Source organism: Phyllobates terribilis, unplaced genomic scaffold (assembly GCF_046119375.1).
Source record: "Phyllobates terribilis strain yellow unplaced genomic scaffold, ASM4611937v1 Scaffold_2__4_contigs__length_985480577, whole genome shotgun sequence".
Lineage (NCBI taxonomy): Eukaryota > Metazoa > Chordata > Amphibia > Anura > Dendrobatidae > Phyllobates > Phyllobates terribilis.
Genome location: NW_027362762.1, coordinates 961,616,644 through 961,688,732, shown reverse-complemented (window position 1 = coordinate 961,688,732; position 72,089 = coordinate 961,616,644). Strand labels below are relative to the sequence as shown.

At 46.2% G+C, this 72,089-nt stretch overlaps 1 long non-coding RNA gene across 1 annotated transcript; it reads right to left on the bottom strand.

Annotated features, from left to right (window-relative positions):
• Positions 1 to 15,620: 15,620 nt before the first annotated feature.
• On the bottom strand, positions 15,621 to 34,330 carry LOC141253105 (uncharacterized). The gene is made up of 3 exons (XR_012314230.1): positions 34,206 to 34,330; positions 34,006 to 34,107; positions 15,621 to 16,577 (listed from the first exon to the last, which is right to left on the bottom strand). It is a non-coding gene; the product is annotated as an uncharacterized lncRNA (long non-coding RNA).
• Positions 34,331 to 72,089: the final 37,759 nt, after the last annotated feature.

Genomic DNA, 72,089 nt, shown 5'->3' with positions numbered 1-72,089 from the left:
CTACTGGGTATAAAGGGACCCGGTAGGCGTGGACCCGGTGTCCGGTGTATATTTCGGGGTGAGCCTGGTACGCTCCTCTGCCCCCTTCAACTCCTCTCTCCTTTCCTCTTTGCCATTGGCCACACTCAGGGCCCTCACTACGGCAGCAGCAGACGAGCTTCATCTTCGCTGCTCTCAGCGTCAGCACCCTCTCTTCTCTGACTAAAGACTAACTTCTCACTGAGGTGCCTGGCTCCACCCTCCCTATATATATCCCTAACAGGCTCCTTCCGGTGGTATGAGGTGGTAGGGTGGAGGTGTGTGAATGTAATGAGGGTCTCTTGTGGAGAAGTCCATCCATGCACCCTACTGGGTTCTGTGGCACCTGTGTGCAGCAGGGCGCCACAGATACAGACATTGATGCTGAAGGGGGAGTTACCTGAGGCACGACCTCCATGTTCCCCTCTGCACCCTCTGTACCCCGCTGCTCTGGTGTTACATGGGTGGACTCCTGGCGGACATCTGAGCTGTTCAGTATCTCTCCTGACGTTAAATCCGCCTCTGCCTCTGCCACCACCTCCTGAGCCTCTGCCCCTGCCATCACATCCTCATCAGGGAAGCCTCTGCAGATATTGTGCCAGGCGTCTGGACAGTCCCTGTGAGGGTGGCCCATCTTACCACAGAGGTTGCACCTATCGTCCCCGCAGTCTGCAGCGACATGGCCGATTACCCCACACAAGCTGCACTTTACTACAGTACAGGCATTAGCCAGATGACCTGTTTTACTACATTTAAAACACTTTTTGGGCTGCCCGGGATAGTAACATGCCCCCTTCTCCCTCCCAATGAAGAAGGAGTTGGGTAGGTGGGCAGTGATGTTGTTATGCTGCCGCAGCTTCACTAGGACCTTCCACCCCGTTGTCCAGATACCATCCTCATCTCTGATCTTGGTGAGTCCAGAGTCGAGGTCACAATGTCTCTGGAGCCACACCTGGATGTCCTGTGGGGGAACGGCCTCATTCCAGAAGGTGATCTTCACAGTGACGGTATCTGGCCTGGAAATGGGAACCAATATAAACTTATTCCAGCCCTCAGTGTCTCTGAACTTGGGGTAATTGGCCCAGAATCTATCCAGGTCAGGCATGAGCTTAAAGCTGACATCATAGCCCTGCCTGTCCTGCAGATTAGATACCGCCAGGATTTCATTCAGCACAAACCCCATCTGGTGGCATAGTAGCTCTCTCACCACATACCTGCGCTGTGGGAGATCCTCCTTGGCACCTACGTACTTAAAACGCTCTACATTTATGCGCCTAAATGTCTGGCCCGTATACCTTGAGCCGGAGGTGAAGGACAGAACGCCGCGGCTCCAGGCATTCCTGGGGGGCACCTGCCGGGTCACACTGGGCTGGCTGACAGTGATAGGGTCTGCAGCAGGGGGGGCTGTCACACCTTGTGCACTAGATGGTAAAGGGGGACAATCACCCATATCATGCACATTATCATCATATATTATCATCAGACAGCGCAACGTCCATCACAGACTGTGAATCCCCTCCAGTCCCCGACCCCATGAGCACAGCATCATTAGCGCCAGTCTGTGCCTCAGCCTCAGCCTCATCAGCACAAACAGTCTCACATTCAATGTCCTGCTCCTGTGTGGGGCACTCTTGGACCTCTGGTGCCTCCACTGGAATCTGAGGCGTACACTCCTGTTCACACTCAGCTGCCTGCTGTTCCTGCTGCTGCAGTGTTTTCCCACCTGGAAACAGAAGCAGGGAGCCTGTAACGCCGGTCGTGCCTGCAGCTGGCGGGGCATGTCCTGTGCAGTCTCTAACTTCACATAAGGGGTTCTGGACTCCGCAGCACAGCCCTGCTTATAGGAGGCGAACCGGTCCCGGTTTGCGTAGGTCTCCTTCAGGATCCCCATGCTTTCCAGCACACTGTCCATGTCCTGCACCACACTCGCCAGCTCTACACCAAGTGAGTTCAGTTTCATGTCACAAACAGCGTTACTGTCAGGGTTAGTTGCTTTTAGATTATAGACAAAGTCTATCTGCATTTGCAGCAGTTATTTGTGCTGCTGCAACTCACCCATCTTTCTGACCAGTCCGGGTCAGAGTGCTAGTAAGAAGGTCCAGAGTTCTGTGGATGTGATGGTCGTATCCAACAAATATGGAGTTTTATCTGAGTATACTGATGATGACTATGAGAAAGAGTTGAGGAAACTTGATGCTGAGTGTGGCAGGGACACGGGGGACCATCCCCCGCCAAAGCAGAAGCCCTTATCTGTGGACCCTCAGGAAGAGTCTGACATGGACACCGGTGGAGGAGAGAACATCTCTGATTCATGATGATGGCTGTTGCTCTGCTCCTTCTATATTGTGTTGTGATGGCGGGGTTCTCATTAACATTGACATCGAGTAACCTGAATAGCATTAAGGTGAGGAGGACGAGACATTCGGTGTATGAACATCTCAGATACCTGGACACAGATGTCATCTTCCTGTAGGAGATACGACTGACATCTCTGGGACTTATGAGAGAGGCTGAGAGGGAATGGCGGTCCGGTCCATCTTTCTGGTCACTGGCTGTGGAGCCTTACATCGGGGTTGCTGTCCTGTTTAACACCCATGGTGTGACTGTACATAGGATGACAGAAGTGGTCATGGGAAGGTGTCTGGTCTTGGAAGTCACTATCCATGGTAGGCGACTCCGGCTTATTAACATCTATGGGCCACAGACGGTGACTGACAGGATCCAGCTGTTTAATGACGTCAAGTCATACCTCTTCACTTCTCTTCCGGTGGTGATGGCGGGAGACCTTAATGCCATACTGACATCAGGTGACAGCTCCTCAGGTAGGACAGTGACCAAGGACGGCAAGGTCCTACATAACATCATAATGCCGGCAGGACTGACTGACGTTTTCACACAGGGAGGTCGTATGCAAAAATTCACGTATTCTTGTTCCAACAGGAGCAGTAGGATAGATTTTGTTTTTGTGAGTCCTACTGAGGCTGTCAGCGCCCTGAGTGAGAAGGTCGTCCCTTACTCTGATCACCTTGCCTTGTGCTTCTGTCTGGGGACCTCTAACCGACCGGACATTGGTAGAGGGTTGTGGAAGCTTAATTCCAGTCTCCTGGATTATGTCAATGTCCAGAGTCATGTCCACTCCCTTATTCAGGTGCATCTAGACAGGGTTGATTTTTATGACAACATGGCCGACTGGCGGGAGGATGTCAAGGAGGATATCAGATCCCTCTTAAAGAGACTGTCAGTTAATAAAGGGCGGAATAAGTACAGCCAGTACCTAAAGCTGCGTAAAGAATTGGAGTCACTGTATTCGGCAGGCGGGGATGACAAAGTGAAGATCGACCGGCTGAAATCTAAGGCAGTATCAGTACAGCAGGTATACCTCCCTGGTTCTTGAACAGGATTATGGGTCTTTAGGGGCACCTGATTCCTTTGAGAATTGCAGAGAGAGGGTGGCCAAAAAAATGGTCCCAGGTCTCACTGACTCCCAGGGTGTATTGCAGGATTCACGGGAGGGTATCCTGGGGGTGGTGAGATCTTACTATACTGACTTTTTTCAGAGGAAAGTTTTGGATAAAGATAAGATGGCTCAATTCTTGGAGGCAACTCCAGTGCCTGATACTAACGATCTGGACTTTTCTCCTTTGAGAGCAGAATTAACGGTGGAGGAAGTTAAGGCGGCTATTGATAAATTATATCTGAAGAAGGCACCAGGTCCAGATGGTATAACAGCAGAATTTTTTAAGGAATTCAGAGACCTCCTGGCTCCAATCCTTGTGGATGTGTATAGGAATTGTCTAGAAAATCACCTGATGCCTCCATCCATGAATGTCCTCGTTAATTCTGCAGTCTAACGTTAAAGAGCCGAGCGACATCAAGAACTGAAGGCTGATTGCCCTCTTAAATGTAGACAGGAAGATTTTGGCAAAGATCCTCTTTTCTAGGTTAGTTTGTTTGTCCCCGACACTGTTGGCAGGCTTTCAGTTTGGCACAGTAAAAGGGCAGAACATCTCTGGAGCAGTCATCTGTTTGAGAGATGTAAAGCTCTGCGGTGTGGGAGATAGGTTGTCAGTCTGGACCAGGCTAAAGCCTTTGACAGGGTTGATCATGGCTATCTGTGGGCCACTTTGTCAAAGTACGGTATTCCGGGACAATTTGTGGATTGGCTGAAGACATTGTACAGTGAGGCGGTGAGCTTTCCTCTGATTAATGGTTGGCAGGGTGACACTTTTGGAATTGGGGCGGGGGTGAGACAGGACTGCCCACTGAGTCCACTCCTGTATGTTTTCTCCATAGACCCGTTTTGAGGTCACTGCAGGAGTGTGATTTTCAGGGGGTGCCGGTCTCTCACTGCCTGCCTCTGTATGTTATTGCCTATGCTGATGATGTGACATTGGTGATCTCCAATCCTCGAGAGGTGCAGATGTTATCTGCGGCCATCAGAAGCTACTCAGAGGCCTCCGGGTCTCTGGTCAACCTTGAGAAGAGTCAAGCTCTGTGGACGTTAGACATTAATCCCGGCTTTGATCTGCCACAGTTTGCTAAAGCCTCCACCCATATTAAGATCCTAGGGGTTAAATTCGAGAGGGATGATAATGCCAAGCTAAATTGGGAAGAGAAATTGGAAACCGGAAATGCAAAGGTTCAGCGATGGAAGAACTGGAGGCTGACCTACAGAGAAAGGGTCGCTATGTTGAAGACCTACCTGGTCCCCATCTTCTTGTATGTCTCAGTTATTTTCCCTTTGCCAGAATCTTTCTCAGCGAGGCTTTTCAGCTTGTTCTTCCAGCTCTTGTGGGGGAATAGGTTGAACCTAATAAAGAGGGGAGTAACGTACCTACGGCGGAGAGATGGTGGGCTGGATATGTTAAATCCAAGGGTTCTCTTTGACTCCCTGCTTCTAAAAGTGAATTTTGGGAACACGGATTCAAACAGTAGCTCCCTGTGGGTGAATAGTATCAAGTACTGGATATTGCCTTTTGCAGAGTCTTGGGTGTGAGGCGGCAGTCTCAAGAGGAGGAGATGGACAGGTGGCCACCTCCCCCAGTATCTGGACTACGGTCTGAAGTGTGTCAGGAAGTGGGGACTGGAGAGGTCTTACATTGAGAGCAATACGAGAAGAGATCTATATGCTTGTGTATGTGGGACTTTCTTCTTTTCTCGACTGGCCCTGAGAGATTATGTCACCACCACCCTGCAGGAAAGTCTCAGGTTCCTAAATGGGAAACGACTTCCTCCCAAACTGTTTGACATCTCTTGGCTGTAGCATACCTGGCGGCGTTCTTGCATGGTGTTCCATCTCTCATCATGCAAGATCGCAAACTTCATCTCCCGCCCAGCTTCCTGGTCTGGCTTCTTTCCTTGTGCTCTGCTCCACTTTGGCTGCATAGGGCGACGCCCGCTGAACTTCCTGTTTCTTGTACCTGCTGCGGACACGCCCCTGTTGCACCTTCAGCCTATTGCTGTCCATCTTTGGGTATTTATACCACCTTCTTCCTCAAGATGGCGCCTGAGCTTTGTTTCTTGTCAGTTGGCTTTTTGTCTCTGACATGCCAGGTCCTATCCTGTTTTCCTGCCTGTTTTCCAGTTCTGTGTCTGAACTGTGGTCTGTTCTTGTGAACACGCCTCTTGCCTGTTCTTTCGCCTTCTAGGGGCCGTATTCCTAGATCTGCCTGTCTGTGCCTTGCGGTATCTGTTCCCGTCTGAACAGAGTCCTGTTTGTGTCTCTGCCTTGCGGTATCTGTTCCCGTCTGAACAGAGTCCTGTTTGTGTCCCTGCCTTGCGGTATCTGTTCCCGTCTGAACAGAGTCCTGTTTGTGTTCCTGCCTTGCGGTATCTGTTCCCGTCTGAACAGAGTCCTGTTTGTGTTCCTGCCTTGCTGTCTCTGTTCCCGTTCCTCTGTTCCCTGTTGTCTGTGCCTCGTTTCTACTTTAACCTTGTCTCCCTTTTCCCTCTATGTCTGTTTTCTGCGTCTTTCTGCAGAGTCTGAACCCGCTCCTAAATTCCTTCTCGTCGTCTCTGTACCTCTGTTGTGAATTTAGTGTACGCTCGCTACTTCTATGTAAGTACTGTGCGTGCTTCTGGTTCTGCCTTTCCTTCTCCGTCTGTTCTTTGTGAACAGAGTCCTATCCCCTTGCCTTGTTTACCGCTCTGCGGTGTCCGCTCTGCTCCTGCTTAGCTTGCCGCTCTTGCGGTTTCTGCTCTGCTCCTGCCTTGTTTACCGCTCTGCGGTGTCCGCTCTGCTCCTGCTTAGCTTGCCGCTCTTGCGGTTTCTGCTCTGCTCCTGCCTTGTTTACCGCTCTGCGGTGTCCGCTCTGCTCCTGCTTAGCTTGCCGCTCTTGCGGTTTCTGCTCTGCTCCTGCCTTGTTTACCGCTCTGCGGTGTCCGCTCTGCTCCTGCTTAGCTTGCCGCTCTTGCGGTTTCTACTCTGCTCCTGCCTTGTTTACCGCTCTGCGGTGTCCGCTCTGCTCCTGCTTAGCTTGCCGCTCTTGCGGTTTCTGCTCTGCTCCTGCCTTGTTTACCGCTCTGCGGTGTCCGCTTTGCTCCTGCTTAGCTTGCCGCTCTTGCGGTTTTCACTCTGCTCTTGCCTTGCTTGCCGCTCCTGCGGTTTCTGCTCTGCTCTTATCCTGCTTACTGCTTCTGCGGTTTCCGCCCTGCCCTGCTTCTGCCCGCTGCTCCGGCAGTCCTGTCCTGCCCTGCTTGTGCTCGCTGCTCCTGCAGCCCCGTCCTGCTCTGTTCTTGCCCACCGCTTCGGGCGTTCCCTCTCTGCTGTGGTTGTCTACCGCATCTGCGGTTCTGTGACCCAGTCTGTACTGGGTCTTAATCTCTCTGTGCTCCAGCCCGTCCTTTCGGCCAGTACCTCCCTGCCTGCATACTCGCCTGTATCCACCCATCTGCATACCTGCCGTGTTTGCTTACATCCACCAGTCTGTGCCAGCCTAACCTGCCTGTTCCAGTAATCCTAGTGTGGGTCAACCCCCGTGTCCGGAGTTTGACCTGGAGTAGCACCTGGTCCCTCTGCCCGGTTTCTCCCTGGTGCACTGGCGTCGTATGCCGTCGTGCCACCTTGGTCGGATCGGCCAGATACTTAGTCACGCCCCTCCAGGCACTCTCCGGTCCATGGTCCAGTGGAACCACAACACCCGCACACGCCAGTCAGTCCGGGCGTGTGCATAACATTGGCTTTCATTACAAAGTCGGCTCTTTGTCAGGGGGAACCTGAAACATCTGAGTGTCTCTGATCGGAATTGTCCCCTTGGTTGTCAGCAGGAGGAGACTATGGAGCACTTTATATGAGATTACTGGGGAGGAAGGAAGTGTCAGCTAATCTAAAAATCCCCAGACTTCTGACCCTAAAGTATCCTGACATAATCTATGGTGTTCCATTCATTGTCAGTAACATTGTCAGAGAGACAATGTACATCATAATCAGTGTCATAAAATACTATCACTGGCATATGAGAACCCGGGTGTCACTGCACAATGAGCCGTTCGATCACACCGCTGCAGCTAATCAGGTGATGTCAGAACTCCGGTGGATAAAATCACTAGTTGGAAGGAGTCAGAGAAACAAAAAGTTATGGAGCAACGTCAAATTCAGTTAGGGAATATGATATATATACAGTACAGGCCAAAAGTTTGGACACACCTTCTCATTTAAAGATTTTTCTGTATTTTCATGACTATGAAAATTGTACACTCACACTGAAGGCATCAAAGCTATGAATTAGCACATGTGGAATTATATACTTAACAAAAAAAGTGTGAAACAACTGAAAATATGTCTTATATTCTAGGTTCTTCAAAGTAGCCACCTTTTGCTTTGATGACTGCTTTGCACAATCTTGGCATTCTCTTGAAGAGCTTCAAGAGGTAGTCACCGGAAATGGTTTTCACTTCACAGGTGTGCCCTGTCAGGTTTAATAAGTGGGATTTCTTGCCTTATAAATGGGGTTGGGACCATCAGTTGTGTTGAGCAGCAGTCTGGTGGATACACAGCTGATAGTCCTACTGAATATACAGCTAGAATTCGTATTATGGCAAGAAAAAAGCAGCTAAGTAAAGAAAAATGAGTGGCCATCATTACTTTAAGAAATGAAGGTCAGTCAGTGCGAAAAATTGGGCAAACTTTGAAAGTGTCCGCAAGTGCAGTTGCAAAAACCATCAAGCGCTACAAAGAAACTGGCTCACATGAGGACCGCCCCAGGAAAGGAAGACCAAGAGTCACCTCTGTTTCTGAGGATAAGTTTATCCGAGTCACCAGCCTCAGAAATCGCAGGTTAACAGCAGCTCAGATTAGAGACCAGGTCAATGCCACACAGAGTTCTAGCAGCAGACACATCTCTTCAACAACTGTTAAGAGGAGACTTTGTGCAGCAGGCCTTCATGGTAAAATAACTGCTAGGAAATCACTGCTAAGGACAGGCAACAAGCAGAAGAGACAAGTTTGGGCTAAAGAACACAAAGAATGGACTTTAGACCAGTGGAAATCTGTGCTTTAGTCTGATGAGTCCAAATTTGAGATCTTTCGTTCCAACCATCGTGTCTTTGTGCGCCGCAGAAAAGGTGAACGGATGGACTCTACATGCCTGGTCCCCACCGTGAAGCATGGAGGAGGAGGTGTGATGGTGTGGGGGTGCTTTGCTGGTGACACTGTTGGGGATTTATTCAAAATTGAAGGCATACTGAACCAGCATGACTACCACAGCATCTTGCAGCGGCATGCTATTCCATCCGGTTTGCGTTTAGTTGGACCATCATTTATTTTTCAACAGGACAATGACCCCAAACATGCCTCCCGGCTGTGTAAGAGCTATTTGACCAAGAAGGAGAATGATGGGGTGCTACACCAGATGACCTGGCCTCCACAGTCACCAGACCTGAACCCAATCGAGATGGTTTGGGGTGAGCTGGACGGCAGAGTGAAGGCAAAAGGGCCAACAAGTGCTAAGCATCTCTGGGAACTCCTTCAAGATTGTTGGAAGACCATTTCCGGTGACTACCTCTTGAAGCTCATCAAGAGAATGCCAAGAGTGTGCAAGCAGTCATCAAAGTAAAAGGTGGCTACTTTGAAGAACCTAGAATATAAGACATATTTTCAGTTGTTTCACACTTTTTTGTTAAGTATATAATTCCACATGTGTTAATTCATAGTTTTGATGCCTTCAGTGTGAATGTACAATTTTCATAGTCATGAAAATAAAGAAAAATCTTTAAATGAGAAGATGTGTCCAAACTTTTGGTCTGTACTGTATGTATACAGTATATATATACAACCCCTGGCAAAAATTATGGAATCACTGGGCTTGGAGGATGTTCATTCAGTTGTTTAATGTTGTTGAAAAAAAGCAGCTCACAGACATGGCACAAAACTAAAGTCATTTCAAATGGCAACTTTAGGGCTTTAAGAAACACTAAAAGAAATCAAGATTAAAAATGTGGTACTCAGTAAGGGTAATTTTTTTCAGACCAAACAGAGGGAAAAAATTATGGAATCACTCAATTCTGAGGAAAAAATTATTGAATCATCCTGTAAATTTTCATTTCCAAAACTAACACCAGCATCAAATTAGATCTGCTCGTTCGTCTTCATCTAAAAAGGAGTGATCACACCTTGGAGAGCTGTTGCACCAAGTGGACTGACATGAATCATGGCTCCAACACGAGAGATGTCAATTGAAACAAAGGAGAGGATTATCAAATCTTAAAAGAAGGTAAATCATCACGCAATGTTGCAAAAGATGTTGGTTGTTTACAGTCAGCTGTGTCTAAAATCTGGACCAAATACAAACAACATGGGAAGGTTGTTAAAGGCAAACATACTGGTAGACCTAGGAAGACATCAAAGCGTCAAGACCGGAAACTTAAAGGAATATGTCTCCAAAACAGGAATGCACAACAAAACAACTGAGGAACGAATGGGAGGAAACTGGAGTCAATGTCTGTGACCGAACTGTAAGAAACCGCCTAAAGGACATGGGATTTACATACAGAAAAGCTAAACATAAGCCATCATTAACACCTAAACAGAAAAAATCAAGGGCCATGGGCTAAGGAAAAGCAATCGTGGACTGTGGATGACTGGATGAAAGTCATATTAAGTGATGAATCGCGAATCTGCATTGGGCAAGGTGATGATGCTGGAACTTTTGTTTGGTGCCGTTCCAATGAGATTTATAAAGATGACTGCATGAAGAGAACATGCAAATTTCCACAGTCATTGATGATATGGGGCTGCATGTCAGGTAAAGGCACTGGGGAGATGGCTGTCATTACATCTTCAATAAATGGTCAAGTTTACATTGATATTTTGGACAGTTTTTTTATCCCATCAATTGAAAGGATGTTTGGCGATGATGACATAATTTTTCAAGATGATAATGCATCCTGCCACAGAGCAAAAACTGTGAAAACATTCCTTGAAAGAAGACACATAAGGTCAACGTCATGGCCTGCAAATAGTCCGGATCTCAATCCAATTGAAAATCTTTGGTGGAAGTTGAAGAAAATGGTCCATGACAAGGCTCCAACCTGCAAAGCTGATCTGGCAACAGCAATCAGAGAAAGTTGGAGCCAGATTGATGAAGAGTACTGTTTGTCACTCATTAAGTCCATGCCTCAGAGACTGCAAGCTGTTATTAAAGCCAGAGGTGGTGCAACAAAATACTAATGATGTATTGGAGTGTTCTTTTGTGTGTTTGTTTTTCATGATTCCATAATTTTTTCCTCAAAATTGAGTGGTTCCATAATTTTTTTCCCTCTGTTTGGTCTGAAAAAAATTACCCTTACTGAGTATCACATTTTTTATCTTGATTTCTTTTAGTGTTTCTTAAAACCCTAAAGTTGCCATTTGAAATGACTTTAGTTTTGTGCCATGTCTGTGATCTGCTTTTTTTTCAACAACATTAAACAACTGAATGAACATCCTCCGAGCCCGGTGATTCCATAATTTTTGCCAGGGGTTGTATATACAGTACAGACCAAAAGTTTGGACACACCTTCTCATTTAAAGATTTTTCTGTATTTTCATGACTATGAAATTTGTACATTCACACCGAAGGCATCAAAGCTATGAATTAACACATGTAGAATTATATACTTAGCAAAAAAGTGTGAAACAACTGAAAATATGTCTTATATTCTAGGTTCTTCAAAGTAGCCACCTTTTGCTTTGATGACTGCTTTGCACACTCTTGGCATTCTCTTGATGAGCTTCAAGAGGTAGTCACCGGAAATGGTTTTCACTTCACAGGTGTGCCCTGTCAGGTTTAATAAATGGGATTTCTTGCCTTATAAATGGGGTTGGGACCATCAGTTGTGTTGTGCAGACGTCTGGTGGATACACAGCTGATAGTCCTACTGAATCGACTGTTAGAATTTGTATTATGGCAAGAAAAAAGCAGCTAAGTAAAGAAAAATGAGTGGCCTTCATTACTTTAAGAAATGAAGGTCAGTCAGTGAGAAAAATTGGGAAAACTGTGAAAGTGTCCCCAAGTGCAGTTGCAAAAACCATCAAGCGCTACAAAGAAACTGGCTCACATGAAGATCGCCCCAGGAAAGGAAGACCAAGAGTCACCTCTGCTTCTGAGGATAAGTTTATCCGAGTCACCAGCCTCAGAAATCGCAGGTTAACAGCAGCTCAGATTAGAGACCAGGTCAATGTCACACAGAGTTCTAGCAGCAGACACATCTCTACAACAACTGTTAAGAGGAGACTTTGTGCAGCAGGCCTTCATGGTAAAATAACTGTTAGGAAACCACTGCTAAGGACAGGCAACAAGCAGAAGAGACTTGTTTGGGCTAAAGAACACCAGGAATTGACATTAGACCAGTGGAAATCTGTGCTTTGGTCTGATGAGTCCAAATTTGACATCTTTGGTTCCATCCACCGTGTCTTTGCGATGCAGAAAAGGTGAACGGATGGACTCTACATGCCTGGTTCCCACCGTGAAGCATGGAGGAGGAGGTGTGATGGTGTGGGGGGGCTTTGCTGGTGACACTGTTGGGGATTTATTCAAAATTGAAGGCATACTGAACCAGCATGGCTACCACAGCATCTTGCAGCGGCATGCTATTCCAACCGATTTGCGTTTAGTTGGACCATCATTTATTTTTCAACAGGACAATGACCCCAAACACACCTCCAGGCTGTGTAAGGGCTATTTGACCAAGAAGGAGAGTGATGGGGTGCTATGCCAGATGACCTAGCCTCCACAGTCACCAGACCTGAACCCAATCGAGATGGTTTGGGGTGAGCTGGACCGCAGAGTGAAGGCAAAAGAGCCAACAAGTGCTAAGCATCTCTGGGAACTCCTTCAAGATTGTTGGAAGACCATTTACGATGACTACCTCTTGAAGCTCATCAAGAGAATGCCAAGAGTGTGCAAAGCAGTCATCAAAGCAAAAGGTGGCTACTTTGAAGAACCTAGAATATAAGACATATTTTCAGTTGTTTCACACTTTTTTGTTAAGTATATAATTCCACATGTGGTAATTCATAGTTTTGATGCCTTCAGTGTGAATGTACAATTTTTATAGTCAAGAAAATACAGAAAAATCTTTAAATGAGAAGGTGTCTCCAAACTTTTGGTCTGTACTGTATGTCTTATATTCTAGGTTCTTCTGCTCCTATGTACAATAATATAACTACTATAATACATCTCCCTATGTACAAGAATATAATTACTATAATACTGCTCCCTATGTACAAGAATATAACTACTATAATACTGCTCCCTATATACAAGAATATAACTACTATAATACTGCTCCCTATGTACAAGTATATAGCTACTATAATACTGCCCCTATGTACAAGAATATAATTACTATAATACTGCTCCCTATGTACAAGAATATAACTACTATAATACTGCCCCTATGTACAAGAATATAACTACTATAATACTGCTCCCCATGTACAAGTATATAACTACTATAATACTGCCCCTATGTACAAGAATATAATTACTATAATACTGCTCCCTATGTACAAGAATATAACTACTATAATACTGCTCCTATGTACAAGAATATAACTACTATAATACTGCTCCTATGTACAAGGTTATAACTACTATAATACTGCTCCAATGTGCAAGAATATAACTACTATAATACTGCCCCTATATACAATAATATAACTACTGTAATACTGCCCCTATGTACAAGAATATAACTACTATAATACTGCCTCTATGTACAAGAATATAACTACTATAATACTGCCCCTATGTGCAAGAATATAACTACTATAATACTGATCCTATGTCCAAGAATATAACTACTATAATACTGCTCCTATGTATATGAATATAGCTACTATAATACTGCCCCTATGTACAAGTATATAACTACTATAATACTGATCCTATGTACATGAATATAACTACTATAATACTGCCCCTATGTACAAGTATATAACTATTATAATACTGCTCCTATGTACAAGAATATAGCTACTATAATACTGCCCCTATGTACAAGAATATAACTACTATAATACTGCCTCCTATGTACAAGAATATAACTACTATAATACTGCTCCTATGTACAAGAATATAACTACTATAATACTGCCCCTATGAACAAGAATATAACTACTATAATACTACTCCTATGTACAAGAATATAACTACTATAAGACTGCTCCTATGTACAAGAATATAACTACTATAATACTGCCCCCTATGTACAAGTATATAACTACTATAATACTGATCCTATGTACATGAATATAACTACTATAATACTGCCCCTATGTACAAGTATATAACTATTATAATACTGCTCCTATGTACAAGAATATAACTACTATAATACTGCCCCTATGAACAAGAATATAACTACTATGATACTGCTTCTATGTACAAGAATATAACTACTATAATACTGCTCCTATGTACAAGAATATAACTACTATAATACTGCCCCTATGAACAAGAATATAACTACTATAATACTGCCCCCATGTACAAGAATATAACTCCTATAATGCTGCCCCCCTATGTACAAGAATATAACTACTATAATACTGCCCCTATATACAAGAATATAACTACTATAATACTGCCCCTATGTACAAGAATATAACTACTATAATACTGCCCCCTATGTACAAGAATATAACTACTATAATACTGCTCCCTATGTACAAGAATATAACTCCTATAATACTGCCCCTATATACAAGAATATAACTACTATAATACTGCCCCTATGTACAAGAATATAACTACTATAGTACTGCCCCCTATGTACAAAAATATAACTACTATAATACTGCTCCCTATGTACAAGAATATAACTCCTATAATGCTGCCCCCCTATGTACATGAATATAACTACTATAATACTGCCCCTATATACAAGAATATAACTACTATAATACTGCCCCTATGTACAAGAATATAACTACTATAATACTGCCCCCTATGTACAAGAATATAACTACTATAATACTGCTCCCTATGTACAAGAATATAACTCCTATAATACTGCTCCTATATACAAGAATATAACTACTATAATACTGCCCCCTATGTACAAGAATATAACTACTATAATACTGCCCCTATATACAAGAAGATAACTACTATAATACTGCCCCTATGTACAAGAATATAACTACTATAATACTGCCCCCTATGTACAAGAATATAACTCCTATAATACTGCCCCTATATACAAGAATATAACTACTATAATACTGCCCCCTATGTACAAGAATTTAACTACTATAATACTGCTCCTATGTACAAGAATATAACTACTATAATACTGCTCCCTATGTACAAGAATATAACTCCTATAATACTGCCCCTATATACAAGAATATAACTACTATAATACTGCCCCTATATACAAGAATATAACTACTATAATACTGCCCCTATGTGCAAGAATATAACTACTATAATACTGCTCCTATGCACAAGAATATAACTACTATAATACTGCCCCTATATACAAGAATATAACTACTATAATACTGCCCCTATGTACAAGAATATAACTACTATAATACTGCCCCCTATGTACAAGAATATAACTACTATAATACTGCCCCCTATGTACAAGAATATAACTACTTTTATTCTGTCCCATCTATCTGTGAATGTTCATGTTATCCCCTTTTTTCCATTCTCCCCTTCATTCAGCAATTATATAATGAATTGCTATATATATTTTATATTTCAGGAATAAGGAACATTAGTGAATTCATCAGTTCGTGTGAGATTTGAGAGAGGCTGTAAATGTTTCAGCATGAAAACTTCCTTAAAGGGGACCTTTCACCAAATATCTCATGTTCAAATGGACAGACACTCTGACAGTGATTACAGTACTGTATAAAAAGATTTTTTATTTTTTTTTTAATTTTTCCTCTTTGTTGCACACATTAAAGTATTTGGCATTTAAAGAGTCCAAGTGGGCCCTAACAAAGAGGCTTCTTTGGGGCGTGTTCTTTTCCCTCTGTGTGACTTTGCCCAATTATAAGGAGGTAGAAGCACATAAGAGAAAAATAACACACGACCTCAATAGCTTTGGGCAGGTTTCTCAGTGTGTGAGATGTAAGGATTCAGATCTGACCTCCAGATCTCGACTAAAGTCTGTTGCTAGAAACACGTCAGATTTTAATGTCTCACCAGAACATCTTCATTTTTTAAATGGATTTCAAATAAAGACCAACTTATTTTATTCGAAAGTGCCGAATTTTTGAACATTTTCTCATGATCTCCTGGTCTCACCTCCTTCATGGTTAGAAAGTGCTTTGAGTAGAACACAGATGACTCACACCTCTCAGATAAGGTAGTATTATAAGTAGAGCAGGCTGTTATTATATGTCTCACACAGGGGTAGCCTGCTCTGCTCTCACAGCAGACATAAGTGATTAATGACAACTTGGAGCTTTGATCTCCTGGTAGTCCATGTGGGGGGAGGGCCAGAACAGTGGAGGTGACAGTGCTACGAAAGAAGGAGAAATGATAGAAGGCTTTGTAATGTAACACAGTTAAACTCAGCTGTCCTTTCTTTCTACCATTGACTGCAAGGACTGTATTTGAAAGATGTAAGTCTATGCTCTACTCTCAGTACGTTTTAATCATTAGAACAGGAGGTCAGAGTTGTGTAATTATATCTCACACGCTGAGAAACACGCTATTGTGGAGGTGTATTTTTTTTTCTCTTCCGTGTTGCTGTCCCCTTATGAATGGACAATGTCATTCAAACAAAAGTTCATGCCCCCCAGTGAAAACTCTGATGACGCCCACTTGGGCTTAAGGAACAATAAGTGATTAGGTTCAAAATACTTTGATTGTTAATACAGTATCATCGAAACAGAGAGGCAAAATTAAAAAAATGTATATTTTATTTTGCTTAGTGAATGTAGTTCCATGAGCCGGCGACTCAGGTGAAAGGGTCCGATTCCCTTCATATGGCCAAGGAGTCTGCTTGTGAATTAGGAATCTTGCTTTTAGACATGAGCCGAGTTCTTCTCGTCAGTCCTTTGCATTATTAGCGATCATGTGACTTCACTCAATCGTTCATTGTCTTCCAGTTTCTCCCTGTGGAAAAGAAATCTAATTAAAATTTGTTTGGCATTTGCTGTGTTTCCACCTCGTGCTTCGTCTTCTATGGTGATGAGAACATTGCAGCCCATTATTTTGAAAACATTTTTGCAAAAGCGATGGAGGTCGCTGCAGTGATACACAGCCGGGAATTTGCTCAATAGATTAAAATGGAGTTTAAGGTAAAAGGATTAACAAAGGGCAAACGCTGAAGAATGAGAAACAAAGAACATTGTAACTTGTTTCTTTATAGCAAAACAGACGCAGAGCATTGTATCCACAGGAGATGGAAATCTCAAAAAATGTATTGCGAATTATTAAAGGCAGGAACGTACATAGAAATTATTGGCCCCATAACAGAAGCAAAAAAATAAAAAAAAATGTTGGGGGTCACAGAAGAGCAAATCTCACAACTTTCCAGGCTTTACATAGTAATCTTCCTCCTGGTGGTCCTAGATTCCTCTTTCATTGCCCTAGTAAATTCCTCCACATGCACAGTATAATGACTTTACTGTACCCCACCTCAACTCCCAAGGCAAAGGTATGGTGACTCTAATACAGTATGATCCCCCAACTGTGACCCCCCACACAGACCTCCATGCAGTACAATGGGCTTACATACAGTATAATGGCCCCACACAGTATAATGCCCCCCACACTGTATAATGGCTCCTCTAGCCCTCCAAACAGTATAATGCCCCCCACACAGTATGAAGGACCCCACACAAACATTCACACTGTATAATTGCTTGCATACAGTATTATAGCCCTCCACATATCCCTCCAAATATTATAATGGCCCCACATAGCCTTCCATATAGTATAATCTGCCCCACAGATAGCATAATGCACCCCTATAATCCTCCATATAATATAATCAACTCCCCATAGTCCTCCATACAATATAATGCACTCGCCATGGTTCTCCATATTGTATAATATAATGCACCTCCCAAGGTCCTAAATATAGTATAATGCACCCCCCACAATCCTCCATATAGTATAATGCACCCCCGTAATCCTCCATATAGTATAATGAACTCACCATAATCCTTCATACAATATAATGCACTAGCTATGGTCCTCCATATTGTATAATATAATGCACCCCCATGGTCCCCCATAAAGGATAATGTGTCCCTCACAATTCTCCATATAGTATAATGCACTCCCCATAGTCCTCCATACAATATAATGCACCCCTCATACTCAATTATGGCCACCAGTCACTGATTTAAAAAAAAAAAAAAAAAAATACAATACTCACCCCTCCTTGTTCCATCCGATGCTCCGGTCGCCTCAGTGTGTGGTGTGAAGTGCCGCACATCTCAGAACAGCGGACACACTGTCATGACGTCATCACGCCCGCTGCTCTGACACGGCAGACGCCAAGGCGGAATGATGGGGGAGGAAGCGTCAGCTGACACTCCCTCCTCCATCATCTTTGTTCATGCTGATGGCTGGAGGGGGAACTCGGTGAAGGCGCTGACACAGGGCCCCCTCCCGGCTCATGGGCCCCATAGCAGTTGCGTGGCCTGCGGTCATTGGCGATACACCTCTGATTAATGGGAAGATCCAGAATGATACATATACTGTAGTACTGTACCTACTGTAATACTGCCCTTTTTTACAAGAATATAACTGCTATAATACTGCCCCTATGGACAAGAATATAACTACTATAACACTGCTCCTATATACAAGAATATAACTAATATAATACTGCCCCCTATAGACAAGAATATAACTACTATAATACTGCCCCTATGTACAAGAATATAACTACTATAATACAGCTCCTATGTACAAGAATATAACTACTATAATACTGCTCCTATGTACAAGAATATAACTACTATAACACTGCTCCTATATACAAGAATATAACTACTATAATACTGCTCCTATGTACAAGAATATAACTACTATAATACAGCTCCTATGTACAAGAATATAACTACTATAATACTGCTCCCTATGTACAAGAATATGACCACTATAACAGCATAGTGGATGGGATTTCGAGAAATCCCATGTCTACTATGCGTGCATCTGAGGTTGCAGATCACCCGTGGACACTGACATGTGGAGCGTCTTTCAGGAACACAACATGTCAAATTCTCTTGCGGAGTCGCTAGTCTATGCAACAGAAATTTGACTACTAGAAAGTATTGAATGCGGTAAATCTGCACAGTCCAGTGAAGACATGCGGATTTATTATTATTATTATTATTATTATTAATTTATAAAGCGCCATTGATTCCATGGCGCTGTACATAAGGGGTTACATACAAAATAAGAATATCACTACAGTAAACAAACTAACAAAGATAGACTGGTACGGAGGGAGGAGGACCCTGCCCTTGCCGGCTTACATTCTACGGGAATGGGGAGGAGACAGTAGGTTGGGGGTTGCAGTAGCTTCGGTGTTGTTGAGGAGGCAGCGGGGTCATTGCAGGCTGTAAGCTTTCTTGAAGAGATGGGTTTTCAGGTTCCGTCTGAAGGATCCGGATGTGGCGGATAATCGGACAAGTTGAGGCACAGAATTCCATAGGATGGGGGATATTCGGGAGAAATCTTGAAGGCGATTGCGTGAGGAACAGATAAGTGTGGAGAAGAGAAGGAGGTCGTGGGAGGACCGGAGGTTATGTGAGGGAATATATCGGGAGATTAGTTCAGAGATGTATGGAGGAGGGAGGTTATGGATGGCTTTGTAGGTCAGTGTTAGTAGTTTGAATAGTCGGATTAGTTAATTAGTAGTCAAATAGTTAGTAGTCGGATTTACCTGCGTTCAATATAAAAAATATGCTGCATTCAAAGCGCTTCTACGTCCAAATCGTGGGCACATAGCCTAAAATTTTAAAAATGGCGTTGGCTCCCGTGTCATTTTCATAACCAGCAGAGGGAAAGCCGACCGCTGGGAGCTGATATTACACTGCTCAAAAAAATAAAGGGAACACTGAAATCCCCCCTCCTAGATCTGAATGAATGAAATCTTCTCATTGAATACTTTGTTCTGTACAAAGCTGAATGTGCTGACAACAAAATCACACAAAAATCATCAATGGAAATCACATTTATTAACCAATGGAGGCCTGGATTTGGAGTCACCCCCAAAATTTAAGTTGAAAAACACACTACAGGCTGATCCAACTGTGATGTAAAGTCCTTAAAACAAGTCACAATGAGGCTGAGTATTGTGTGTGGCCTCCACGTGCCTGTATGACCTCCCTACAACGCCTGGGCATGCTCCTGATGAGGCTGAGTATTGTGTGTGGCCTCCACGTGTCTGTATGACCTCCCTACAACCCCTGGGCATGCTCCTGATGAGGCTGAGTATTGTGTGTGGCCTCCACGTGCCTGTATGACCTCCCTACAACGCCTGGGCATGCTCCTGGTGAGGCTGAGTATTGTGTGTGGCCTCCACATGCCTGTATGACCTCCCTACAACCCCTGGGCATGCTCCTGGTGAGGCTGAGTATTGTGTGTGGCCTCCACATGCCTGTATGACCTCCCTACAAGGCCTGGGCATGTTCCTGATGAGCCTGAGTATTGTGTGTGGCCTCCACATGCCTGTATGACCTCCCTACAACGCCTGGGCATGCTCCTGATGAGGCTGAGTATTGTGTGTGGCCTCCACGTGCCTGTATGACCTCCCTACAACGCCTGGGCATGCTCCTGATGAGGCTGAGTATTGTGTGTGGCCTCCACATGCCTGTATGACCTCCCTACAACGCCTGGGCATGCTCCTGATGAGGCTGAGTATTGTGTGTGGCCTCCACGTGCCTGTATGACCTCCCTACAATGCCTGGGCATGCTCCTGATGAGTCTGAGTATTGTGTGTGGCCTCCACGTGCCAGTATGACCTCCCTACAACGCCTGGGCATGCTACTGATGAGGCTGAGTATTGTGTGTGGCCTCCACGTGCCAGTATGACCTCCCTACAACGCCTGGGCATGCTCCTGGTGAGGCTGAGTATTGTGTGTGGCCTCCATGTGCCTGTATGAACTCCCTACAACGCCTGGGCATGCTCCTGATGAGGCTGAGTATTGTGTGTGGCCTCCATGTGCCTGTATGACCTCCCTACAACGCCTGGGCATGCTCCTGATGAGGTTGCGGATGGTCTCCTGTGAGATCTCCTCCCAGACCTGGACTAAAGCATCCGCCAACTCCTGGACAGTCTGTGGTGCAACGTGACGTGGGTGGATGGAGCGAGACATGATGTCCCAGATGTGCTCAATCGGATTCAGGTCTGGGGAACGGGCGGGCAGTCCATAGCTTCAATGCCTTCATCTTGCAGGAACTGCTGACACACTCCAGCCACATGAGGTCTGGCATTGTCCTGCATTAGGAGGAACCCAGGGCCAACCGCACCAGCATATGTCTCACAAGGGGTCTGAGGATCTCATCTCAGTACCTAATGACAGTCAGGCTACCTCTGGCGAGCACATGGAGGGCTGTGTGGCCCTCCAAAGAAATGCCACCCCACACCATTACTGACCCACTGCCAAACAGGTCATGCTGAAGGATGTTGCAGGCAGCAGATCGCTCTCCACGGCGTCTCCAGACTCTGTCACGTCTGTCACATGAGCTCAGTGTGAACCTGCTTTCATCTGTGAAGAGCACAGGGCGCCAGTGGAGACTTTGCCAATCCTGGTGTTCTGTGGCAAATGCCAAGCGTCCTGCATGGTGTTGGGCTGTGAGCACAACCCCCATCTGTGGACGTCGGCCCCTCATACCACCCTCATGGAGTCGGTTTCTAACCGTTTGTGCAGACACATGCACATTTGTGGCCTGCTGGAGGTCATTTTGCAGGGCTCTGGCAGTGCTCCTCCTGGTCTTCCTTGCACAAAGGAGGAGGTAACAGTCCTGATGCTGGGTTGTTGCCCTCCCATGGCTCCCTCCACATCTCCTGGTATCTGCTCCATGCTCTGGACACTGTGCTGACAGACACAGCAAACCTTACCACAGCTCGCATTGATGTGCCATCCTGGATGAACTCCACTACCTGAGCAATTTCTGTGGGTTGTACTGTAGACACCACCTCATGCTACTGTACCTCTAGTGGTGAGAGCAATGGCAAAATGAAAAAGTGACCAAAACAACAACCAAAAAGGAAGAGAACAGAGAAATGGTCTGTGGTCACTACCTGCAGAACCACTCCTTTATAGGGGGTATCTTGCTAATTACCGATCATTTCTACCAGTTGTCTGTTCCATTTACACAACTGCAGGAGAAATTGATTGCCAATCAGGGTCGCTTTATAGCTGGACAGTTTGATTTCAGAGAAATGTGATTGACTTGGAGTTACATTGTGTTGTTTAAATGATCCCTTTATTTTTTTGAGCAGTGTAGTATCCGGGGAAGGGGCCATGAGCCAAAAATGTTTCCTGGCTATTGTTACGCTCACGCCCGGACTGACTGGCGTGAGTGTGGTTAGTGGTCCCACTGGGCCACAAACCGAGGAGTGCATGGAGGGGCGTGACTAGGGGCCTCACCAGATCCAACCACGAACACCCGGTGGCTTAATTGACTCCGTGGTCCGAGGAGGGACGTGGGAGGTGGCCCATGTGCTACTCCAGGTCAGACCCCAGTCACAGCTGTTGACCCACACCGGGGAATGCAGGAACGGGCATGTTAGGCTGGTATGCAGACAGGAGGGTACTGGCAGGCACGGCAGGTATGCAGACAGGCGGGTACTGGCAGGCACGGCAGGTATGCAGACAGGCCGATACTGGCAGGTAGGAAAGCAGGCTGGATAGGGACCAGTACGGACTGGGATACAGGAGCAGAGCCGCAGGTGCGATGGACAAGCAGAGCCGCAGGCACTGAGGACAAATGGAGCAGAGCGGAACCGCAGGTGCGAAGGACAAGCGGAGCAGAGCAGAGTGGAACCGCAGGCGCGGAGGACAAGCGGAGCAGAGCAGAGCGGAACCGCAGGCGCGGAGGACAAGCGGAGAAGAGCAGAGGAGAACCGCAGGCGCGAAGGACAAGCGGAGCAGAGTAGAGCGAAACCGCAGGTATGGAGGACAAGCAGAGAAGAGCGGAGCAGAGCCGCAGGTGCAGGCAGACATGACAGGGCTCTGTTAACATGGAACAGACTGGGAAACATAGGAAGATAGCTAGAACACAGGAGGTAGAAACGGAGGTAGAGAAACGGGACAAGCAGAACCAGATACACACAAGGTACTTGCAATGAAGTAGCGAGTGGACACAAAACTCACAAACAGAAGTACAGAGACAACGAGTTGGAGTTAGGTACTGGTTCAGACACTGCAGGAAAAGGGAAGGCTCGGACATAGAGACAAACAGATAATGGGCTAGGACACAGTTCAGACAGGAACTGACACTGCGGGTGTTCAGTCGCCACAAAGGTACTGCATCTCACCCAGAGGTGTGGTATCTCACTCTCAGGAAAGGAAGGAGTACAGCTCAGGACCCTAACACCAGCATTCACTACACCACATTTCCGGGGGACAGGGCGAGATTGCTCCTACGGGAGAGCACAGTCCCTGGTCCCTGGCTGGAGTGGGGGGAACCACCTAGAGAGGGGGAACTATGTAGTGGGTGTGGGTGGAGGACGTAGATCAAGGGAGCACTTCAGAAGGAGGTATAAATAGGAAACCATCTTAGTTCAGTGTGGCCAGTCAGAGGAGAAAAGTGACAGGAGCAGAGGCTCTGCATGAGCTCTGCTCCAGAGGCGGGCCTAGCCAGTGAGGCCCAAGTCTGGGAAGAGAAGAGAAGAGAGAGAGCAGGAATGGCTCCAGGAGAAGAAGAGAAGGGATCCTAGGGTTACGGGCAGTGCTGGATGCCACCCGTACGCCCGAATCTACAAGACAGTGGAAGGATCAAGCCGCAGAGGGGACCGGCCTTTTAACCAGCACGGATACTTCAAGTCCATCTAGCGACTGGAGGTGGCTGTACTTTCAGTTGCCCACTATCACAGTTAACAATCGCTGAAAAGGTGGCCACATAGGGCCCAGGGGACTGCAGGTCGCCCGCCAAGACCCGAGGCCACCGGCTTGGGACACTGACTGTGAGGCGCAGGGCAGGAGGGTGAGAGCCAGCGCAGGAAAATGGCTGAGGAAGGCACATAGAAAGGGGTCCTGTTAAGTGCTCTGGAAATACCTGAGGGTGGACTGAACCCCTCACTGAGTACGCACAGCACGACGGGGGAGATTGCTTTGGTACCTGTAATCTGGATTGCACCAACCGTGAGTAAAGGCCCTGGGACTGCACTATACTGGCTCTGTGGTTATTACTGACACCCTGCACAACCACCATCATCCACACACAGTGCCCTGAAGCTAACTCTTCCTGTGGGGAGTTATACCATCATTGCTGCAAAACCACCAGCTTCAGAGGACTGTTCCGCAGCGGCGGCCCCCTTTAGCCGCACTCCACAGGTGGCATAGTCGGACTCTTTAATAAAACCCATATACAATTCCCCTTGGATTGACCGCCCTGGGTCACGGACCGGGTCACCGCCACAGTGACTACAACCCCCAGCATCTACCGGCCCGGCACCGGGTACCCCACGGCCCAGGGGGAGCGTCACCCCTATAAAATGTAGCCAGCAAAGGCTAAACAGACAGCTGCTGGCTAATATTAATAGCCAGGGAATGGGCCATGGATCCTGGCCCCCTCCGAGGCTAATAATATCAGCTCTCAGCAGCCCCAAATCTGGTGCTTAGCCTCGCTCTTCCCACTGCCGTGTAGTGGTGGCGAGTGAGGTAATAAGGTTGGGGTTCATGTCAGCCTTTTATTGGCGGCTGACATGAAGCCCAGGTTAGTAATGGAGAGGCGTCTATAAGACACACTCATTATTAACCTTGTGGTAAACTGCTTTGACAGTTTTTCAGTAAACGGCACAAAGAAATTATTTTATTGAAATAAAATTACACACGGTTTTAATAATTTATTTATTATTCGCCTAATCCCCGAATCCCTTGTTTCCTGTAACAAATAAATAAATAAAAAACAACCATATCCCTCACATGTCCACCGTCATGACGTAATCCAGATTGTCCCTTGGCGATCCGGGTCACTTCTACATCAGCCACATCAATCACTGATGTGACTGCTGTAGAAGACAGCACTGTACACTGACAGGAGTGGAATCACTTCTGTCTCTGTACATCACTGCTGCTGGCTGAGTTCACTGGAGTTAATCAGCTGGAGATCAGCTGATCAGCCCCAGTGACCTCATTTACTGCATCAGTGTTGGTGGGAAAATTCCCACATAGCACTGGTGCCGTAAAGTGAGGTCCCGGAGCTCGTCAGCTGATCTCCAGCTGATGAACTATAGTGAACTCAGCCGGCAGCCGATGTACACTGCCTGGAGCGAACGCGCTCCCGTCATTGTATTGCCGGGTGCCAGGTGATCGAGTCGCCGGGGGACATCAGGAGGACGCCAGACAGGTGAGAATAAGGTGTTTTTTTATTTTAAATAGATTTTTACTTTTTTTTTTACACCGCGCACAGACGCCGGCTTGCCACAGCCACGGCGCTGTCACTGTTATCAGCGGCAGCAGCGGTCAGATGATGGGAGAAGTAGTCTTCTTCCCCAGCCCGAGTACCATTCTTTGTGCGTTTTTGCGATGCAGAAACGCTACAAAGAATGGACATGCTGTGGATTTAAACGTAATGACAATCCTGAGCGGAAAATTCCAGATCCATGTGCACAACAGGATTGTCATTGCATTAGCTGGCAAATAGATTACTTAGCGTTTTTGGTGCATTACCGCTAGGAAAAAAACGCAGTGAAAATGCATAAAAAATGCACAGTGTGCACATAGCCTTATATTGCTCCCTATGTACAAGAATATAACTACCATAATACTGAGAAACTTAGAAAGGAATAAGTCCAGCGCTATAAGTCCATAAAAAATCCATTCTTCATTTATTTCGTTGCTTCAAACAGTATAAAATCGATTAAGTCGCAGTCCAGACTGTCAATGATTAAGACACACTGCTTTGCGTCGAAACGCGTATGTTTTTAATGTCTGGACTGTGGCTTAATCAATTTTATACTGTTTGAAGCAATGAAATAAATGAAGAATGGATTTTTTATGGACTTATAGTGCTGGACTTATTTCTTTCTAAGTTCTGAAAACTTGCCGCACAACAGGATCCGTGAGCTCCAGGAGGTGGTGAACAGACATTAACTTTTTTACTATAATACTGCCCCTATGTAGAAGAATATAACTGCTATAATACTGCCCCCTATGTACAAAAATATAACTACTATAATATTGCTCCTATGTACAACAATATAACTACTATAATACTACCCTTATGTACAAGAATATAACTACTATAATACTGCCTCCTATGTACAAGAATATAAGAATATAACTACTATAATACTGCCCCCAATGTACAAGAATATAACTACTATAATACTGCTCCTATGTACAAGAATATAACTACTATAATACTGCCCCTATGTACAAGAATATAACTACTATAATACTGCCCCTTGGTACAAAAATATAACTATTATAATACTGCCTCTATGTACAAGAATATAACTACTATAATACTGCCCTTTATGTACAAGAATATAACTACTGTAATACTGCTCCTATGTACAAGAATATAACTACTATAATACTGCTCCTATGAACAAGAATATAACTACTATAATACTGCCCCTATGTACAAGAATATAACTACTATAATACTGCTCCTATGTACAAGAATATAACTACTATAATACTGCTCCTATGTACAAGAATATAACTACTATAATACTGCCCCTATGTACAAGAATATAACTACTATAATACTTCCCCTTGGTACAAGAATATAACTACTATAATACTGCCCCTTATGTACAAGAATATAACTACTGTAATACTGCCCCCTTTTTTATTGAATATAACTGCTATAATACTGCTACTATGTACAAGAATATAACTACTATAATACTGCCTCTATGTACAAGAATATAACTACTATAATACTGCTACTATGTACAAGAATATAACTACTATAATACTGCTCCTTATGTACAAGAATATAACTACTATAATACTGCTCCTATGTACAAGAATATAACTAATATAATACTGCCCCCTATGTATAAGACTATAACTGCTATAATACTGCTCCTATGTACAAGAATATAACTACTATAATACTGCCCCCTGTGTACAAGAATATAACTACTATAATACTGCTCCTATGTACAGGAATATAACTACTATAATGCTGCCCCCTATGTATAGGAATATAACTGCTATAATACTGCCCCTATGTACAGGAATATAACTACTATAATGCTGCCCCCTATGTATAGGAATATAACTGCTATAATACTGCTCCTATGTACAGGAATATAACTACTATAATGCTGCCCCCTATGTATAGGAATATAACTGCTATAATACTGCTCCTATGTACAGGAATATAACTACTATAATGCTGCCCCCTATGTATAGGAATATAACTGCTATAATACTGCTCCTATTTACATGATGTACATGATTATAACTACCATAATAATGTGCTAATACTAAGCATACCACATGTATCAGAATCGGGTCGGATTGAAACCACCCCTGTGTGTGCTGTTGTACTAGCGGTTGCTGCAGACAGAATCTTATCATGTATCTCTGTATACAGGGAGCTCCCCCTAGTGGTGGCTGCAGACATAATCTTATCATATATCTCTGTATACAGGGTGCTCCCTCTAGTGTTGGCTGTATACAGAATCTTATCATGTATCTCTGTATGCAGGGAGCTCCCTCTAGTGGTGGCTGCAGACATAATCTTATCATGTATCTCTGTATACAGGAAGCTCCCCCTAGTGGTGGCTGCAGACAGAATCTTATCATATATCTCTGTATGAAGGGAGCTCCCCCTAGTGGTGGCTGCAGACAGAATCTTATCATATATCTCTATGTGTAGGGCGCTCCCCCTAGTGGTGTATCTATGTCTTTGTAGGAGATTTAGGGCTATGAGAAGAAAAATCTTGGTAACTATCTTCCTCTCCGATTTTTTATCTCAGTTGTGTAAGGGTTAATACTTGAGTAGAGTTTAGTTGAGTTGGGAGGAGGGTGGTTGAGCTCCGGTGTATGGTAAGTACAGGGAAGGGTAAATGATGCAGTGACAGAGAGTGTGTGGCTCCGAAATTATATTGAGCAGTTTCACCTCTAATGTGATTTTCTAATATGTTCACTGAAGACGCTTTTGTTTTCTGAAGGTTCCACCCCCAGAAAGATGGGAGAATTTCCGGGAATATTGACAATTGTGAATCCTTGTGTGTTAGAAACCTCTCGGCGTGAGTCACTGTTTACTGGAAAGAGGCAATTGGAGCTTTCCACATGATAGAAAACACACGGACTCTTCTCCGGAGCGTGTACTGGTAACAGCAGCGTTCTCATCTCCGAGACTTATTACGCATCAATCCGAGGAGCCTATTATAAGCCTTGTGGCAATAAAGGAAAGTCATACTCACTGCACGGAGCAACAGAGGTCCTACCAAGTGTCAGTGACCATAATAGTGTCTTCTTCTAGGGAAAGAGACCTTTAACCTCATCAGTGCCAGCTGTTTCCACTGCACCCCAAAAATGTATGTTCCTGCTGATCTGCAGTATTTGGCTCTTCAGCATCTGATTTCAGAGCATACTGTAGATGGTTGCTTTCCTGAATGGCTGGCTGTCACAAATTTCCTTGCTCTTATACAGAGAGATAACCAAACTAATTCTTCTGAGGATAATTTCCCATAAATAATGTAGATACAGATAGTACTGCCTCCCTGTCTCTCCTTGTATGATGTAGGCACAGATAGGCTGCCTTCCTGTATATTCACATATGATGTAGGCACAGTTAGTACTGCCTTCCTTTTTCTCTTTGTGTCACGCCTGTTACTCTCACAGTTAGTGGGTGCCCTCCCACTAATTGCGTTCACCGCTCTGCTCCTCCCAGTGTCAGGTAGTCTCGCTGGGCTTCCTCTTGCAGCATTTCCAGCACTGCTGCATCCTCCTGTTGCTGCAGAGTCTTCACCTGGTTATAGGAAGGCATGGCCAGACTCTGCAGGAATTTAAACCGCTGTGTTTTGCTTCCCTGGCCTATGATATATTAGGCTGCTCCTTGCATAAACTTGGGTTCCTAGCTGCAGTTTCTTCCTAGTATCCTGTCTTGGTGCATTATCATTTTGTCTCTCTTGCTACTGACCCGGCTTGTTAACTTGTTTTGTCTGACCTCTCCGCTTCTGACCCTGGCTTTGTATTTTGATCTTATTCTGCGTGTCGTCTGACTACGTCTCTGTCTGTGACTCCTGTGCTTCGTGTTGTTCCTCTGACCCGTAGATCAGCTGCTGTAGGTCTGGGCATTGCCCTGGAGTGTCACCTGGTGACTACCATAAAGGCCCAAACCTATCCTCATCAGAAGCTCTAGTAAAGACCAGGTAGTCAATTAGTTACACCCCTTCAGGGTAAGATTGGCCAGTGTCTCAGTGGGTCCACACCACCACTGGTACATTTTCTAAATAATCAAAACCCAAGACAGAAACAAAATAAATAAAATAAATACCCTGCTGTAAGTAAAGAAGTAAAAGCAATAGTGCACATAAATAACATTGGGTACTTACTTAGTAAACACTGTTTTTGATTAAAAAAAAGTCTATCAGCCATCCCACCAACGTCAAGGTGTACCCAAGTTCGGGATGATCCTAACCTCTAATATTAAAACCTAACCCTGCATCATAGTGACATCCTGTGTGCATAAGGGCTGAGCAGGATCATGTTTGGGACCGTCTTGATTATGTCATCACATCAGACAGGTGAGGGATATGGTTGCTTTTTTAGTTTTTATTTTATTTACAGGTGACAATGGCTTTAAATGGAATGGGCGTTAGGTGAATATTTTTGTTGTTTATTATTTTATGTTTTTTTACAGGGGACATTGGCTTCAGCGGAATAGGTGCTAAGTGAGTATAACTGTGTTTTTTATTCTTAAATAAATGATTAAAACCGTGTGAACTTTTGTTTCAAATAAAGGATTTTTTTCAGGCCATGTGTTTATTTCAAAAACTTTACTATAAGGTTAGTAATAGGGGCGTCTTTTAGATGCCCTCCATTACTAACCTGGGTGGGCTTCATGTCAGCTGCCAATACAAGGCTGGCATGAACCCATTGTTACATAGTTACATAGTTTATAAGGCCGAAAAAAGACAAGCGTCCATCCAGTTCAGCCTATTTCTTGTGCACTGCAGCTATTCCGCAGCGTTGATCCAGGGGAAGGCAAAAAAAAAAAAAAACATGCGGTATAGGCCAATTTACATCATTGAGGAAAAATTCAATTCCCGACACCAATCTTGCAGTCAGATTAAATCCCTGGATTAATTAACTAAGCATAAGATGTAATTTTATTGTTCTCAAGAAAGGCGTCCAGGCCTCTCTTGAACTCATTAAGTGAGTTGGACATCACCACTTCCTCTCCCAGAGAGTTCCAGAGTCTCACGGCTCTGACCGTAAAGAATCCCCTTCTATGCTGGTGCAGGAACCTCCTTTCCTCCAGACGCATAGTGTGCCCCCTCGTCTTTGTCACCATCCTTGGTATAAACAGGTCATGGGAGAGATCTCTGTACTGCCCCCTGATGTATTTATACATGTTTATGAGGTCTCCCCTAAGCCTTCTCTTTTCCAACGTAAAGAGGCCTAATTTTGACAACCTCTCTGGGTATTCTAGTCCCTCCATTCCCTTTATTACCTTAGTCGCCCTCCTTTGTACCCTCTCTAGCTCCAATATGTCTTTCCTGAGCACCGGAGCCCAGAACTATGCACAATATTCTAAGTGCGGCCTTACCAGCGCTTTATACAGAGGAAGAACAATGTTCTCATCATATGCCCCTATTCCTCTTCTGATGCATGCCATGACTCTATTTGCCTTCGCAGCTGCTACCTGACACTGGGCACTCCCAATTTAATTTGCTATTAACCAAGACGCCCAGGTCCTTCTCCATGTCAGATTTCCCCAACGGTTTCCCATTTAATATGTATGGGTGACTGCTGTTTATCTTTCCCATGTGCATGACCTTACATTTATCGGCATTGAACCCCATTTGCCATTTTTTGGCCCAACTCCCCAATTTATCTAAATCCTCCTGTAGCTGTGCCCTATCGTCATCTGTATTAACTACTTTACAAAGTTTAGTATCATCTGCAAATATTGCTATTTTACTATGCAACCCTTCCACTAGATCATTAATAAATATATTAAATAATATAGGGCCCAAGACAGACCCTTGAGGCCCCCCGCTAGTAATCCTGACACCCCCTGAGCTTACTCCATTGATAACCACCTTCTGCTTTCTATCACTCAGCCAGCTATTTACCCACTTGCACACATTATCCCCCAGACCAAGCATTCTCATTTTATATACCAACCTTTTGTGTGGCACGGTATCAAACGCTTTGGAGAAGTCAAGGTATACAACATCCACTGACTCTCCCCGGTCCAGCTGTGAGCTCACCTCCTCGTAGAAGGCCATCAGGTTTGTTTGGCAGGAGCGATCCCTCATGAATCCATGTTGATATGGAGTTAGACAGTTATTATCATTAAGATATTCTACAATAGCCTCTCTAAGAAATCCTTCAAACAATTTACCCACAACAGACGTTAAGCTGACTGGTCTATAGTTCCCAGGGTCACTTTTAGACCCCTTTTTGAATATTGGTACCACATTTGCTTGGCGCCAGTCTAGTGGGACAGTCCCTGTCCATAAAGAGTGCTTGAATATAAGATACAGCGGTCTGTCTATCACATTACTTAATTCTTTTAGTACCCGGGGGTGTATGCCATCTGGGCCTGGTGACTTGTCTATTTTGATATTATTTAGGCGTTTCTGAACTTCCTCCTGGACCCGAACCCTATTACCCCTCTTGCCACCGCATCAGGGAAAGTGGGAAGAGCGAGATTAAGCATCAGATTTCCATAAGATGCGCCATATCTGGGGCTGCTGAGGGCTGATATTATTAGCCTCAGAAGGGACCAGTATTTATGGCCCCTTCCCTGGCTATTAATATCAGCTCACAGCTGTCTGTTTAGCCTTTGCTGGTTAGATTTTATAGGGGGACAATACGTCAATTTTTTTCTGGGGGTCCCCTGTAATCTAGCCAGTAAATGCTAAGAAAACTTCTGTGGGCTGTTATTAATAGCCAGGGAACAATTGTGTCTAATGGCCCCTTCCCTGGCTAGTAATATCAACACCCAGCGGTCGGCTTTCCCTCTGCTGGTTAAGAAAATGACGTGGGAGCACATGCTCATTTTTTTTATTTAATTCTTCATTTTATTTCAGTTATAAGAAATCCCATGCCCACTGTGCTTGTTTTTAACAATGTGTAAACTCATGTCAATTTCTGCAGCCTCCGCTGCAGATTTTGACCAATTGAAATGTCATTACATGGGGTGGATCCGCATGTACTGACAAAACAAGTGTGGCATTAGTACACAGCATTTTGGACCAGTAAAAATATACTACGTCCAAAGCGCTGCTGGTTCCTGATCCTGGGGACGTACCCAAAGGCTAACCAAACAGCTATGAGCTGTTATTAATAGGAAAGGAACATGTTGGCCTAATGGCCCCTTCCTAGGCTAAAAATAGCAGCCCTAAGTTGCCCCAGAAATGGCACTTGATATTTGAATGGGATTAGGGGTAATGGGATTAAGTGTCATTGACATCAAGCTTCTTTAGTGATGAAGAGGTGTCAGCCAGACACCCTCATTACTAAACTAAACCTGTAAGTAAACAGTTAGATAAATACACACACCAAGAATAAAACACTTTATTTGAAATAAAACAGACACATTCTTTAATCATTTAAATTAACCAATATACTCACCCCAGGTCCGACGGTAATCCAAGGGTTAAAGCGATGTCCCATGTTTCTTTTTGCAAATATCTTTATTTAGCTCCAAAAAGCATTCGTTGCTGTACAAAAAACGCTTAAAAAAAGCATGCAAAAAACATCAAAACCGCGGCAAAAACACACGTTTTTTTCCTCAGCCTTTTTGCTGCCAATAGATGCAGAAATTTTTGCAATCAAATACTCAATGTGCGCACATAGCTTAAACATTAGAGCTTTACTCAGCCTCTAGCAGTGACTAAGCCACACAAGCAAGGTTATTCCACCTTTCACACACCATACTAAGGGTACAGCTGGACTTCCTTACATCTGCCGTACCACGGGGTGGGGATATGTGAGCAGCCAGTCCCAGCCATCTCTCTGACTGCTCGGTAAACCTGGGCCTTGACACGCCCTACTAACTCTCTCAACACTATACGAGCTGGAGCTTGTTTTTCAGGGCTTACATCACCGAGGCTACCAGCCTCGATGATACAGTATATATCTCCCCTCCGGGACCTGTCCTGCGGCTATCCTACAGCACATATAATACTATCTCCTTGTCTTTCCTTGTAAACTATGTAGGCAGATATAGTGGCATTGGCTCCCTGACTCATTATAAATGATGCTGGGGCAGAAGATACTGGGTCTGTCTCATTTCCTTTAATTGAGGTAGGCACAGATATCAGTACTGTCTCCCTGTCTCTTCTAGTAAGTAATGTAGATACAGATAATACTTTTTACTATATCTCTTTGTAAAGGATGTAAATACAATATTATTGTCTCTTTATTATACACTGTAAATTACATAGGCACAGATAGTAGCACACCCTCCCCATCTTTATTTTTAAATGATTTATACTGAGATTGTGCTTCGTCCCTATCATTTTTAGTAAATGATGTAGGCACAGATATTACTGCCTCCCTGTCTTTCCTTATGAATAGTTTTTTTTAGTCTCTTTGAGAAATATTAAGATTTGAGAGTCCTCAGTGGTTGATACCTTTTAATGGCTAACTGAAAAGATGGTAACAAGTTTCAAGCTTTCGAGGCTACTTAGGCCTCTTCATCAGGCATAGTATAAGACAAAATCTGAAGAGTCACATATTTATACACAATAGGACACAGAAATAATGCAATAGATGAGACAGGTAACGTAAAGCAGAGCTATTACTGTGGGAGACAGATAATATAGGATTAGTTCATAGATAAGGACTGTTATGATGACCCCAAAGCTCTGATGGCCACATTCCTTAGTTGATGTAGAATGACATAAATCCATGCGACACATTCATTCCTATTTAGTCTCTTTGAAACTGTTGACAATGCAATGCATAGTAACAGCCCATTTGATTGTGAAGTATATACATTAGTACTGACTCTGTAAATTATGTAGGCACAGATAGTACTTTCTATTTGTCCCACTATGTAAATAATGTAGGTGAACGGCGGAAGCACAGGGCCGATGACAATATGCTGTGGGCCGCACTGAGTACTCTTCGCCCTGTGTCCCCTCTTCTATAAAAGACTGGGAGTGGAGTGTGTAGTATGATGGAGGATTTTCTGTACTCACTGTTACATTGTCCATAGGACCGGAACCGGCTTCAAACAAGACAGGAGATCTTAGATCCAGATTAACAGACTCACTTTTACTGTGCAATTCTTCTACACACGGCTGCAGCATAAAGATTAAGACATGTTCTTTAGTTAGTGAAGTACGCTTGGTTATGTGTCCTTTTCCAGTGTTTGTCCTCGTCCTGTCCTGAGACCCACCATCTTCCACTTCCTCTGCGACCCAGCTGAGCAGCTGAGAATCTCCCCATGAGGGTATATAGAGGCCTGCTTCTCAGTACTTCAGGCAATCCGGAAATTGTTTTCTATAAGCCTGTTCTAACCCTTCCCAACTGATGATCTAATCCCTGAGTTAACTATCTAATGTCTAAGTAATGTAGTGTAAACTATATCCCTACCTATTGTATGGTTCCCCTAGTGGACAGACCTCCCGCATTCCCATTGACAGCCTTAGGCTGAGCCGCAGGACAACCGGCATACAATAACGGCCAAAGGGATAAAACACAGCAAACAACTTTATCACATAACTCATAACATACACATTCAACATAATACTTTAACTCTTTCAACCCCTTGCTAACATGGCGTCTTTGTCAGCCTGCCACCCTCCTACATGCCGCCACAGCAAAATATGGTAGTCCCTGACCATTCCACAGGGTGGGCCATTTATATGGATACACCTAAATTAAATGGGAATGGTTGGTGATATCAACTTTCTGTTTGTGGCACATTAGTATATGGGAGGGGGAAAACTTTTCCAGATGGGTGGTGACCATGGCGGCCATTTTGAAGTCAGCCATTTTGGATCCAACTTTATTTTTTTCAATGGGAAGAGGGTCATGTGACACATCAAACTTATTGAGAATTTCATAAGAAAAACAATGGTGTGCTTGGTTTTAACATAATTTTATTATTTCATGAGTTTTTTACAAGTTTATGACCACTTATAAAATGTGTTTAAAGTGCTGCCCATTGTGTTGGATTGTCATACAACCCTCTTCTCCCACTCTTAACACACTGATAGCAACACTGCAGAAGAAATGCCAGCACAGGCTTCCAGTATCCGTTGTTTCAGATGCTGCACATCTCATATCTTCACAGCATAGACAATTGCCGTCAGATGACCCCAAAGATAAAAGTCTAAGGGGGTCAGATCGGGAGACCTTGGCGGCCATTCAACTGGCCCACGATGACCAATCCACTTTCCTGGAAACTGTTCATGTAGGAATGCTCGGACCTGACACCCATATTGTGGTGGTGCACCATCTTGTTGGAAAAACTCAGGGAACGTGCTATCTTCAGTGCATAAAGAGGGCAACACATCATCATGTAGCAATTTCAGATATCCACTGACATTGAGGTTTCCATTGATGAAGAATGGCCCCACTATCTTTGTATCCCATATACCACACTATACCATCAAGATACGAGATGTGCAGCATCTGAAACAACGGATACTGGAAGCCTGTGCTGGCATTTCTTCTGCGGTGTTGCTATCAGTGTGTCAAGAGTGGGAGAAGAGGGTTGCATTGACAATCCAACACGATGGGCAGCACTTTGAACACATTATATAAGTGGTCATAAACTTGTAAAAAACTCATAAAAGAATAAAGTTACATTAAAACCAAACACACCATTGTTTTTCTTATGAAATTCTCAATAAGTTTGATGTGTCACATGACCCTCTTCCCATGGAAAAAAATTAAGTTGGATCCAAAATGGCCGACTTCAAAATGGCCGCCATGGTCACCACCCATCTGGAAAAGCTTTCCCCCTCCCATATACTAATGTGCCAAAAACAGGAAGTTGATATCATCAACCATTCCCATTTAATTTAGGTGTATCCATATAAATGGCCCACCCTGTATATATATACACTGCTCAAAAAAATAAAGGGAACACTTAAGCAACACAATGTAACTCCAAGTCAATAACACTTCTGTGAAATCTACCTGTCCAGTTATGAAGCGACACTGATTGTGAATCAATTTCTCCTGCTGTTGTGCAAATGGAACAGACAACTGGTAGAAATGATCGGCAATTAGCAAGATACCCCCTATAAAGGAGCGGTTCTGCAGGTGGTGACCACAGACCATTTCTCTGTTCTCATCCTTTTTGGCTGTTTTGGTCACATTTTCATTTTGCCATTGCTCTCACTCCTAGAGGTACAGTAGCATGAGGTGGTGTCTACAGTGCAACCCACAGAAGTTGCTCAGGTAGTGGAGTTCATCCAGGATGGCACATCAATGCGAGCTGTGGCAAGAAGGTTTGCTGTGTCTGTCAGCACAGTGTCCAGAGCATGGAGCAGATACCAGGAGATGTGGAGGGAGCCATGGGAGGGCAACAACCCAGCATCAGGACTGTTACCTCCTCCTTTGTGCAAGGAAGACCAGGAGGAGCACTGCCAGAGCCCTGCAAAATGACCTCCAGCAGGCCACAAATGTGCATGTGTCTGCACAAACGGTTAGAAACCGACTCCATGAGGGTGGTATGAGGGCCCGACGTCCACAGATGGGGGTTCTGCTCACAGCCCAACACCGTGCAGGACGCTTGGCATTTGCCACAGAACACCAGGATTGGCAAAGTCGCCACTGGCACCCTGTGCTCTTCACAGATGAAAACAAGTTCACACTGAGCACATGTGACAGACGTGACAGAGTCTGGAGATGCCGTGGAGAGCGATCTGCTGCCTGCAACATCCTTCAGCATGACCAGTTTGGCAGTGGGTCAGGAATTGTGTGGTATTTCTTTGGAGGGCCGCACAGCCCTCCATGTGCTCGCCAGAGGTAGCCTGACTGACATTAGGTACCAAGATGAGATCCTCAGACCCTTTGTGAGACCATATTCTGGTGCGGTTGGCCCTGGGTTCCTCCTAATGCAGGACAATGCCAGACCTCATGTGGCTGGAGTGTGTCAGCAGTTCCTGCAAGATGAAGGCATTGAAGCTATGGACTGGCCCGCCCGTTCCCCAGACCTGAATCCGATTGAGCACATCTGGCCAGTCTCCAGATCTAAACCCTATAGAAAACCTTTGGAGGGAGTTGAAAGTCCGTGTTGCCCAGCGACAGCCCCAAAACATCACTGCTCTAGAGGAGATCTGCATGGAGGAATGGGCCAACCTACCAGCAACAGTGTGTGCCAACCTTGTGAAGACTTACCGAAAACGTTTGACCTCTGTCATTGCCAACAAAAGATATATAACAAAGTATTGAGATGAACTTTTGTAATTGACCAAATACTTATTTTCCACCAAAATTTGAAAAAAATTCTTTCCAAATCAGACAATGTGATTTTCAGGATTTGTTTTCTCATTTTGTCTCTCATAGTTGAGGTCTACCGATGATGTCAATTACAGGCCTCTCTTAACTTTTTAAGTGGGAGAACTTGCACAATTGGTGGCTGACTAAATACTTTTTTTTCCCCACTGTACATATCCATCTAAACTAATAGTCCTTCTGAGGACTAATCTAGCTGCATATATTCAGCGGTGATAGCAGGAGTTAGGCAGGCAGGCAGACAAGGTTTGTGGCAGTGTATGCAGCACAAGAGGGTCCATTGCACGTTCTGTCTGCTCCTGATGTTACAGATATCCGTAGACATAGCCCCAGATATCAGGAGCCAGGGCTAATTTTATTTTTAGCTTAATCCTGATTGTTTGCTTAAAAAGCAATCTAGAGTACACCATTTTACAGCTCCATTTGCTTGTTAGCAAAATGCAGCCAGATTTTTTTTATTTTATTCGCATTACTGTATTGTGGAAGCCGAGAAACTTTTTTCAATGATCAGACATGATACCATATGACTGCTGAAATAATACAGAAATTTTGTGTAGCATGCCAAATATTCCACTCCATTTAAAGTCAGCCAGCTGTGTTTTGTTGAATCAATTGATGCTTGGTCGCTGACAAATACCATAGTATTAGGCGACTGCCTGAAACCGTGGCCATCAGACGTGATCCCTTATGACTGCTTTAACAATACAGAAATTTTTGGAAACGTATCAGATATCACACTACATTTAAACTATGGCAGTTGTGTGTTCAAACCTACTATAAGTTGGTGTCTGACAAATACCATACTATTAGGCGACTTCCTGAAACCGTGGTCATCAGACGTGATCTCATATTACTGCCTTAATAATCCAGCAATTTTTGTGAGTGAGTCAAATATTACACTCCATTTAAAGTATTGCAGTTGTGGGTTCAAACCTATTCACAGTTGGTCGCTGACAAATAGCATATCTGGGAACAATGTTGTCAGAGTATCATGCCACTTTTACGGACTGACAATAAAAAAAAAACATACAAAAAACAAGCTAAAATGGAAAAAATGTTAAGGAACATTCTTTCCAGGGTAATGACTTGTATACAAGGCCAAAGAAATAATAAAAAAAGTTATGGACTGTGGAAGACATTTATGTGACCAGAATGAACATTCATCTGGAGCTGATGATACCACCTAGCACCTGTCCCTATTGTAAATGCATCTAACAGCGGAATACAATAGATTTTAAAAAATTTTGGGGAGCACCAGCAGCACGCAGTATCAGGCAATAATACCTGGCTGAATTGGTGTAATAAGCTATCCATACTGCGATACCTCACCCGTAAACGAATTTCAGATAAGACAGTTAATATTCTAGAATATAGAATCTATTTGAATTGTCTTTCCCCTTATTAAGGAGTGGGTCTCCTATACTGTTATTCCATACGAAGCAATTTCAAGAGCTGCCAAAAATTAGGACGCACTCCAATACACATTTGAAAAGATGTAAAAAAAAAATACATAAAAACACAGTAGGACCTTTAGTATAAAAAACAGGCTCGTCAATGTAACCTCAGAGTAATCACATTGTTCAGCTCCTCCACCCCCTTCTCCTCCTGTTCGGCCTTCACCTCCGAAATGACCACATCAGTCACAAGCTGAAAGCACTGCAGCACTGCCTTGGCCAAGCGGCAACAGGCTGTGCTGAAGATAATATGCTTATGCTTAAGTGACAAACCGCACACCGCTGCAGAGTTGTTGAAATCTTTAACACAGCAGGCAGATATGCAGATCTGTGGCTCTCACTGCTGAACATACAGCCAGGCATGGTCATGTGTGACAATATCCAGAACCTGATGGTGGAGAAATGGCAGCCGGAGTAGATATGGTTTCCCTCTATGCCAGTCCTTTCACCGAGCTAAAGAATATGGCTGTGGTGAAATACAACTCTTACTGAGAAACAGTGTCAGACTAAAAAACTTTGGGTCCACCAGAGGATTTGATTCTGAGGGCCCACCTTTTCCCCCCGCCCCATAGCAGCTGCAAAGTCTGCACTATGAACTCTCCTGATGGAGAAGCTGGGGCCCACTGGAGGATTCTCCGGTTCTCTGGTGGGCCTGTCCACCCCTGCCGAGAAGCAGCCCTGGCTAAGAAAAGTCTGTGTGAAGGTTCTCGGACACTCTATGGCTGCTTTTTTACTGAGGGGGAAACCCACGCAAACACGGGGAGAACATACAAAATCTTTGCAGATGTTGTCCTTGGTGGGATTTGAACCCAGGACCCCAGCGCTGCAAGGCTTCAGTGAAAACCACTGAGCCACTATGCTGCCCTCGCTGTTCTCCCTCTGATCCATGCTGGAGAAAATTTGCACCTACTAGCACTCAGTATCTTCAGCTCCTTTGTGAGAAACTAATGTATTTGGGCAGCCACTCAGTCTACCGAATAAAATTCATAAGAAGGAATTTGTAGATGGCTTTGCGACTAGTGATGAGCGAGCATGCTCGTTACTCGAGATTTACGAGCATCCTCGGGTGTTTTCCAAGTATCTTCAGCGTGCTGAAACATAAAACCCGAGCACGCAGAAGATACTCGGCGAGCACCCGAGCATGCTTGCCGAAAGGGTTAACAGAACATACTCGCTCATCACTATTTGCTACTGATACTGGGGCTCTGCTAATACCATGGTGTTGTGTCATAGTTCACTGGAAATATTCCAGGCTGGTTGGAACCAAGCTGATTCCCACAGAAAAGTACCAGAAGCAAGCTAAGGAGATGGTGGCCTCTATCAGGGTATGTGCACACGATGCAGAAATGAAGCAGAAAATTTCTGCATCATTTCTGCATCTCCCTGGCAGAAAAAACAATACATGCGGATTCACATGCGTTTCGGCATGCGGATTGACAAGCGCTTTCCAGGCGATTTTAGCATCACTTGGAAAGTGCTTGACAACTAGGTCACACTATATACAGTCATATGAAAAAGTTTGGGCACCCCTATTAATCTTAAGCTTAATGTTTTATAAAAATTGGTGTTTTTGCAACAGCTATTTCAGTTTGATATATGTAATAACTGTTGGACACAGTAATGTTTCTGCCTTGAAATGAGGTTTATTGTGCTAACAGAAAATGTGCAATCTGCATTCAAACAAAATTTGACCTGTGCATAAGTATGGACACCCTTATCATTTTCTTGTTTTAAATACTCCTGCCTACTTTTTACTGACTTACTAAAGCACTTTTTTTGGTTTTGTAACCTCATTGAGCTTTGAACTTTATAGCCAGGTGTATGCAATCATGAGAAAAGCTACTTAAAGTGGCCACTTGCAAGTTGTTCTCCTGTTTGAATCTCCTCTGAAGAGTGGCATCATGGGCTCCTCAAAACAACTGTCAAATGATCTGAAAACAAAGATTATTCAACATAGTTGTTCAGGGGAAGGATACAAAAAGCTGTCTCAGAGATTTAACCTGTCAGTTTCCACTGTGAGGAACATAGTAAGGAAATGGAAGAACATAGGGACAGTTCTTGTTAAGGCCAGAAGTGTCAGGACAAGAAAAACATCAGAAAGGCAGAGAAGAAGAATGGTGAGATCAGTCAAGGACAAGAGCTGCAGCATCAACTTGCTGCAGATGGTGTCACTGTGCATCGGTCAACTATACAACGCACTTTGCACAAGGAGAAGCTGTATGGGAGAGTGATGCGAAAGAAGCCGTTTCTGCAAGTACGCACAAACAGAGTCGGCTGAGGTATGCAAAAGCACATTTGAAGAAGCCTATTTCTTTTTGGAAGAAGGTCCTGTGGACTGATGAAACCAAGATTGAGTTGTTTGGTCATACAAAAAGGCGTTATGCATGGTGGCAAAAAAACACAGCATTCCAAGAAAAACACTTGCTACCCACAGTAAAATTTGGTGGAGGTTCCATCATACTTTGGGGCTGTGTGGTCAATGCCGGCACTGGGAATCTTGTTAAAGTTGAGGGACGCATGGATTCCACTCAGTATCAGCAGATTCTTGACAATAATGTTCAAGAATCAGTGATAAAGTTGAAGTTACGCAGGGGATGGATCTTTCAGCAAGACAATGATCCAAAACACCGCTCCAAATCTACTCAGGCATTCATGCAGAGGAACAATTACAATGTTCTGGAATGGCCATCCCAGTCCCCAGACCTGAATATCATTGAACATCTGTGGGATCATTTGAAGAGGGCTGTCCATGCTCGGCGACCATCAAACTTAACTGAACTGGAATTGTTTTGTAAAGAGGAATGGTCAAAAATACCTTCATCCAGGATCCAGGAACTCATTAAAAGCTACAGGAAGCGACTAGAGGCTGTTATTTTTGCAAAAGGAGGATCTACTAAATATTAATGTCACTTTTCTGGTGAGGTGCCCATACTTATGCACCTGTCAAATTTTGTTTGAATGCAGATTGCACATTTTCTGTTAGTACAATAAACCTCATTTCAAGGCAGAAACATTACTGTATCCAACAGTTATTACATATATCAAACTGAAATAGCTGTTGCAAAAACACCAATTTTTATAAAACATTAAGCTTAAGATTAATAGGGGTGCCCAAACTTTTTCATATGACTGTAAATCCATGCAACCGGCATATATAGTGTGACCGTATAAGAATGTTTAAAAATAAAAAAATAAAGCTATACTTACCCTCTGATGCCCCGGTGTGTGCTGCCGCGTTCGTTCCTGGCTTGTTCCTGGCTGCCGGGATATCGAGAGACACTGCGCTGAAGGGCCTGCGGTCACTTGACTGTGACGTCACCGAAGGTCCTTCAGTCTTGCACGCGAGCAGAGGGAAGGAGACCGGGGGCCGTCAGAAGGTGAATACAGCTTTTTATGGTACCTGGGTGTGGAGGAGAGTCTCATCTTCTCCACACTCGGGTACCATCCGCACATTAGAACGCGCCAATAACACAAGTACAAATGCAGTCTTGCGGAATTGGCGCGTTCTAATGCAAGTCAATGGCAGCGAAAACGCTGCGTTTACGCAAAATTAATTGACATGCTGCGCATTTTTGAGCGCAGCGTTTAAACTGCGGAAAAATCCGCATCATGGGCACAGCATATGCAGATTTCAATTGGGGAACATTGCTGCCCTTCTACCATGCGTTTTTAATGCGTTTCCGTGGCGTTTACGCAGCTGCAAAAACGCCGCGGAAACGCATTAAAAACGCATCGTGTGAACTCAGCCTCATCATGAATAATTTGCTTGTTGACTAGGAGACCGACTACTGGTGCTGTGTACCTTGTGAATATTGTGTTGAAGCTTGATTGACCCAGGACCCGCAATCCTATGCATCGGGAAGAAGTGTTCCGTCCCAGGGTCCCACTGGGTCCTGGCTTCCACAATATTAACCCAGTGAAATATGTCAGTGAGATGTACCATCCCTGGCCACATTCACTTATCCTCATGTTTGTGGTTAGGCGGTCCTTCCCACTAACTGTGCTGGGGAGGGTATGGGTAATGTTCTGGGACCCGTGCTTGTGTAAGGTGGGGACGACTCCGGGAGAAATAGTGGTGGCTGGGGACCGAGTACCGAGCCCCGGCCTCCACCATCAGGTTGTGGAAAGCTTCCGCCTCCATGAGACTTAAAGGCAAAATTTCTAGTGCAAGCAGTCCAGAAATGTGGCATTTTAGTATTGCAGTCTGTGTGTGGGTGGGTGTTTGGCTGCATATTTGCGCTTGCATTCCAAGGACTGGGGTAGGGACAACTGAACGCTGCGCTGGGACAAGGACGTGGACAGTGATGGTTGCAAGTCTGCAACGACAGGTGCAGGGCTGGAGGCATCTTCGCATATGCCATGGACTCGGGACTAGCGAACATGTACAACAGCGGAAGAGGCAGTGATGTCACCCGCAGACACTGTTTCTGAACCTTGGCGTTCGGCCCAGCTAGTTGGGTGCTTTGCTGTCATGTGCCTGAGCATGCTGGTGGTGGTCAGGCTGGTAGTTTTGGTGTTCTTGCTGATACTGGCCTGGCAGATGTTGCAAATGGCCTTTTTGGGGTTATCTAAACAGTCTTTAAGAAAGAACCTGACTCGGGAAGACCTAACAGTTGTACTGGCAACTTCCGTTGTGTTGGTGTTACGGGGAACGGTTGCCTGTCTTGTGTCTGTGGCCACCATACTGCTTCTTCCTTCCTGTTGTGGTGCTATGCCTCCCTCCCCCCTGTGTGCTGCTGTCCTCGCTCTGCATGTCCTCCTGCCAGGTTGGGTTAGTAACTTAATCGTCCACCGCTTCGTCTTCCACTTCCGCACCCTGGTCCTCCTCCAGACTTTCTGTCCATTGTGTCTCATCATCATCCACCTCTTGCGACAGTAATTGCACTTTCCAACCGTCACCTTCGGGTGACCATGGCTGCTGAAATATTTGGGCATCGCTATATGCAATCTTCTGTTGGCCTGCTTAAAGCTGGGCGGGCGAGAGGCCCAAATCTATCAATGGAAAAGTGAACAGGTCTTGGTGTAACCCTGGACTTTAATCTCTCCTTCAAACCACATATCCAAGCTCTTTCCACTTCTGAGCCAACCGAGTGAGAGGCCAGAATTTATAAATGGAAAGATGAACAAAACAGCTCTTTGGAGTTTCCAAGTGTGGGATCAGTTGTCTCAGGGCACTCGGAATGGTGGGAGGAAGAAGGATCAGGGTGAGGAATATGCCGACTCCAAGTAAAAACAATCTCCCGGATCCGCACATTCCTCAACCATGAATCTACAAAAACACTAGTGCACGCCCTCATCATCTCCCGCCTCGACGACTGCAACCTCCTGCTCTGTGGCCTCCCCTCTAACACTCTCGCACCCCTCCAATTTATCCTAAACTCTGTTGCCTGACTAATCCACCTGTCCCCCCGCTATTCCCCGGCTTCTCCTCTCTGTCAATCCCTTTACTGGCTCCCCATTACCCAGAGACTCCAGTTCAAATCCCTAACCTTGGCATGCAAAGCCATCCACAACCTTTCTCCTCCATACATCTGTGACCTAGTCTCCCGGTACATACCTGCACGCAACCTCTGATCCTCACAAGATCTCCTTCTCTTTTCCCCTCTTATCTCCTCTTCCCACAATCGCATACATGATTTTTCCTGTGCATCCCCCCCCTCTGGAACGTTCTAACTCACCATTTCTGACTCTCGCCTACTGTTGAAACCTTCAAAAGACACCTGAAGACCCAGCTCTTCCGACAAGCCTACAACCTGCAGTAACCACCACTCCACCATACTGCTGCATGACCAGCTCTAACCTCACCTACTGTATCCTCACCCATCCCTTGTAGATTGTGAGCCCTCGCGGACAGGGTCCTCTCCTCTCCTGTAGCAGTTGCTGTCACATTTTTGTTCAAGATTATTGTAATTGTTTTTGCAATGTATACCCCTTTTTCACATGGAATAAATGGCGCTAAAGTAATAATAATGTGGTTCAGACTCACATCTACTGAGACTGGACCATGTGGAACACAAGGTGGTAATGGCAAACTGACTGGAAACTTTATCTTCTATCCAACCAACAACCTTTTCACACTGCTCCTGCATCAATAGTGGTGTTCCTCGGCCCCCTAGAAATTGGGAAAGGAAGGTAGTTCGACTTGATGTGGGTGTTTGTTGTGCTCCCTCAGCAGGCATAGTTTCACCTTGCCCTGGCCTCTGCGTGCACTATCACCATCACCATAACATCCACATCTCCGTCCCTTGACAAACACCTTGCCATTTTAAATGGAGTTTAATATTTATCACATTGCCAAAAATGTCTGTATTATAACCGCAGTAATATAGGATCATGTCTGATGACCACAGTTTTAGGCAGTGATCTGGGAGTCAGAGATGCTTCCAGAGGTCTTCCCCATGCTGTTCCCATGTCTTTTCAGCACTGTATGGATGTGTCTTATCATGTCTTATGCACCACATAGGAAGATTAGGTAGTAAAATGTTAAAATTACATTTCCCGGTGAATGTATTTTTCCCTGTTGAAAGCAATGCAAAAGTGCAAAAACGCATCAAAAACTCTACGTGTGAACATAGCCCAAGGTGTGGAGGAGCATTTTTTCTTTGGGTTATTTATTTTACCTTACATACAAGTCATTACCCTGGAAAGGATGTTCCTTAACGTTTTTCCCAGGAAAATCCATTTTGATTTAGTTTTTGTATGTTTTTTTTGTGAGCCCATAAAAGTTGCGTAATACTCTGACCACGTTGTTGACAACAGTGACCTGGGAGTCAGAAATGCTTCCAGGGGTCTTCCTCATGCTGTTCCCGTGTCACTTGAGCACTGTTCCCATCGATTTGGGCAATTTTTAGGCCCTCTGCAGACCGCCGGGGGGAGCCGCCGGAAAAATGCTCGAGTTTCCCATAGACTTACATTGGGCTCATTACTCGGTTTGAGCACCCGAATATTCCAATGTGCTCGACCCGAGCAATGAGTACCCGAGCATTTAGTGCTCGCCCATCACTAGTAGAAATATTAAAAGTTATATTTTAAAATTTTATTTTATAAAAACTTACTTCTGTGCTAGATACTAGGTACATATAATACTTTCTCCTTGTCCTTCCCTGTAAATTATGTAGAAACACATAGTACTGCCTTCCTGTCTTTCCCTGTAAATAATGTGGGCACATGTAATACTGCCACCACACCTCTTCATATGCATGATATAGGAGCAGAAAGTTCTGCCACCCTATGATCCTCTGTAAATTATGTAGGCACATACAGCATTGTCTCTCTGTCTATATTGTAGGTAAAGATATTATTGCCTTTATTTCTCTCTTCTAGGCCTGGCATGAAGAAGTTGGCGACATATTACAATGTTAATCTTTTTCCATTCTTGAAGAACGATCTCTTTTAGAACCTGGATGCTGTTTGGAAAGTGATGACAACTTGTCTCTTCAGAACTCCCCCATAGGTGTCTGATTGTCAGATCAGAAGACACTTGGCCACTGAGTCACTGTCACCCTGATCTTCTTCAGAAATGCAATACATGGGTATTTTGGATCATTGACAGGTAGGAAAAGTGCTCATGTGCTAATGCTTTAGATAACTGCAGTGAACGTACATGTGGATTTTCTTCCCATTTCTCATCAGTAGACCTTCTTGTTTAGTCTCTCTGCCCTTATCCATATGTACGTCACTTGACAAATGGTAAGGTTTTAATATTAGAGTTAGGACTGTCCCATAAGGGTTGCCGTGACGTTGCGGGATAGCTTTTACATTATTTTGATCAAAATTATGTTAACTAAATATCCTTCATTATTTATTATTATTTTTGCACTGTGCGATTTACCCATTTACTTCCAGTTACTTGGGTATTTTGCTTGTCTTTGGTTTTTCTTTGTCTAGTGGCCTTGTGTGAACATGCATTTACATTTTGCATGCAGATCAATTTATGTTTCAGTTCAGACTTCTAGGTTTTTTCTTTGTAGTTCAGTGTGCTTTAGTACATATAAGGGTGTGGCCGTCCTTTGTCTGAGCTGAAATGTTCATTCTGCCTCAGGTCTATGCTTCTACTAGGGGGTCAGTCTCTCTGCCCTTATCCATATGTACGTCACTTGACAAACGGTAAGGTTTTAATATTAGAGTTAGGACTGTCCCATAAGGGTTGCCGTGACGTGGCGGGATAGCTTTTACATTATTTTGATCAAAATTATGTTAACTAAATACCCTTCATTATTTATTATTATTTTTGCACTGTGCGATTTACCCATTTACTTCCAGTTACTTGGGTATTTTGCTTGTCTTTGGTTTTTCTTTGTCTAGTGGCCTTGTGTGAACATGCATTTACATTTTGCATGCACATCAATTTATGTTTCAGTTCAGACTTCTAGGTTTTTTCTTTGTAGTTCAGTGTGCTTTAGTACATATAAGGGTGTGGCCGTCCTTTGTCTGAGCTGAAATGTTCATTCTGCCTCAGGTCTATGCTTCTACTAGGGGGTCAGTCTCTCTGCCCTTATCCATATGTACGTCACTTGACAAATGGTAAGGTTTTAATATTAGAGTTAGGACTGTCCCATAAGGGTTGCCGTGATGTGGCGGGATAGCTTTTACATTATTTTGATCAAAATTATGTTAACTAAATACCCTTCATTATTTATTATTATTTTTGCACTGTGCGATTTACCCATTTACTTCCAGTTACTTGGGTATTTTGCTTGTCTTTGGTTTTTCTTTGTCTAGTGGCCTTGTGTGAACATGCATTTACATTTTGCATGCAGATCAATTTATGTTTCAGTTCAGACTTCTAGGTTTTTTCTTTGTAGTTCAGTGTGCTTTAGTACATATAAGGGTGTGGCCGTCCTTTGTCTGAGCTGAAATGTTCATTCTGCTTCAGGTCTATGCTTCTACTAGGGGGTCAGTCTGTCTGCCCTTATCTATATGTACGTCACTTGACAAATGGTAAGGTTTTAATATTAGAGTTAGGACTGTCCCATAAGGGTTGCCGTGACGTGGCGGGATAGCTTTTACATTATTTTGATCAAAATTATGTTAACTAAATACCCTTCATTATTAATTATTATTTTTGCACTGTGCGATTTACCCATTGACTTCCAGTTACTTGGGTATTTTGCTTGTCTTTGTTTTTTCTTCTTCTTGTTTAGGTGTTAACCTCCATGGTCACCTGGACATCACTATGAGATACTGTTGTCCCATCTTTGTTACTTTTTGTATCACTTTTGCTCCAGTATCTGACTGATAAGTAAAGTTTTGCTGATAATCTTGTAGCCTTCACCTTTCTGGTACAAAGAAATGATTTTCTTTCCTAGGTCTTGTGACATTTCTCTTCCATGTGGTGCCATTGCTCACAGCATGAAATGGGAAGGGTTTTTTTTTGTAATAACTTTTTATCGTCTCCCGTCTGCTGGACACCTGTGTAATGAATAATTAGATTTACCTGTGGTTGAATTCTTCTGAATTAGAATTTTGAAATCTAAACTTTATCTTTGCTCCTAATATGTTCATTGGGGTGTACTCATTTTTGCAACATAGTCTTGAATGAATTTGTTATGAAAATTACTTTTTTGGGGTGTGCAAAATAAAAAATCTTGATTGTAATCACTGGCCCACATTTGGGGGAGGAGTATTTTGTAGTATGGTGTCTCATAGAATATATTGATTCTGAAAGGAAACTAAAGGTTTTCTGACAAATCTGTTAGGGTGTACTCATTTATACTGAGCACGGTATGCACATCACTTATCAGGTGACAACCAAGATGGCCACTATTACATTTCCTAGACTTCTAAACAGCAATTTTAGCCATTTTTCAAGTGATTGAGCCCCAGTTTGCATGCGGTTACAGATTTGTCTCTCAGGGTGCTGGAAAAGATGGGTCACAACTTGTAGGAGCTTTATTGGAACCACTTTTTCAGCTCGGGAGATGCGGTGCCAGCAGTCAGGACTTCTGATTCTACCTTACGCTTCCCTGTAACAGAGCAGTTAGTTAATTGCTCTTTTGTGAGTCTCTAGGGAATGATAAATTTTAGCAAACACCTGATCTCAACCCAGATCTCATCTGACAGATCAGCAGCCATTGCCCCAACCGTCTGATTAATGAGGGATATAAGTATCGGGAAGTCCCATGCGAGTCACATTAAATAACGTTACAGCCTGATGTTATCGAGGACTTGATTCATGGTGTCCTGGGGTCACCGATCGCATGAAAAAATGTTGTTCCTCCCAACACAAATGTATCTCATATTGATTCATGGATCCTCACCAGCTGCCTGGCATCAAGAGTGGATTTATAGGTTCCCATACAGGCCCATATTGCGCTGCTGCCTCAGACACTGCTGCTATTTGTAGGAATGGTGCATGCTGGGAATCAATCTTTATACAGTATAAGTGGGGTTTTTAAGGATTAGAAAAACATGGCTTCCTACATCTAAAAACAGCGTCATCCCAGTATACAGGTCATGTGTGGTATTGCAGCTGGGTACCATTCACTTCTATGCATAGTTCTAATACTTGATCAGGCTTCACTGCTCGTTTCCTTTAATGTCTAAAGGGCTTCCCATCATAAATTTACGGAGGTTGGTCCTTGACCTTAAAGTGTAGAGAATTCTTGCACCTGACGTTGGTTCCTCATTCCTGATATTGATTTGTAGGAACAAACGCTAAACTGTCTGTAACAGCCACAGCTTGGAGTATGTTCAAACCATGGCCTCCCACGGGTGAGCGGCCATGGTGCAAACAATGGTGAGTTTGCAACTGGTCGCTTTGGTCGACCTTCACCCTGAGGTTTGTGAACGTCATGAGTTCTAATAATAATTATAAAGCTGCGTTATGTTCACACTGCTAAAGAAGTGAAGGGTTTGTGTGGTGCAATTAATTTGTGCACTGTATGGTGGTATTATTTGAATACTGTATGGGGGGATTATTATGTCACTTTATGTTAGAATTATTTGGCCTCTGTATGTTGGTATTTGAATAGTATATGGGGGGATTATTTGAGAGCTGTATCTTGGTATTATTTGAGCACTGTATGGTGGTATTATTTGAATATTGTATTGTGGTATTATTTGATCCCTGTATGGGGATATTATTTAGTTAGTTTATGTTGGTATTTGGTAACTGCAAGGCGGTATTTGGTCACTGCACAGTGATATTATTTGAGCACTGTATGGTGGTTTTATTTTGTCACTGTATGGGGGTATTATTTGAGCACTGTATGGTGGTTGTGGTAGATTGGCTCTCTTGGTTGCACATAGAGGTACACAGGAACACTGTCTCTTTAAATCTTCTGCTGAGTTTATTAAGAGCACTGCATAAACTACAGCAATGTTAGGAAGAACAAACACGGCCTTCCTGGCCTAAAAGGAAAAACAAAACATAACCATAACGTATGGCACAGTCCTTGTTGCTACGGGTAACCGCCTACTTCAGGAACAGTCAATCCCAGGTTTGTTTTTCCTTCCTATGACCAAAACAGCTCAGAGCTTTCACCTCCAGGCCCTCCCCACACCAAATGCTCTGCAAAGCTGGGATTTTATCCTCTGAGTTCCTCCCTCTCTACAGGTGTTCAATCATCCCAGCACCAAAGATGGCTGTTTAACCTACTAGTGAGCTGGAACCTTTACCCTATGTACAATCACTGCAGCTATCAATCTCAGTGCTACATATCTCCCCTCCAGCACTTTGCCAGTGACTTTGTCACATATTCTCCGCCTCTGCCCAAAGCCGAAGGTTTTAGCAACGTCAATCACCAAACAGGGAAGTCTAAACTGGCATCTGCGTTACAATGCAGCTTCCCAGGCCTGTGTTCACAAGTTGATGTCCTGTAGCCCTGAGTTTCAACTCTTGGAAAGCCATCTCTGCTTCAAGAGACCATTTGGCCATTGACATCTTCGTGCCCGTAAGAAGGACGGCAAGGGGTGCGGCTATCATGACAAAATTCGGGATACACCACTGATAGCATCCCACCATTCCCAGAAATTCCTGAAGCTGTTCCTTGGAAACCGGTTTCGGCCAACTTTGGACTGCCTTCACTTTAATCACTTGTAGCTTTACTTTGCTTCTTCCAGCGATGTAGCCCTAGTATTTTCCCTGCTTTTCGCCGATGGTATACTTCTTTGGGTTTATGGTAAACCTCCCTTTCCTCGGTGCATCTAGCATGGCCTGGATCTTCTGCAGATGACTTTCCCAATCAGGGCTGAATATGACAATCAGGGCCGGCGTCAGCACCCGGCGCACCCGGGCAAGTGCCGGGGCCCTGAGCAGGCAGGGGGGCCCATTGGCGGTCGCGCACCCCGCTGGGCTTTGGGCAGAGGAGAGCGGTGTCAGCGCCCGCCCTTCCCCCCGCTTGCTCAGGGCCCCGGCAGCCGGATACTTATGACTCGCCCCCTGGGCCGTGGGGCACGCGGATCCGGGCAATAGGGAGACGTTGGGGGTAGTAGTGGCGGCCCGGTCCCACGGCTCAGGGTGGTCAGACCAATGGTAGTCTGCTACGTGCTTCAGATAATGTCCAACTACGCCACCCGTGGATTGCGGTTATTAGGAACCGCCGCTGCAAGGCAGTCCGCTGGGGCTGATGATGAATGCAGCTGGGATGGTGTGACTCCCCACGGGAAGAGTGCGGCCCCAGGGCAGTGTAGTGGATGGTGGGAGTGATGGTGGTGAGAGTCCCAGTACCGGTAGTGCTGGAGGCGCGAAGGAGCACACAGACAACAAGTTACAGTCCAGGGTCTTTACTCACAGTTCATTTGTTCCGGGTCACTTCTGTCAGCAGTGACCGCCCGAGCTGTGCTGCGTCCACCAGGTGTGGGGCTCTGTCAACTCCCAAGCAGTTCAGGAGCATGGCACAGGACCCCCTTTAATCCTTTCTCTGGCCTGCCTCACCAGTGACCCACTTTTGTCCAGCTGCCGCGGACTTGTGCGGTTAAACGTGGGCCCCGTCCTCCGCTGTCCTATATGGTGCCTTCCTAGCAGGTTTGATGAGGTGTCGCACCAATAGATGATCACGACGACCGGTCTTTGGCTGAGGGTTGTTTCTCCTCCACCAACTTGGGATCCGGTACCCTTAATCTGCCTGACCTTGCACCCTGGATTCTCGTGGGTTCTTAGGGTCCCTTCCACCTTCTTGTTCCTGAGCCCTTCTGTTTCTCTGTCTCTCCTTCTCTTTCTTTCCTGTTCTGTTCCTTTCTGTTCCTTTCTCTTGGAGCTGAGATGAGCCAAAATCTCAGCTCCCCTTCACCTCCTCCTCGGCCTCTCACTAGGCCCTTCTGGAGTAGAGCTCCTACAGAGCCTCTACTCCCTGTTTTCTCCTCTGGCTGAACTGACTGAACGAACCTAGATCTAAGATGGTGCCCACCTTTTATACCTCCCTCTGACCATGAGCCCAGGTGACCAGCAACCAATGGGCTCCTACCTACGCTCAGGAACCAACCCCTATCTGCCCCTACAGCACTGGGTGTTCCACCCCTCCCTCCCCACTCCAGCAGGGACATGGTCGGTCATGCCTGCACTTATGTCTAGTGGGAGCACCGTTGAGCTGTCCCTCGGAAATGGGGTGTGTGTGCTGCATGCAGCTAACTGAGCCCTGGTCCACACTCCATCCTTACCTGGGAGTGGAATATCACACCTCTGGCAGAGGTGCAATACCCCTGTAGCGGCCGAACCCTCGGGGCGCTACATTCCCCCCTGGTAAAGCACAGCACGTCCTCGGGCTGGAAAAGAGCAAAAACAGATAATTACAGGACATGCAAAACTTTTTCAATAACTTTTCACATCAGAAAACAGGTAATACGGTTCAATTCCCTTTATGGGAAACACTTTTCTTTTCTTGTCACTGTTATAAAACACTTTGCTAATGCCTCTGGAACTCTTTTGTCATATAAAACATCTTGTAAAACATTTACATTATCACCTAGCAGCATATAAAACTTTCTCATGTAACACATTTTTAAGTAAAGCACATTCTTGGATTCTTGGATCATGGCCGCGGTGCAACTTGCGACCAGGTGTTCTTTCTTTTTAAAGGTGCAACAGTCCATTTTAACTTTGAGGTAGACGTTGCGGTTCTTGTATAAAACCAGTAGGGGGCGCTTTAGGAAGCGCAACTATATACATGGGATTGGCCGTTCCCAGTCCTCGGCCAGTTTTGGGAAGGGAATGGCTGCTCACAGTCCTCAGCCTGATAGGGGATGAGGGGCACACAGGTAACAGTTCAATCTTTGTCCCAACGGGGACCACACTTTCAAGACGGGAACAGTCCCAAAAACAGTTCTGATACCCTGACGGGTAACTATGTACACAGGTACTTTGCTACTTACTAGTAGCGGTGTCCTCCATATGCTCCTTCTTCCTCCTCATATGGTTCTTCAGACCCGTCCGGGCCCTCTTGGCTCTCCTCATAGCCGCGGTATTGTAGCTCCTCCTCGGTGAGCCGATGGACATGTAGGGCGTATGGTCCTTTTGCACCTACGTGGCGGGTAAAGGCGACCACATCACCAGGGTACAGGTCACGGCCACGATGTCCCTCCGGTAGATGACTCTCCACGTCCCTGCGGGTCACAAAGACGTCGCCTGCGGTTTCTGGGCCCCTGATGAAGCCCCAGCCGTTCTCCATGTGGAACTTGACTATGGTCCCTGTGATTCGGGGACCACGGGCTGCTTGGGGGTCTTGGCGGGCCTTGCGCTTTTGTTCAGCACTCTGGGCTTGGAGCCGTTCCTCCCTGACGCGCCTCTCTCGTCGCTCCCGCTCAAAGGTCGCCAGTTGCTGGTGACAGGCCTCCAGACGACGGACCGCGTTTGCCCGGGTCTCTTGAGAGAACCCCATCAAGTTCTTGCTGGTGGGGTCCCACGCAAATTGGACGTCCTCCAGTGGGGGTAGGGTGACCTCGACGGGTTCAGGAGCCGGTATCAGAGGCTCGCGCGGGGGCTGGGACTTCCATGGCTGATTGCCGGTCACTTCAGCCGGCCACTCCAGCGGCAGTCCATCCGGACCGGTGTGATGTGCCAATAGGTCCACGCCCAGCGATGGTATAGTGGGGGGACCTAATCTTGGAGCAGCGCCCGGGGGCACTCGGCCTTGCGACCAGGCCGGGGGTCTTGTGGCTGCGCTAGGTGGCAGTCCCATCCGGGACAGGGGCGCAGGCTTGGCGATGGCGCCCGGGTCATCCAGGCCTTGCGACCGGGCCGATGATGCTTCCTGCTTTACGGCGCCTGGGGTCAAGGGGCGTGGCGCTGGGCGGAGTGTGGCCGCGGCGCTCGCCGCTTGAGGCCTAGCCGGGAGCAGTGGCTCGGCAACAGGTGCGGTGAGTGGGGCTTCTGGTGCTGCGACGGGAGGCTGGGGCAGGCTTGCGGGTGCTGGGCTTGGGGTGGTGACGTCCCCTTCACTTGCCTCAGTCCTCGTGGCTCCCTCCGCGGCGTCGCCTCCGGTCCTCTCTCCTCCTGCGCTGTCGTCAGAGGCAGGCAAACCCCGGGGTGCGGCTGAGGCCTGTCGCTGGTGGGTCTCGGCCTGCTGGGCCAGTTCCTCTCTCCACTCGGTGAGTGCACTCCGCTGCGCCCGGACCATCCTCCGCTCCAGGTCCTCCAGTGCAGCTTGCGCACGCTCCGGGTCCCTGGGGAGCTGCGCTAGGACTTCTGTTAGGCTGCAGAGCGGTTCGGCCTGCAGCAGGCTTCGGGCCAGGAGGCTGGTGCTGCTCAGGGCGTCCATCCCCAGGTGCGGTCTGTCTGGACTGATCCAGACCACCCCCTGCCACGCAGTTTTCTTTACTATCCGCCCCCATGGGGGGTGGTCCTGGGGCATTCTGCTGACAATCACTCTCAGGGGCAGCCCCCCCACGTTGACGGAAATTTCCACAGCAGTGCTCATGGTTGTTGGGGGCGGGCTTCCTCTTTGGCGCCATTCTGGGACCCGGCCCACGATGGGAGGCGGCCTCCTGTGGTCTTTAGGCGCGCACATTATGGCGCTCGTTCTTCTAGGGCGGGCGCCATCTTTAGTACAACGAAACAGTCTCTTTTCAGGCGCGCAGTACCCGTGGTTAGCGGGCACGAAATCCTGCCGACTACGCCAAAGCTGACTCGCCCCCTGGGCCGTGGGGCACGCGGATCCGGGCAATAGGGAGACGTTGGGGGTAGTAATGGCGGCCCGGTCCCGCGGCTCAGGGTGGTCAGACCAATGGTAGTCTGCTACGTGCTTCAGATAATGTCCGACTACGCCACCCGTGGATTGCGGTTATTAGGAACCGCCGCTGCAAGGCAGTCCGCTGGGGCTGATGATGAATGCAGCTGGGATGGTGTGACTCCCCACGGGAAGAGTGCGGCCCCAGGGCAGTGTAGTGGATGGTGGGAGTGATGGTGGTGAGAGTCCCAGTACCGGTAGTGCTGGAGGCGTGAAGGAGCACACAGACAACAAGTTACAGTCCAGGGTCTTTACTCACAGTTCATTTGTTCCGGGTCACTTCTGTCAGCAGTGACCGCCCGAGCCGTGCTGCGTCCACCAGGTGTGGGGCTCGGTCAACTCCCAAGCAGTTCAGGAGCATGGCACAGGACCCCCTTTAATCCTTTCTCTGGCCTGCCTCACCAGTGACCCACTTTTGTCCAGCTGCCGCGGACTTGTGCGGTTAAACGTGGGCCCCGTCCTCCGCTGTCCTATATGGTGCCTTCCTAGCAGGTTTGATGAGGTGTCGCACCAATAGATGATCACGACGACCGGTCTTTGGCTGAGGGTTGTTTCTCCTCCACCAACTTGGGATCCGGTACCCTTAATCTGCCTGACCCTGCACCCTGGATTCTCGTGGGTTCTTAGGGTCCCTTCCACCTTCTTGTTCCTGAACCCTTCTGTTTCTCTGTCTCTCCTTCTCTTTCTTTCCTGTTCTGTTCCTTTCTGTTCCTTTCTCTTGGAGCTGAGATGAGCCAAAATCTCAGCTCCCCTTCACCTCCTCCTCGGCCTCTCACTAGGCCCTTCTGGAGTAGAGCTCCTACAGAGCCTCTACTCCCTGTCTTCTCCTCTGGCTGAACTGACTGAACGAACCTAGATCTAAGATGGTGCCCACCTTTTATACCTCCCTCTGACCATGAGCCCAGGTGACCAGCAACCAATGGGCTCCTACCTACGCTCAGGAAACAACCCCTATCTGCCCCTACAGCACTGGGTGTTCCACCCCTCCCTCCCCACTCCAGCAGGGACATGGTCGGTCGTGCCTGCACTTATGTCTAGTTGGAGCACCGTTGAGCTGTCCCTCGGAAATGAGGTGTGTGTGCTGCATGCAGCTAACTGAGCCCTGGTCCATACTCCATCCTTACCTGGGAGTGGAATATCACACCTCTGGCAGAGGTGCAATACCCCTGTAGCGGCCGAACCCTCGGGGCCCTACACTTACCTCTCCCCGTGCCTCTGCAGATCCGCTGTCTTCCTTCTGTGCGCTCCCTGTGACGTCTCAGGTCAGAGGGTGCGGTGACGTCTTTACACCGCGCCCTCCCCTGAGCCGTCACAGGGAGCGCTGAGCGGGAAGACGCCGACAACGCTGGAGTCCGGACCCGAGCAGCGGGCAGCGGGCAGCAGGTAGCAGGTGAGGAGGAGGGAGGTGAGTATTTGATTTTTTTTTTTTTTTAATGTATGGAGGCATGGGGCATTATAAAGGGGGGGGCAGGCATCCTGCATGGGGCATTATAAAGAGAGGGGGGTGGCATCCTGCATGGGGCATTATAAAGGGGGGGGTGGCATCCTGCATGGGGCATTATAAAGAGAGGGGGGGGTGGCATCCTGCATGGGGCATTATAAAGAGGGTGGGGTGGCATCCTGCATGGGGCAGTATAAAGAGAAGGGGGGGCAGGCATCCTGCATGGGGCATTATAAAGAGAGGGGGGGGATGGCAGCCTGCATGGGGCATTATAAAGGGGGGGTGGCATTCTGCATGGGCCATTATAAAGAGGGGGGGGTGGCATTCTGCATGGGGCATTATAAAGGGGGGTGGCATCCTGCATGGGGCATTATAAAGAGGGGGGGTGGCATCCTGCATGGGGCATTATAAAGAGAGGGGGTGGCATCCTGCATGGGGCATTATAAAGAGAGGGGGGGTGGCATCCTGCATGGGGCATTATAAAGAGAGGGGGGGTGTGACATCCTGCATGGGGCATTATAAAGAGAGGGGGGGTGGCATCCTGCATGGGGCAGTATAAAGAGAGGGGGGGTGGCATCCTGCATGGGGCATTATAAAGAGAGGGGGGGTGGCATCCTGCATGGGGCATTATAAAGAGGGGGGGTGGCATCCTGCATGGGGCATTATAAAGAGAGGGGGTGACATCCTGCATGGGGCATTATAAAGAGGGGGGGTGACATCCTGCATGGGGCATTATAAAGATAGGGGGTGACATCCTGCATGGGGCATTATAAAGAGAGGGGGTGACATCCTGCATGGGGCATTATAAGGTGGGGAACAGCCTGCATGGGGCATTATAAAGGGGGGGGCAGCCTGCATAGTGCATTATGTGGGGGGAACAGCCTGCATGGAGCTTTATAAAGAGAGGGGGTGACATCCTGCATGGGGCATTATAAAGAGAGGGGGGTGGCATCCTGCATGGGGCAGTATAAAGAGAGGGGGGGTGGCATCCTGCATGGGGCATTATAAAGAGAGGGGGGGTGGCATCCTGCATGGGGCATTATAAAGAGGGGGGGTGGCATCCTGCATGGGGCATTATAAAGAGAGGGGGTGACATCCTGCATGGGGCATTATAAAGAGGGGGGGTGACATCCTGCATGGGGCATTATAAAGATAGGGGGTGACATCCTGCATGGGGCATTATAAAGAGAGGGGGTGACATCCTGCATGGGGCATTATAAGGTGGGGAACAGCCTGCATGGGGCATTATAAAGGGGGGGGCAGCCTGCATAGTGCATTATGTGGGGGGAACAGCCTGCATGGAGCTTTATAAAGAGAGGGGGTGACATCCTGCATGGGGCATTATAAAGAGAGGGGGTGACATCCTGCATGGGGCATTATAAGGTGGGGAACAGCCTGCATGGGGCATTATAAAGGGGGGGGAACAGCCTGCATAGTGCATTATGTGGGGGGAACAGCCTGCATGGAGCATTATAAAGAGAGGGGGTGACATCCTGCATGGGGCATTATAAAGAGGGGGGGTGGCATCCTGCATGGGGCATTATAAAGAGAGGGGGTGACATCCTGCATGGGGCATTATAAAGAGGGGGGGTGACATCCTGCATGGGGCATTATAAAGATAGGGGGTGACATCCTGCATGGGGCATTATAAAGAGAGGGGGTGACATCCTGCATGGGGCATTATAAGGTGGGGAACAGCCTGCATGGGGCATTATAAAGGGGGGGGGGAACAGCCTGCATAGTGCATTATGTGGGGGGAACAGCCTGCATGGAGCATTATAAAGAGAGGGGGTGACATCCTGCATGGGGCATTATAAAGAGGGGGGGTGACATCCTGCATGGGGCATTATAAAGATAGGGGGTGACATCCTGCATGGGGCATTATAGAGAGAGGGGGTGACAGCCTGCATGGGGCATTATAAGGGGGGGGACAGCCTGCATAGTGCATTATGTGGGGGGAACAGCCTGCATGGAGCATTATAAGGGGGGGGCAGCCTGTATGGGGCATTATGTGGGGGGTAACAGCCTGCATGGAGCATTAAAAGGGGGGGACAGCCTGTATGGGGCATTATGTGGGGGGTAACAGCCTGCATGGAGCATTATAAGAGGGGGGGGCAGCCTGTATGGGGCATTATGTGGGGGGTAACAGCCTGCATGCGGCATTATATGGGGGCCAGTATCCTGTATGGAGCGTTATAAGGGGACCGGTATCCTGTATGGAGCATTATATGGGGGCCAGTATCCTGTATGGAGTTTTATAAGGGGACCAGTATCCTGTATGGAGCGTTATATGGGGGCCAGTATCCTGTATGGAGCTTTATAAGGGGACCAGTATCCTGTATGGAGCGTTATATAGGGGCCAGTATTCTGTATGGAGCCTTATATGGGGGCCAGTATTCCGTATGGAGCCTTATATGGAGGCCAGTATTCCGTATGGAGCCTTATATGGAGGCCAGTATTCCGTATGGAGCCTTATATGGGGGCCAGTATTCCGTATGCAGCCTTATATGGGGGCCAGTATTCCGTATGGAGCCTTATATGGGGGCCAGTATTCCGTATGGGGCCTTATATGGGGGCCAGTATTCCGTATGCAGCTTTATATGGGGGTCAGTATTCCGTATGGAGCCTTATATGGGGGCCAGTATTCCGTATGGAGCCTTATATGGGGGCCAGTATTCCGTATGGAGCCTTATATGGGGGCCAGTATTCCGTATGGAGCCTTATATGGGGGTCAGTATTCCGTATGGAGCCTTATATGGGGGCCAGTATTCCGTATGGGGCCTTATATGGGGGCCAGTATTCCTTATGGGGCCTTATATGGGGGCCAGTATTCCTTATGGGGCCTTATATGGGGGCCAGTATTCCGTATGGGGCCTTATATGGGGGCCAGTATTCCGTATGAAGCGTTATATGGGGGCCAGTATTCCGTATGGAGCCTTATATGGGGGCCAGTATTCTGTGTGGAGCGATTCACCGGTTTCTGAGCTATTGTGGAATTTACAATAGATATCGCTCATGTAATGTAAGAAGTGAAATCTTTGCATTGTACTATATATACAGTTCAGACCAAAAGTTTGGACACACCTTCTCATTTAAAGATTTTTCTGTATTTTCATGACTTTGAAAATTGTACATTCACACTGAAGGCATCAAAACTATGAATTAACACATGTGGAATTATATCCTTAACAAAAAAGTGTGAAACAACTGAAAATATGTCTAATATTCTAGGTTCTTCAAAGTAGCCACCTTTTGCTTTGATGACTACTTTGCACACTCTTGGCATTCTCTTGATAAGCTTCAAGAGGTAGTCACTGGAAATGGTCTTCACTTCACAGGTGTGCCCTGTCAGGTTTAATAAGTGGGATTTCTTGCCTTATAAATGGGGTTGGGACCATCAGTTGTGTTGTGCAGAAGTCAGGTGGATACACAGTTGATAATCCTACTGAATAGACTGTTAGAATTTGTATTATGGCAAGAAAAAAGCAGCTAAGTAAAGAAAAACGAGTGGCCATCATTACTTTAAGAAATGAAGGTCAGTCAGTCCGAAAAATTGGGCAAAATTGAAAGTGTCCCCAAGTGCAGTTGCAAAAACCATCAAGCTCTACAAAGAAACTGGCTCACATGAGGACCGCCCCAGGAAAGGAAGACCAAGAGTCACCTCTGCTTCTGAGGATAAGTTTATCCGAGTCACCAACCTCAGAAATCGCAGGTTAACAGCAGCTCAGATTAGAGACCAGGTCAATGCCACACAGAGTTCTAGCAGCAGACACATCTCTACAACAACTGTTAAGAGGAGACTTTGTGCAGCAAGCCTTCATGGTAAAATAGCTGCTAGGAAACCACTGCTAAGGACAGGCAACAAGCAGAAGAGACTTGTTTGGGCTAAAGAACACAAGGAATGGACATTAGACCACTGGAAATCTGTGCTTTGGTCTGATGAGTCCAAATTTGAGATCTTTGGTTCCAACCACCGTGTCTTTGTGCGACGCAGAAAAGGTGAATGGATGGACACTACATGCCTGGTTCCCACCGTGAAGCATGGAGGAGGAGGTATGATGGTGTAGGGGTGCTTTGCTGGTGACACTGTTGGGGATTTATTCAAAATTGAAGGCATACTGAACCAGCATGGCTACCACAGCATCTTGCAGCGGCATGCTATTCCATCCGGTTTGCGTTTAGTTTGGATCATCATTTATTTTTCAACAGGACAATGACCCCAAACACCTCCAGGCTGTGTAAGGGCTATTTGACCAAGAAGGAGAGTGATGGGGGACTACACCAGATGACCTGGCCTCCACAGTCACCAGACCTGAACCAAATCGAGATGGTTTGGGGTGAGCTGGACCGCAGAGTGAAGGCAAAAGGGCCAACAACTGCTAAGCATCTCTGGGAACTCCTTCAAGATTGTTGGAAGACCATTTCCGGTGACTACCTCTTGAAGCTCATCAAGAGAATGCCAAGCGTGTGCAAAGCAGTCATCAAAGCAAAAGGTGGCTACTGTGAAGAACCTAGAATATAAGACATACTTTCAGTTGTTTCACACTTTTTTGTTAAGTATATAATTCCACATGTGGTAATTCATAGTTTTGATGCCTTCAGTGTGAATGTACAATTTTCAAAGTCATGAAAATACAGAAAAATCTTTAAATGAGAAGGTGTGTCCAAACTTTTGGTCTGTGCTGTATATATATATATATATATATATATATATATATATATATTTCTCCGCCGTATCTCTGCATCATGAATCGTGGTATGTGTTAAAGGGGCCCACTGAGACTCCTTCGCCCGGGGCCCAGAAAAACCTGGAGCCGGCCCTGATCACAATATCAACATGGTAAGCTGCGGCGTACTTTTTGTAAGGTGCTAAGATCCGGTCTATGGCCCTCAGGAAGGTAGATGGGTCTCTTTGAAGGCCTAATGGGCTTCTGGTATACTGGAAGCAACCATCAGGTGTAAAAGAGGTCATCTTCTTCTTGGACTTTGAGAGAGGAGGATTTGCCAGTAACCGCTCTTTAGTTCCAGTGAGGTGATGCATCTGGCTGACCCTAGGTTTGATATGTCACGGGGTATCGGATACACGGAATTTTTAGCCCCTTCCTTCAAAATCACCTAGCTGCAGAGTTTGGTGATTCTATATGGCTTTTGGTTTACCTGCACATGTGGTTCCATCAGGATTCCTTGTTCAACCAGCGTACGTCTTGGTAACTCCGAAAACAGGTCCCGGTTCTGCTGAAGAAGTTCTCGGCACTGTTGTTTCTGGGCTGGTGACAGTGTCTCTGCCACAGGGACACCCTTAGTGTCACCTTCTGGTCTGTCCAGCCCACATGGAGTTTCAACTTGGTTTCTCTGTGGCTCAGCCTTGACGGATAGCGGCATGAGAGGATTTTGGAATAGAGAGGTGGTAGCGGTTAACTGGCAGATGGGACAGGACTTGCAATATTTTAGGATTTCACGGTGACATCTGGGCGAATAGTACCTCTGCATGGCCCATTGTTGACTTTTGTCCACCCCCAGATGGCCACCCAAGCCATGTGAATGGGCCCTGTCCAACACCTTTTGTCTATAAGGTCCTGGAACCAATAATTGCTCCACTATCTCCTCCCTCACCTTAGTGACCCGGTATAATAAGCCCCCACTCAACATAAAATAGGGAAAGCTCTTGTCAGCCCCAGACGCCTGTGCTATACCGTTTATGACTGTTACCTTATTGAATGCATCTTTTAGAGTTAGGTCCCTATGTTGGATGAACCTAAAATTTTCTCTGGTCACCCATATCTCAGGAATGTCTGCCACAGGGAATACTACCATATACTCTTCACCCATTACACAGAAGGGAAACTTGTCAGACTCTTAAGTTGGTGAGAGTTTTTTAGGGCCAACCCGTTTCTTTCCTGAGTAATCCAGGTCTCCGCCCCGCGCCCATAACAACACAAAGTCCCAGCCTTTGATGATTGGGTGCAATCCGGGTCCACGCCGACCTCATGAGACTCAGTACCTCGAGCCGCCTCAATGACCACTCTGGCCACTGGATAGTCTTTAGCATCCCTGTGAATGCTGTGGACGCCATCCTTCTTCCCAGGGATCAATTGGAGAGGGAGTGTGGCCTTCACGAGAGTCATCAAACTTCCTGAGTCTAGTAGTCCAGTCATTTACAGGCCATTCATTGTTACAGGACAAGCTTAGGGCCCATTTCCACAAGTGGGTGGACAGTCCACACTGCAAGCTGGATATGCGTAGAAGGAACACCGGCATCCCATGCTACAGTCCATTTGCTCGGTGGTCGGGGGACAATGGGCTGCTAAATGACCTGGACCGTGACATCTCCAGCAAATTACATCCCCCAATAAGGGCCTTGGCATGACCTCTGCCGCCCCCTTGGACTTTGGACGCTCACCCCCTTTTTAACCTCCACCCCCAAATATGGAATGGGTTTCCTCCCCACGGACCCTTTGATACCCTGATACCTTTCGACCAGTCCGACCAAGTCATCGGCGTTCCGGGGATCTCCCTGGGAAACCCAGGTCTGCATTGGGCTTGGAAGGGAGTGCACGAAGCGGTCCATTACAACTCGCTCCACCATCTGTGCTGGGGTAGAGGACTCCGTCTGTAACCACTTTTGGAGGTGCAGTATATAAAACATCTGGGAGCGAGGAGGTTTGTCACGGTGATATGCCCAGTGGTGGACCCGTTGTGCCCTGACAGACATTATCACCCCCAAGCGTGCCAAAATTTCTGTTTTAAATTTTTCATATTCTTTGGCATCCTGTAAAACCAAATCACAGTAGGCCTTTTGTGACTCCCCAGTTAAGAATGGCACCAGGACTTCCGCCCACTGATGTGGCGGGAGTTTTGCTCTATCGTTAACCCTTTCAAAAACAGTTAAAAAGGCCTCTATGTCATCACCCAGGGTCACTTTATGCAAGGCTCTCCTCATCACCTTCCGGACAGAGAATTCATCATCTGACATTTGAGTCGAAGCCGCTGCCATGCCACGAACCGCCTCTATGAGTAAATCAGTCTGCTGCTGCTGCTGCTGTTGTCAGAGCTGCTCCCGATGCAGCTCCCATTGCTGCTGGAGCTGCTACTGTTCCGGTTGCTGCTGGAGCCAGGGCCGGCGTCAGCACCCGGCGCACCCGGGCAAATGCCGGGGCCCTGAGCAGGCAGGGGGGCCCACTGGCGGTCGCGGACCCCGCTGGGCTATGGGTGGTGGAGAGCGGTGTCAGCGCCCGCCCTTCTCCGCCGCTTGCTCAGGGCCCCGGCAGCTGGATACTTACCTCACCCCGTGCCTCCGCAGATCCGCTGTCTTCCTGCTCTGCGCTCCCTGTGACGTCTCAGGTCAGAGGGCGCGGTGACGTCTTTTCACCGCGCCCTCCCCTGAGCCGTCACAGGGAGCGCTGAGCGGGAAGACACCGACAACGCTGGCGTTTGGACCCGAGCAGCGGGCAGCAGGTAGCAGGTGAGGAGAAGGGAGGTGAGTATTTGATTTTTTTTTTTAATGTATGGAGGCATGGGGCAGTATAAAGAGAAGGGGGGGCATCCTGCATGGGGCATTATAAAGAGGGGGGGGCATCCTGCATGGGGCATTATATAGAGGGGGGGTGACATCCTGCATGGGGCATTATAAGGTGGGGAACAGCCTGCATGGGGCATTATAAAGGGGGGGGGGCAGCCTGCATAGTGCATTATGTGGGGGGGGGGGACAGCCTGCATGGAGCATTAAAGGGGGGGGGGCTGTATGGGGCATTATGTGGGGGGGGGACAGCCTGCATGGAGCATTATAAGGGGGGGCAGCCTGTATGGGGCATTATGTGGGGGGTAACAGCCTGCATGGAGCATTAAAAGGGGGGGGGACAGCCTGCATAGGGCATTATAAAGAGGGGGGGACATCCTGCATGGGGCATTATATAGAGGGGGGGGGGTGACATCCTGCATGGGGCATTATAAGGTGGGGAACAGCCTGCATGGGGCATTATAAAGGGGGGGCAGCCTGCATAGTGCATTATGTGGGGGGGAACAGCCTGCATGGAGCATTATAAGGGCGGGCAGCCTGTATGGGGCATTATGTGGGGGGTAACAGCCTGCATGGAGCATTAAAGGGGGGGGGGCTGTATGGGGCATTATGTGGGGGGGGACAGCCTGCATGGAGCATTATAAGGGGGGGCAGCCTGTATGGGGCATTATGTGGGGGGTAACAGCCTGCATGGAGCATTAAAAGGGGGGGGGCCTGTATAGGGCATTATGTGGGGGGTAACAGCCTGCATGGAGCATTATAAGGGGGGGACAGCCTGTATGGGGCATTATGTGGGGGGTAACAGCCTGCATGCAGCATTATATGGGGGCCAGTATCCTGTATGGAGAGTTATAAGGGGACCGGTATCCTGTATGGAGCGTTATAAGGGGACCGGTATCCTGTATGGAGCGTTATATGGGGGCCAGTATCCTGTATGGAGTTATAAGGGGACCAGTATCCTGTATGGAGCATTATATGGGGGCCAGTATCCTGTATGGAGCTTTATAAGGGGACCAGTATCCTGTATGGAGCGTTATATGGGAGCCAGTATTCTGTATGGAGCCTTATATGGGGGCCAGTATTCCGTATGGAGCCTTATATGGAGGCCAGTATTCCGTATGGAGCCTTATATGGGGGCCAGTATTCCGTATGGGTCCTTATATGGGGGCCAGTATTCCGTATGGAGCCTTATATGGGGGCCAGTATTCCGTATGGAGCCTTATATGGGGGCCAGTATTCCGTATGGAGCCTTATATGGGGGCCAGTATTCCGTATGAAGCCTTATATGGGGGCCAGTATTCCGTATGGAGGCCAGTATTCCGTATGGGGCCTTATATGGGGGCCAGTATTCCGTATGGGGCCTTATATGGGGGCCAGTATTCCATATGGAGCCTTATATGGGGGCCAGTATTCCGTATGGGGCCTTATATGGGGGCCAGTATTCCGTTTGGAGCCTCATATGGGGGCCAGTATTCCGTATGGAGCCTTATATGGGAGCCAGTATTCCGTATGGAGCCTTATATGGGGGCCAGTATTCCGTATGGAGCCTTATATGGGGGCCAGTATTCCGTATGGAGCCTCATATGGGGGCCAGTATTCCGTATGGAGCCTTATATGGGAGCCAGTATTCCGTATGGAGCCTTATATGGGGGCCAGTATTCCGTATGGAGCCTTATATGGGGGCCAGTATTCCGTATGAAGCGTTATATGGGGGCCAGTATTCCGTATGGAGCCTTATATGGGGGCCAGTATTCTGTGTTGAGTGATTCACCGGTTTCTGAGCTATTGTGGAATTTACAATAGATATCACTCATGTAATGTAAGAAGTGAAATCTTTGCATTGTACTATATATATATATATATATATATATATATAATATATATATATTTCTCCGCTGTATCTCTGCATCATGAATCGTGGTATGTGTTAAAGGGGCCCACTGAGACTCTTTCGCCCGGGGCCCAGAAAAACCTGGAGCCGGCCCTGGCTGGAGCTATTGCAGATGCTGCTGGTATTGGCTTTGGACCAGGTGCTTGATCAGCTTCTCCATTTTGTCTGACCACTGTTCAATGCTCATAGCCCCCTTCACCCAGGACATGCAGTCTGCCCACAGTCATCACACTTGCTTACTGGGGATTTTAGTGCTTTTCTACCTGCTTAGTTTTATTGGGCTTTTTAAAACCTATTTTCTCTCTACAGTTTTACAGTCTCTTATTTTACTACCTGTGCATTTAAGGGTTAACTACATTGCACTTAAATCCTGGGGTGTAGCTATACTCACAAGGGGTTAATTAAGGGTGAGGGGTCATAATTAAGGGTTTATAAGGGGCAGCTGGTTGGGGCATCGAGTCCTTTGGAAGTGCATTGAGCTGTAGGTTGGATTGCTGCTAAAGGGAAAAGAAAAAACAAAACAAAAAAAAAAACTCTTTAAATCTTCTTCCTTAGGGAGTGGGAACGTGCTGAGTGTGACCGGAGTGTAAGTGCAAACGGAAGTAAGTGTGTGACTTGTTTTTCAGTGACTTGGATTCAGGGAGTTTGGAAGGGAGGAATTGCTGTCTGCATTTTATTAATTCTTTACATTTCTTTTTACTTAACATTTCTGTCCAGTGCAATCCCCATTAGGAAATTAGCTCCCTTATTGACAATGCTATTTAGTGTACATCTTGCCAGTTGCCACATGTATGCATTCCTTGAACAGCCGGTCGTGGGTGCATACTGCTGTGCAAGATGTGTGAACGTTGTGCGTTTGGAAGCCCAGGTACTGGATCTAAATGAGCAGCTAGCAACACTGACATCCATAGACAATATGGAAAGGAGTCAGCTGCTCACTGAGCAGCATCTCACTGGGGTAGATGTGGGGGAAGGTGGTAGTAGGGAGCTGCAGGACAGTGAGGCAGCTAGCTGGGTGACAGTTAGAAGGGGGAGTAAAGGGAAGAGTGCCAGGGAGGCTAGTGTTATGATCTGCTACAGAGACTAAGGAAAGACAGGAGATCTGTCCCTACAATAGAACTAAACTAGATCCCTACGATGTAACGGGGAACCTGATCCTGCGATCAGACCCGCTAAAGTCCTCGGCTAGTCTGTACGAAGACCTATAGATGTGAGGGAGGAATCCCTACAAGAACTAGGGACTGGGAAAAGTTGGACACCTCCTAGCAGAAATCGTAGCAGTCAAAGACAAACACACAACAAAAAGTAAAGAGGTCAGAAGACCTAGCAAAACTAACAGAGAACGGCAACAGAGCACCAAGCTAGCTCAACAGTAGTAAATACAAATGAAGTCCAGCAATGCCAGGAGGGCGGAGCCGGATTAAATAGGCAAAACTGGTCATGTGACCAGCAAACTAAAAAAAACCTAACAGGAGAGTTGTAACAGTACCCCCTCTTCTAAGAGGATCCTCCGGATCCCCTAGGCCCAGGCTTACCAGGAAACCTCCTGTGAAATGCTCGGACAAGTCTGGAAGCAGAAACATCATCCGCCCTCACCCATGAGTTATCCTCAGGTCCGAAACCCTTCCAAGCGATGAGATACTGCAAACTCCCTCTATACCGTCTAGAATTTAGGATGCGGGAAATTTCATATTCCCCGTCCTCCACCACCGGAGGAACAGTGGCAGAGGCGTCACCATCCGACACATCAGCTTTTTTCAACAGAGAAACATGAAACACTGGATTAATCCTCCAGGACGTAGGAACCTCCAGCCTAACAGCAGATTGGTTAACTATCTGAAGCACCTTAAAGGGCCCTACGAACTTGGGACCCAATTTTTTAGAAGGAATCCTCAATCGCAGATTCTTAGAGGACAACCAAACCATGTCACCAACAGCAAACAAAACCTCTTGCCGTTTCCTATCAAGGTACCTCTTAGATTTTTTGTTAGCCTCCTGAAGATTACCACGCACATCCGTCCAAACTCTCTCCAAATCACCGGAAAAACTCTCCTCCTCAGGCACAGCCGAAACTAATTTGGAGAATGACCCAAAAGACGGATGTCTCCCAGAACAACAAAAAAAAGGCGAACACCCAGCAGAAGAGGATGTATGGTTGTTAAGAGCAAATTCAGCAAGTGGCAGAAACTCAGACCACCCCTCTTGATTGTCTGCCACAAAACAACTCAAGAACTGCTCAACATCCTGGTTCTTCCTTTCTGTCTGGCCATTAGACTCAGGATGATATCCGGATGAAAACGACAAATGGACTCCCAACCTGTCACAAAAGGCACGCCAAAAACGAGCCACGAACTGAGGTCCCCTATCAGAAACAATGTCAGTAGGAACACCATGTAGTCTGACAATCTCCTTGACAAAGGCCTTAGCGAGTGTCTTAGCGCAAGGCAGTTTGATAAAGGGAACCAAGTGACACATCTTGCTAAAACGGTCCACGACCACCCAGATGACCGTGAAACCTTCAGAGGGAGGAAGGTCAGTAATAAAGTCCATAGCCAGATGTGTCCAAGGTGCACTAGGAACCTCCAGAGGGCAAAGCAACCCCGCAGCAGGAGCATGCGAAGACTTGGATCTAGCACACAGTACATTGGCGCACCCACTTAATGACTTCCTTCTGCCATCCAGGCCACCAAAAACTGCGACCCACAAGTCTCTTGGTCTCAGAAATTCCTGGATGACCTGCCAACCGAGACTCATGACACTCAACAAACAAATCTCTCCTAAAGGTCCTAGGCACAAACAACCTCCCATGGGGAGTGTTAGATGGGGCATTCTCCTGTGCTTTAAGAATCTCATCCTCCAAAACGGAGTCCAAAGCAGCAATCACAACACCTTCTTGTAAAATGCTCTCCTCTTCCTCCTCAACACCGACCATGGGAGAAAAGCTGCGAGACAAAGCATCCGCTTTAACATTCTTGGTACCCGGGATGTAAGTAACGGAAAAATTAAACCGCGAGAAAAAAAGTGCCCACCTAGCCTGACGGGCATTCAAGCGTTTGGCAGCATCAAGATAGATCAGATTTTTATGATCAGTGAAAACCTGAATGGGAAAATCAGCACCTTCCAAGAGGTGACGCCAGTGTTCAAATGCGAGTTTAATCGCCAGCAATTCCCGATTACCAATATCGTAAGTAAGTTCAGTCTCGGAAAATTTTTTGGAAAAAAAGGCACAGGGATGTACTCCATCCTTGTTTTCCTGAGACAACACCACACCAACCCCCACCGAAGAAGCATCAACCTCAACCAAAAACGGCTTAGTCACATCAGGCTGCATAAGGATGGGAGCAGAGGTGAACCTCTCCTTTAAAAACACAAAAGCTTCAATGGCCTCAGAAGTCCACTGAACCGCATTAGCACCTTTCCTGGTGAGATCGGTCAGCGGTTTGACAATAATAGAAACATTTTTTATGAATTTTCTGTAATAATTGGCGAAACCCAAAAACCTCTGTATCGATTTCAAACCAATAGGCCTAGGCCATTCCTGTACAGCCTGAACCTTCACCGGGTCCATCTCAAAACCTTCACTGGAGATAATGTAGCCCAAAAAACTAATTCTCTGTACAGCGAACTCACATTTCTCCAGCTTAGCAAAAAGCGAATTGTCCATTAATAACTGTAATACCTCACGTACGCTCCGCCAATGAGACTCCAGATCAGGCGAATAAATCAAAATGTCATCCAAATACACAACCACATTTTTGCCGATTAAAGGTCTAAGGATGTCATTAATAAGATTCTGAAAAAATGCTGGAGCATTGGTGAGACCAAAAGGCATAACCAGATTCTCAAAATGACCCACAGGAGTGTTAAAAGCAGTCTTCCATTCATCACCCTCCTTCATGCGCAACAAATTGTATGCCCACCGGAGATCAATTTTAGAGAACCACTTGGCCCCCACTAACTGGTTAAATAAATCAGGAATCAATGGCAGTGGGTAAGGATTGCGTACAGTAATTTTATTAATCTCACGAAAGTCCACACAAGGACGTAAACCGCCATCTTTTTTTTTTACAAAAAAAAATCCAACAGCCACAGGAGACTTGGAAGGCCTAATGTGACCGGCGGCCAAGCTTGTCTGTATGTATTCCTCCAAAGCCTTTCTCTCAGGAATAGTAATATTAAATAAACGACTCTTAGGAAGAGTCGCTCCAGGGACAAATTCAATGGTACAATCATAGTCTCTATGGGGAGGCAAAACCTGCGACTCCTCCTCAGAAAAAACTCTCCAAAAATCCTGAATAGGTACAGGCAATTCCCCTCTATCCACAGCAGCAATGCGCCCGTTACAACACTTGTCATAACACTTAGGGCTCCAGGACTTAATTTCATTGGTAGACCAATCCAGTACAGGATTGTGCAATTTTAACCAGGGTAACCCCAATATTACTGGAGAAGGCAAATTATCCAATACCACCAAATCCAAATTCTCTTGATGAATACCATTAATAGTGAGGGGAAATTCACAGACCTTGTGAGTAACACTCTTCAAGGGAGAGCCATCGACAGAAACCACAGCAATAGGGGATGACAAAGTTTTAGGTTCTAATCTAAGTTTTTCCAAGAATCCCCCATCAATCACATTCAGAGTAGATCCACAATCCACAAATACCAGAAATTCAATTAATTCATCCTGAGCAGCAGTAGTGGCAGATAGGAATACTCCCTTAGAATTTAAACAGGCAATACGGGCATGACTGACCATTTTTTTTTTTCTTTCTTCATACGAAGCACACAGCTCTTAATCAAATGACCAGAATTTCCGCAATAGAAACACAAGCCTTCAGAAAGTCGGCGGTCTTTTTCCTGAGAGCGGGGTGTCATCGCCCCAATTTCCATCGGCTCACCATTGTCAGCACTGAACCTCTCAGGACTCGAAGCTGACATAGCAGAGGATTTGCTCTCATTAACCCTTGCACGCAGTCTCCTGTCCACCCGTATAGCTAATTGCATTGCCTCCTGCAAGTTTCCAGGTGTGGGATAAGCAATCAGTAAATCCTTAACCCTTTCACCTAGCCCTGCAAGAAACAAGCTTTTCAAAGCTGAATCGTTCCACCCCACCTGGGCAGACCACCGACGGAAGTGAGAACAATATTTTTCCACATTACCTGATCCCTGCCTCAAACGTCTTAATTCAAACTCAGCAGATGAGACACGATCAGGATCATCGTATAATAAACCCAAAGCAGAAAAAAAACTATCCACTGATCTAAAGCACGGATCACTAGGTTGGAGAGAGAAGGCCCATCCCTGAGGATCTTTGCGCAAAAGTGACATTATGAACCCTATGCGCTGTGATTCATCACCAGAGGATCCGGGTCTCAAACGAAAATATAATAGACAAGCATTTTTAAAAGAAAAAAAATCTTGTTGTTCGCCAAAATATAGATCAGGCAGACGTACCTTTGGTTCCACAAAATGCGCTCCAGCTACTCACGTGTTGTTGGAGCTTGGTCACCTCCAGAGAGAGTCCCTGCAAGCGTTGAGCCAAATCTTGCACCGAGACCATGATGGAAAACTGGAGGTCTTTCCTTAGAGAAAATTTTTTTTTTTTTTTTTTATGGCTGGACTTACTGTTATGATCTGCTACAGAGACTAAGGAAAGACAGGAGATCTGTCCCTACAATAGAACTAAACTAGATCCCTACGATGTAACGGGGAACCTGATCCTGCGATCAGACCCGCTAAAGTCCTCGGCTAGTCTGTACGAAGACCTATAGATGTGAGGGAGGAATCCCTACAAGAACTAGGGACTGGGAAAAGTTGGACACCTCCTAGCAGAAATCGTAGCAGTCAAAGACAAACACACAACAAAAAGTAAAGAGGTCAGAAGACCTAGCAAAACTAACAGAGAACGGCAACAGAGCACCAAGCTAGCTCAACAGTAGTAAATACAAATGAAGTCCAGCAATGCCAGGAGGGCGGAGCCGGATTAAATAGGCAAAACTGGTCATGTGACCAGCAAACTAAAAAAAAACTAACAGGAGAGTTGTAACAGCTAGTCCTGATCTGACACACCCCAATAAGTTTGCAAAGTTGGCAGATGAGGGGGGTGTCGGTAGAGGAGTAGCACTGCTGAAGCAAGGCATGTCCTCTGAAAGCCGGAGGACATGGGCAGGCCAGGCAGGTGCTGGTAGTGGGGGACTCAATTATTAGGGGAACAGATAGGGCAATCTGTCACAAAGACAGGGATCGTAGAACAGTGTGCTGTCTACCTGGCGCTCAAGTCCGGCACATCTCTGATAGGGTTGACAGATTACTTGGAGGGGCTGGTGAAGACCCAGCGGTCAT